Source organism: Amblyomma mixtum, chromosome 3 (assembly GCF_055824585.1).
Source record: "Amblyomma mixtum isolate Tamu chromosome 3, ASM5582458v1, whole genome shotgun sequence".
Taxonomy (NCBI): Eukaryota; Metazoa; Arthropoda; class Arachnida; order Ixodida; family Ixodidae; genus Amblyomma; species Amblyomma mixtum.
Genome location: NC_143014.1, coordinates 221804707 through 221870612, shown reverse-complemented (window position 1 = coordinate 221870612; position 65906 = coordinate 221804707). Strand labels below are relative to the sequence as shown.

Sequence of the window (65906 nt, the reverse complement as noted above, 5' to 3'; positions counted from 1 at the left end):
AAAGCCATTGTAGTGATGCTTTCATCCAGAAAGAAGTGCTATGCACCATCGAACCTGCTTTCGTTTGCCTTCCTCGAACTCTCCTGGCTTTCATCTTAAGTAAGTGTTCTTGCTTTGACACATCCTTTCCCTCATTATTCAGTTCCTCTCGATTACACTCGAATGACGCTTGCGACCTGAGCATCGGGGAACTGTAAACCGGAGTGCTTATACGATAACGGAGGCTTCCCCTCCCTTAAGCATTTGTACGCACATTTACGGCCCGGCAAGAATTTTCTGCTTATTTTTTTGGTACCGCGCATTTCTTTGCGTAACGGACAGTTTTACTAAAAGCTAATGTTTGGCCATGGCTGCCTGGGTTGTCTATTAAAGGCCACAGATTTCGTCCCCGCACGGAAAGAAGTAAACGGAGCACGATCCAAATGATCAAGCTGCCTCATTTCTCCTAATCTAGACTTATGAGAAGATATGTCGCTAATTTCAAAAATTTCGAAGGCACTCTGACACAAGAGGCGTGTTTTCTTTTTGTGGGCACGCCTGGGGTCTGGGGGCTCTCAACCGTTGTTGAAGGTTACCTGTAGTCACTCGCATTTCGGCGGAACGAAAACCTCGCATACAGGAGTGTAGTGTGTCTTGGAATTGCTAGTGCATCCTGGCATACTACGAAGTCGGTCGCTGTTCCGCTGCACTGGATGACGCCGCAAGCGACCGCGCTACGGATCACTACCTGTATTTTCTTTTTATTGGCTAAACGTCGACAGGAAATAGTGTACTCAAGCGTCATCCATTTTCATTCGCTATTCCAACAGTACAAAGACGGTCACGCACACTGGATACTAAACGCAAGGTGTCTACAAAATGAAATTCAGCATCTGCGAAAACACACTCAAAGAAGAATGTTGGGTGTCCTCACATCGTAGCATACGTCGAACGCTGTCTCTGTCTGCGCGCTTGGGTGTTGGAATAGAGTAGCAAATGCGGCTAGCTTCGATACCGCTCACCTTCGAGCGCTCTTGGCTGCGCCTCTCTTCAGCTAGACACCGTAAGTTCGTCGCCGAAAGTTATGTGACGCCAACACATATACTCAAGGATCCCAATCATCCTGTACCTGTGAGCACGTTCTTTCTCTAGGTTGTGCTCAAACGCAGCGCCATCTGCGTTTAACGATTGTGAGATGATTTAGACTAAATGCCATCGCGCGGTGCACCGCAGAACATAAGTAGGGTGTACTTTACATAAGTAGGGTGTACTTTTTTTGCTTGTAGTACATCTATAGACATGGACTTATTTAAGGAATTTGAAGAGTTTATTCAGTTCTTTAACTCTATCGACATTTCAGTTGGGGCGAAAAAACCACAGAATTGGCCGCAATACTACAATGTGTAAACAAACCAAAGTTGGAAAAAACTTTACAAGGCGATCATTATACCTGATGCGAGAAAGATGCTGTAGAAGTTGGATTTACCCTAGGTTATTACTGCGGTGTTTTTGCCGTAATGAATGTTTCTTATATAAGGCAAAGGTTGACACGCACGGCATAATTTTTCTGGAAGAATAAGGTGGGCAGGAGTGAGTGGCGGGTGGGTGGATTGGTGAGTGTTTTTAAGGCTGGAGGTTGGTGGTGTTGGGGAGTGGAGTTGGGTCAAAAGTGTCGATGGGTTGGTAGCTGAGAAGGCCCCTAATACCCTAGTCACACGGGCAGTCTAACCGCGGCTATGCTTAACCGCAGTTTCCGAACTTAAGTGTGGTTATCGCTAATCACGGTTCGCCGTTGTCACGCGGCTCGTCACCGTTCTCGGTTATGGCAACCAACGGCCTTTTGGGTGCAACGAACGAAGCGACGCTATGAACTATGGAGCTAAGCAACCTTTGCAAATAGTATCTTATAACGCAGTGTCTCGAGTGCCATCCGAAGGCGCCGTCCGGTGGCAGCATTGCCTCCATCGCCGTATACGTATTTCGTCGCATCACTCGCAATGCGTCCGTGCCATAGCAACATCTCTGCGGCGGATCATTGGCGCCAGCGTCAGAAAACCTTGCTAAACTTTCTTTTTCAGGTAAATATTAACCCTGGGAGAAAGAAATGTCAAACATGAATCCTATTTCGGGGTCGATAACCTGTATCGAGTAGATTGTAGGAATAATGTCTGTGGTACAAGCTAGTTTATGTTCACAGCAGCGTCACAGCCAGCTTCGCTACTACCGCGCCACTGAAGCCGATCATATGTCTTTCTTTTATTATGAGACCACGGAGTTGTCACTAGGGCAAGCCCATGAGTAGATCACCTGCTATAGCCCTGGTGAATTCAAAACGTAGTCCACTGTGACTTCGATGCTCAACAAGTTAGGCCTAGCGACGAGCAGGAAGTAGCATACTGCCAGATCCCCAACGTCCGCCGCGCTCGCGGGCTGCACCATTGCAGTAAGCTCGCGGTCTCCGGAACTGCTAGCGTTGCAAACTTGTCGCCTACTTTAACGATGGGTCAGGGACCGGTCCTTTTTCTACGTTACGGCGCTAGAATGCCCAGCTTCAGCCCCGCGGGACGGTGTTGCAATATGTATGGAGGGGCGTAACCAGGGGAGTGCTTCGGTGCCAGAACACCCCCCGAAATTTTCTGAGGTCTGCATTCCTTCCCTGCCCTGCTCTCTGCCCTTTTTTTTCGTCAATGATAATTACACACCGCATCGATATATCAAAATGTAAAAACGAAAATAAAAAGAGTGTCGGTTAATTCTCGAAAGGATTGATGTACTCTGTCGCGGCTTTAATAGGAAGCGGAAGTGTTGCAGAAAAGTTGCAGAAGAAGAAAATTCGCATAGCTGTCAACCTATTGGACATCGCTGTTTGCGTCAGTGGTCGATAAATTGGAAGCAACTTCATTTTGCAACCACGCTTTAACCATTAACTGTGGATTGCTGTTACTGTTAGCGAGCGTCCAGCGATGTCATAAAATCCCTCCCTGACGCTTGTGGGGCGAACTTGACGGAGTATCACTCTCACTTTGCGTAGTGGAGGAAGAGCTGTGTAGTTTTTGTTTTCACTTTACAGAGGGCTGTGGAAACATAATACTACGGCATTTTTACACTTACCAGATACACAAGCTGCCACAGTTGTCGGCTTCGCCTTAGAGTATATAGAGTACATGAATCATCGCGCCCTCAACATGAACAAAGAGTCAAAAGGATAGCAACTCTAACCCAACGCAAATCTCCTTTTTTGTTCGGTCGCCGGATTATAAAATGTTATTCAACGTATTTAATGATATCCCAGAGCTGTATTAGGCCACTCGAAAGGAAGAAGTAAATGTATAACCTACCTCATTGCTTCCAGATTGCCAACAAGACTACCACACGCTTCCTGTTATTCCTGTAACAGAATAACCGTAGTCCTAACCAGGGAGTCGTCAAGAATAACCCTTGAGTTTCGTTGTTCAGAAAGATGCAGATATCTGGAACGATGGTGGCGTTTTCATATTCCTTTCTCTCCGGTCACACCCGTTTGCAGCCGTGATGTATCGTTCTACGCTCGCTGGGGCCTAGTGCCCCTCCTTTTCCCGTTTTTTCACCGTAAGTGGAGATTTCGCGGGGGTGCAGTCATTTGGAAAGCAGAAATTCTTAAAAACTCTCTTGAGCGCCGTAAATGATACACGCCGAAACTGCTGCAGTCGGCAGCTGAAGTTCACTTTCCTAATATAACGACAAGACCAACACCGATGTCCTAGACAGGGTGTTTCACCTTGGATTGAACACAGTTTTTTAAAATCGGCTTTTTGAGTTAAAACAGCGCTTTTTTCGCCATAGCTTTGTCAGCGGTGTAGTGCATTAGAATACACTACGAAGTGTTAACTGGCAATCTGTTCAACTAATATTCAATAGTTACCTTTGTGACTATTACCGTAATTATTGACTGCCATGCAGCCCACCGTTAGTAATATTCATAGCACTTTTAGAATTTAGAAAACACGGTTACCCTCGGCGCTTTAGCTCAACAAATTTTATTTATTTCTTTGAGTTACGTGCATTGCAGTGATTGCTTTGCCTGCAAGCTTCTCGAAAGCTCATGTATTTCGGCGCGATAAAGCCAAAATTTGTTGGGCCACAGCGCCGAGGGCAACCGCGTTTTCAAAGTTCTAAAACTGATATGGACGTTACTTACGGTGGGCTACAAGCCTCTCAATAATTAAGAAGCCTAACCTTAATAGTTAAAAGTTAGCCATTCAATATTAGTTAACCAGTCTTCTAGTTAGGACGTCTTTGCTGTATTCAGATGTACTACACCGCTGACGATGCTATGCCAAAAAAAGCGCTCTTCAGACTCAGAAAGCCTATTTTCAAATAACGCCTAAAGTCTTTCTTAGGTGAAACACCCTGGGTACTTAATGTAAGCATTTCGACGAACAATGCGCAGTCACACCCGTCAGCAATATCAGTGTTTGCCCTGTGACATCGTGACAAGCATATGAATACGTCTACTTGCTTGCTGTAGACTAAAACAAAATGGGCAGAGTGAGGAGCATAGGCTTGCTAACAATGTTTTTGCACAGTAAAAAAGAATAAATATATACCACCATATCTCATCAGGAATGCAGGAGACTTGACTCTTCTCATCAGCTATTCTTTCCACGCACTTTGGAGCGTGGTTATTGGCATGGGTACGTCCCTCTGTCAGGGCACCATGTGTATCGAGTCTGGAAGTAACTGCTACGAGGTGCCTACGTTCGCTACACCACTGGTCACTTTCCAATTCGCTGAATATCAATATAAGCAAAACAAAAGCTGTGCTTTTTAGACCCCGTAATTAGTCTGTTTCTGAGTTAACGTTATCAATCGGTTCATCAAAAATACACGTCTCCTCTTCCGTTAAAAGCCTTGGTGTGACATTCCACGAGCACTTATCTTGAGATGTCCATGTTGATAATACTGCTGCCAAAATTTCAAGAGTAGTAGGTATCCTGTCCAAGTTTCGGTACTACTTTCCACAATGCATAAAAAAACTTTTGTACGACTCTTTGTTCACCAGTGTTATAACTTATTGTTTCTTAGTCTGGGGTACAACCACTGTCTCCAATATTACAAAACTCCATGTACTACAGAAAAAAGCAGTTCGTGCAATTAACAACATTCCAAATGATGCACACACCAAACCTGTCTTTCAGGCATTACACATTGTACCTATTGTGCAATTGTACTCTGTCCTGTTGCGCAAAAAGTACACATCAAATATTAATCGCGGAACTGCATTCCTCGCTGATTTGTCTAGACTAACATGCAGAGAACGCCCCTACAATACGCGCATCGGAGACAACTGGTATTTACCGCGAACGCGAACTAACTACGGCAGACAAATGCTGTCCTATAATATCCCGTCCATTTTAAACAATTTGTGAAAAACTGTAATTAGTGAAGAGTAACAGCATATAGTTTCTTTCTTTAGTGTACTAAATCAGCCTGCTTTTATGCCTTCCCTCTTTACGTGATATGTTTGATGGTTATGTGTTTTTTGATGCCCTGAACGTGTTTATTTTCGATGCAATGTGCTTTTGTTTTAAATATGTGACAGGCGTAACATATAATGTACCGTTGTGTGATTGTGGGTTTTTGTGCACAATGTAGTTGCTGTAGGGGGCGGGGACCTCCGTCAAGCCTCTATAGGCTTTTTGTCCCCGCTCCCCACATCCTTGATGTGAAAATAAACCTGATTGATTGATTGATTGATTGATTGATTGATTGATTGATTTTTTGATTGATTGATTGATTGATTGAATGAATTAGCTGTCAGTGCAAATCAACTTTCTCAGGGAAGAAAATACACTGCAGCGACGCAAAAGAGACTCTTCAATCTGGCGATGGGCGTATCTTCAGAACGGGGAGTACAAGCGGACCGCGTAGGGTGTGCACTGGAGTAAGCTCCGGAGCGCGCCAAACGGCAGTTCAGTGATCTCTCACGTCAAAAAGTGCTTGCTTATCAAATTTTCAGTTATTTAGTGCAGAAAGTTAGACCAAAGTAATTAAAATATTAGGCTGTGTTTCTCTTACGAACAAAATTTCGTGTTAATGATGTGAAAATTGGGCCCCTAGACTTTTGCGCAATTGCGACAATTTTGTGTTTGTTTTTTCTTCTCCACCACCGTGCTTCCTTGCCGTTGTTGAATTGTGTTGTTGAATTGTGTAGGCTTGAGTAGAACTTGCCTGCCGTTGCACCAATATAGTCAAAAGAAGGTGTGCCCCGCGTCATCGAAAACCGAACACACATACCCAACATTCCGGGAGAAAAGCATTTTCGAACGTGAGTTTATGAAGGACTTCCTCTTTACATAATCCAATGGATTGGTGCATATTTAGAAAACCGGAGTCAGTTTGTTGAAGTCAATGGTGCAGTTTCCGATACCCTGGGCGTCACTTCTCGTGTACCGTAGGGAGTGTATTGGTCCTTTATTGTTTCTCCTACACTGCAAAAAAATTCCGTGAATGTTACGTACAAACTCTCCATAACAGAACAAACGCTTGCTCTGTTGCATCTGAAATGGAGGGTCCATCCGTAACACATTCGTGAAGTTGGCTGGCCGTATTATGCATTTTCTGAAACGTATTGCTCGCCGTAACTGTTGGCCCCCGGACTAGGCACCACATGACGTCCCATTTCCGATCTGTGTGGTTTACTCTTGTTCAACAATGTCCACAAACTAGCATGGCGAAAATGAGATTAACCCCATGTGCAAAAGTGAAGATCCGAGGGGGGGGTGATAATCAAATTAGACCCAAGTGACGCATAATGTTGCTTCAACGTTGAGGGATTGCTACAAATTGTGAGCAACATTAAATAGCAAAGGACTTACTTTGCTATAACTTTAAAAGAAGAACGTTGACTTCATAAAAAAATATTTTCACGATGTTGCTAACCACATGACAGGGTAACAATTAATAAATGCATTTAATAAATAATTTAGAAATGCAGCTTAATGAGGTCAAGAGATAAAAAAAAATTAGACACAGACAATGGTTAGACAACTTCTCTAAATTGAAACTGAACACCAGCTGAAAATACATTACAAACATTACATACAAACATTACAAACAAGGTGAAAGCCGAATTTCCGTCTGCCGTTTGACAAGGAAACGAACCACTGAGAAAGCCAAAAGCATGGGCAAACAAATTTGTGAATGAAGTGCAATGTAGCAGTCACATCTTTGCTACACAACCATCAATCAAAAACGCTAACTCCTTCACGGATAACAAAAGCACAGGCACAACAAAATATTGCTAATTGCAATGTTCAATTTATTAGGTACCTATAGCCGGCCATTCATGCCTGGTCTTCCTGCGGATAAATGAAACGCTGCAAAAAAGCAGTGAGCAGCCATAATTGCTGTAGTGACAAGGGCAGTGGTGGAACTGGCAACTGGCTTCTTGTAGCAGCTTTTGTAGCAGAAGAAATCGCAGTTTGTAGCAGCAATTTTAAGTTTTGTAGCAGGAAAAATGGCATTTTGTAGCAGAATTCGAGCTTTTGTAGCACAAAAAAAAAAGCTTCGTTCCAAAATTCCATGCCAAAAAACAGTTATTTTAAATAAAGAAGCTTTGTTGTATTTCTGGAACAGGCATTTGCTCAGACGTTTTTAGCAACCACAGCCATGCAAGAGCAAGCTTCAATCCCAAATGCAGTTTAAAGTGCTTGGTTCCTTAAAAAGAGCCGAAAATAAGCAAAACAGGAGGTTCTCCTAAAAACACTGCCGTTTTTATTCAGAAGAGCGACATAACGAAATGCTCAACAGAACTATAAAAAATGAAACCGTTCTTAAAACAAACTTTCAGGTACTATTTCTTCCCTTTTCTTGATCACTCCAGCTTAGACAGTGCCGCTGCGAGCTTTTCCTGTCCATTCTTCAGAAGGGCTTGTCCACTCTCAACGTCTGCAAAATGTTTAGACTTGACACCTTTTGTGAAAAGCAGCTCAGCATTGGTGATCATATTCCTGGCCAGTCTGATCTCTTCTTGTACCTTCTCTACATTCTGACCTCTTTTCTGGGTGTCTTTGTCCTGTACAGTGGTGAGCAGCCTTGTCTAGAGCGCTTTAGCAGTGCGCACTTGGTAACAAAAACCGAAATTAGAGAGCAGCCCCTCATTACAGGGAAAAGTTTTCGTGCCTGCTTTGTTTACGAGGCTATCTGGCGCTACTTCCGTGCAAGCGTTGCAGCTGGACCCTAGAGGCTGCCACAAAATCTGGATTTGTTTGCAAGGAAGTGCACCGCCCGAGCGCTCTAGACAAGGCTGCTCACCACTGTACATCACAGTCTTGTTTCGCTTGTTTTGCACGGGTCTCTTCTCCTGCATCCGCCTCCAACCGTTGCAGCTGACGCTTCCGCGATCCTTTCACCGCTCTGATTAATCCTTGGTCATAGGAATGGCAGCTGGGTTTTCTGCCCGATATAAGTTAGTCATAAGTTTTGTTGCCTTTCAGCTTTGACAAAGACATCGAAGACGTGAAGTGTCCATCCACAAAGGCAGTGCGCTGACAGTGGTCCCTTTGTTCACCTTCGGTTGCAAAGCAGCGATGGCGATGTGGCTCCCGGCAGATGCGTTGCCGGAAGTGTTGCCAGCAGACATCAGTTTTGGTTTCACGGAAATGTGTTTCGGTTTCGTTCTCGGCAGAGTTATTGGAGTTATTCAGAGATATTTCGGCGCAGGCGTGGCGCAAAAGTAGGCAAAAAACCGATTTTGTAGCAGCATGTAGCAGGATTTCCCATTTGGCGCAATTTGGCGCAATTGGCGCAGCAGTTCCACCACTGCAAGGAGGATGTGCACCGTCGGTGCTGCTCCCTCATCCTGACTAGGAAATAATAGCTGTTTTTTCTGGAATGTACTCTGGAAGCATGAATTTCCTATCCACCTTTATTTAGCTTGCACTGACACGACCCATCATGAACTCTGCAGCTTTGACAAACATGCGGGCCAGTCGACAGCCACAGAAGACTGTAGAACCCTGCTAACTTGCAAAAAAACCAGTGCTCAGAAAGAAAAATTATAAAAAAAATGAGGAGTTCCTTATACGCACTATGTTTTATATGGTACTAAGAATGCTGCAAAGACATGGCATGAATATTGTTTTTTTCTGCTCAGTTACAAACTTTCTTGCCTGTGCTAACATATTACTGCAATGTAAATAATGAAACATGCCAGCATTGCACAACATGCTGTAAGACTTACAAAATACACCCCCTGCAAGGCTACCACACGCCTCTTAGATGTGGTAATGTTTATATCTACCAAACTATCTAGACTAAAATGAGACACCAAGCCTCTGACATCTGGAGATGTGTACCTCCCATGCAATTAGAGTGATTGGAGATGCTCCTCATTGATGGCATTTCAGTTGCTAGGTGTGGAAGGACCGGATATGAAGGTGAACAACTAGACACCCACTTTTTAAGCAACGTCACAATGAGCAATGTGCCTTGGCTTTTCTTCCATCCAAAAAGTTTTATGTTCCATGTTTACGTAACTGCTTGCATGTGCTCATTTTGGCTTGCTGAGAGGTTCTTTTCTTTGTTCAACTAGCTTTAACTCTGACCTCAGTCTTCTGCACCTTCTTAATGTTTTGCTAGTGTTCACCTTAAGTCATGTGTAAGCTCACGCAGATCTCTACTTTTCTACGTTTCCAACTGTCACATCTTCTCTGCCTTCGTCATGTCCATCACTGCATCCGACGCCTTCAAGTATAGTATGCTGTGTATAATCACCTTAACTAATCTGCCTATTACACATGTATTTTTGTTAGCCACCCACTCCTCTATCTGGCGCTGATAGGCCCTGAGAGTAAATAAATGAATTGTAGTCTAAGCTAAGTCTCAGCAAGCATGCATTATGTTCAGTTTATTTTACCATGTTGACCAGTAAAGAGTGGACAGAAAAAAGCTGCAAAGTAGAGCTTGACATACCTCTCGCCCCTACACTGGAAAGCAGCAGGCAAGGCATTTGCAACCACTAACGACAACGGAACATGCCAAGTGTGAAGTAAATCAGTAATGTTCCTGGCATTTATCACAAGGTATACTCTCTGCTCAGTAATTTATTACCCCCTTAGGCATTCTGCAAGCAGTGCATACAATGATGTGTCACCACAATACAATGAGAATCATTAACCCTGTGCCAATACAACAGCAAAGAAATTTATGCCCAATAAATGCATTGCTTACATGCAACCAAGAGGCAAGAATGGGCCAACCTGGCACATATATGGAAAATAAGCTCAAAATTATAAAGAATGACATTTGAGCAGCCGCTCATTCCCCCACCCCCTCCCATCAAAAAAATATGAAAAAGGGTCCTCTTCACACGGCACGTTTGAAAGATGCGGCTGTAATATTTGCGAAAGTTCAACTACGTGTGAAATTCAGATATAAATAACGCCAACGCATGCGGTTGGAAGCGAGGCGCCAGGGCGCGGGCAAACAGTAATCGTCTTCAGGTATCGACTAGTTCCACCTCCTGAGGGCCGCTGCTCGACGAATACCACTCAAGGCCACGTTCACATCCAACAAGCTTGTAACAAACTTTAGACAGGTGTTTATCATGATGCAGCAGCAGCTCATCAGAGCTATTGGCCAGTGCTGAATTTTTTAGCTTGATAAACGCAATCATCCACCGAAACGTGTGTCGACTGTTCCTCGCCAGATTCTTGCAGTCCCACGAGGGTGAGCAGCTTTTCCGCCGGCTTCAAGTCTCCTCTTTCGTGCAGGGCCACTGGCATTGTAACGCACATTCTGCACGGTCGTTTTACTATGCATCGATGCCGCATGGGACAGCAAGCGGTTGTACACTCCAATGCGGCGTACGGGCCGCACACATACACACACCGTAACGACAATACAGCGCGCAGGACGCACGCAGCGAACACGGAAGAACAAAAACCGTTCTAAAGCACCTGTTCACTCAACACCACACACAATCCGCACATGGTTCCGACTGCGCGCTTGGCTAGCGCTTCGACTCGTCACGGCCAAGCTGCATGCACTGCGCTCTTGTGGTAACAACGCTCATGAAACGAAAAAAAAATTTTAATATGTAAAACCATTCAAATTGTCAGCTAAAAAAGCTACGGTAAAATTAAATACATCTGATATGTTTTCAAGGTGGTGCGCTTTTGCGGCGTCAGCGATGTAAGCATGGATGCGAATACGCGAATGACGCTATGAATTTCCCGTGCAACTCTGCTAGCCACCATAGCCTATGCCATAGCTCTGCAAATGGCATCGTGCTCGGCGTTTTGCGCGGCTGACTTGCCCGCGTAAATTTTGCTTCCTCCGTGCACACATGCTTGGTGAGGTGAACGGTGGTCGGTGCGAACAGTTTGAAGTTTAATCGACTGAAAATTGCTCAAGGAAAGTCAGCGGAATTGCATTTTTATTGTTTCTGTGCATCGCGAGTGACTGGCGGCAGCCACACGGCATCGTCTCCGGTTTGCTGAACTTGTGAGAAGGTGAGCAATTTGTTCTCAGATTTTGAAAGCGGTTTTTTGTTTCTATAGTAATCCTGTGTCTCGTCGCATGTTATGTTCACGGTAACATCAGCACAACGTGCATGCGCTTTCTGTCTCTATTTGAAGTAACATTGGTCGATCAGCGTAAACTTTTGGATTCAATTAAGCACAGGCTGTCCATGTTGGTAGTGCGTGTCGAATGTGCTTTGAGATCATTCTGCGCTCGAGATGGTCTTCTGATAATTTATTTATTACCAGGTATAGTCGAGATTTGGAACCGTTCATCCCACTGCAACAGTGCTGAAAAGCTGTTTTGTGTTCATGCATATGCTGTCCTTAAACTTTTCGGTAATCATTCGCGTGGTTCCTTTGGATCTGGACAACCGGCTACTGTTGCTAGGGACGCCTCGCAGCAGAGCCCTTGGGGACGCCCAGTGGGTCAGCTGTTTGTCCAGGTGCAAAGTTACCTAAGGTACCATTCCAGACTTTTTTTTCCTGTCCATCAATCTCATATTCCTTGCAAAAATTACAGTATGTAATTAGGCACTAAAAAAATTGGTAACTTATACACATTTCAGGACAGTTGAGAGAAATGAAATTAAAATTGGTTTTTGAGGAAAGGAAATGGGGCAGTAACTGTGTCTCGTTGGGCTCCTGAACCTAAGGGAAGGAATAAACGAGGGAGTCTAGAGAAAAATGCACATGCAGCATCAGTATTCTCTCTGTAGACTTTTCGAGACCTGGATTCATTCCTTCCAGGACAGTGCCAAGCAGTAGGTGAACTGCACACAAATTTATTTTCCTCTGGTGCAAAGTAAAGAGTGAAAATGTTCTAAGACAAGTCTCTAGTCTGTTTCATTCTCACTGCATTTGCTCAAAGCATAATATGAAATGCTGTATTTCTTATACCCTGGTTTCCTTTACTTTGAGCAGTAGGTATTGACAATGAACATCAAGGCAACTCCACTCTCATTGCTTATTGCTGCTTTTAGGTTCCCTCCATGATTTTCTGTTTGCTCAGTCCTGGCCTTAACATATTTTCTTCTGCTGCTTAGCTTCGAACTATTGGCTAGGTTACATGGTTCTACTACTTCTATGTTCACTGTGAGGTTTGAGAGCTTGTTGCTTTGTTCTTTTTTTATAAGCATCTTTGTCTTCTCGAGGCTGATTGGCAGTCCGGAACAGAGACCACATGCATTGTTTATGTTAAGATGATGACATGATAGCCTAACACATCGTATCGTTGCCATTCGAGCCCCCTGTGTACATGCTTTGTTGCACTGGGAGCAAAAAAGTTTAGTGGAAGTCGCAATGAGGCGCACTTTTGTTTAGACTAGTGCAAAGGTTTACTGTTGCTTCGCAGTATAGTGCTCCCACCTGTTGCGCACGAGCATTTAGATGGCTGTTAAATACTACTATCAAGGATTTAGCCATTGTAATGTCGCAGGTCTGTTGTGTAGGATTTCAGATCATTGTCTTGCACTGTCCCCGAAGCCTGTTGTGTGTCAGTTACGCCACTATGCTGTTGTATTTCTGTCCAGTGTAAAAAATATTTTCTGTGATTATGCTACACGCACAGGTTCATGGGGCAGTAAATATTTTGTGTCGCTTCAACCGGGTAATGCTTCAGAATGAACACATGCAAAAACCCATGCTGTTAAAAGCCTTGGCTTGTGTAACCCAAGTGTGAGGAGAATACTATTATGGCAGGGATTCTTGCATTGCAACCTTTTAAATTCCTTTTTTGTAGAAAGAATGACGTGAGGTTTCATGAGTTACAGCTCTCTTTCATTGCTTGCTCAGAGAAAGCGTTTATTGTAAGTAAGCAGTAGTCGCTTTTTTCTATTGTTCAAGCAGCAGCATCAGCATGCCTCATCATTTTTGTCTTGAATGACTGAAGGTGCTTCCAGAGCATTGCCTTCTTTTTTTATTGTTGTTTATTCAGCATGCAATATTGTGTCTATAGATTGCTCTTTAGCATTATTTTGCGTTCTCCCAAGCAAATTTTAGGCGACCAAATTCAGAAGCACCTTGTATTGGCCTTACATGCTCGCTATTAATGCAGAAGTAATTATATGCCACACTAAACACCAAATCTACATCCTTCAGAGTGGGTCTAGAAGCTTGTCTCCAGACTCTTGCCTTCAAGGAGTTCTTACAGGTTTCACATATCTGCTTGGTGTTGGAAGTGACAGCTTTTTCTACTTTGCAGCGAGGTATACATTTAGAAAGGGTTCATATATGTGTATTAGGTAGATCTCTTAACCAGAAACAGGAATCAGGCTAGCTGCATACTCAAGCTGAAATCACACAGGTGAAATATTTTGTCTTGTTCATAGGCGCTGTTTGCATTTCATTCCAGCCTGATTGTGCACTACTGCCATAGCAGGTACCCCATCTAAACGAGACACTATCTTGTGGCAAATCATGCGCATATGTTTTAGACACGTGTGTGAAGAAATGTGCAGCTACAAACATTGCATACTTGGTTATTCATAATGCTTTTTTTTCTCATGTGCATAGAACAATGTTCAGCTACATTGCTTGCTTTGTTGTTACTACTTCTATTTTTCCGCTAATATTAAACTACATATTAATCTCAGAGACCCGATGTTCGACTGAATGATCCTTCTGTGTCCCACTAGGAAGGCAAAAGCATCACGCCTAGGGCTCATTCACCGCCCTTCATCCCTGTTTTGGTTTCAGTCGGTCAGTTATGCTATTAATGAATGTAATCACTTTATAGCACAAGTATATATGAAAATATATTTTGGTCTAAATGAGGTTAACAAGTTATCCACTGTGCACAATGGTCTGGTTGGTCTTGTACATCTTTACTTGGGTGTTAATGTTTCTTTTGTGGTTGCTGTCTAAATAACTTTGCCTGCCTATTGTATCCTATGTCCTTTTATGTTTTTTTTTATGCCTGTCTTCCTTCCTACTGGCTCTCTCCCTTTTCAGTCATTCCTTTTTCCTTTAAACTGGCGATTGGTCACAAGCCTGCTGTGGGAATGGCAGCTAACACTAGGCCCCTTTTTTTTTCATTGAACCTGCACTGCTAATATTAACACTAATAGTACTGTATCAGTATTTATGTGATACTGCATTTTTTGTTATGCATAAATAGTTGGCTAAGCCAATGGTAGCAGTGTTGAATATCACAATATATCATGCATATATCTTGCATGCAATATCAGTATCAGTTTATTCACTTTGGATGAAGGTTATTCAAACAGGGTGATAAAAGCATCTGGGCCCTTAGCAAGGTGCTAGTTCGGGCCCATGCAATAAGTGCAGAAAATAGTGTGCTCAGGCGTCAGCATAAGAAAAAAAAAGTGTACATTTTATATGAATAGAAGATGTTACACAAAACTATATCAGTATATTCACTATTATGCTACCCTCTATTTCTTTCAGCTCGGCCGTTTGGCTGTAGATATTTTGTGCTGCTTTCCTAGTCTAGTCCACTCAAACTAAAACTTTGCTTTCTGTGTTGCAGGTAGAATCTACAATGAATGCCGCACTGTGTCTTGTAAGCAGGAGGCGGTGTTAATGGAGCCATGAACTTTTCTTGCGGATGACTGGTGTTGGCTTTATTATGCACTGAACCTCAAGTGTGAAGAGGAAAATGTCGTGTTGGATTTCTGCAGAGGTGAGACATCATGGTGAATCTACCAGTGCGAAAGACGAGACAAGAGACAAGACAGTCGCTGAGTCGCGGCCATAGTTTATTAAAGTGAATAGGGAATACATGAAGAAGCCAAGCAACACCACAAACCACACAATTACAGATAAGCATACATGACAACATGAGTCAATGGCCCTGAACATTCCCCTGATCGAGATAGTCCAGCTCATTGCGTGTTAGTGCGATAGACAACACACTTGCACATTAGTCACCGAGTCGTAAGGTGTGTCTAGCCTCAATAATCTACCATTTAATCTTCTCTGAATACTGCCAAAATGTGTGCTGCCAAAAGGAAAGGGTAGCAGCCTTCAAATCCCTTGCAATATACAGAAAAGTTAGAACCCCTACCCTCTTGTGCTCCTGTAATCTTACATTGATACACCTTCCAGTTTGACCTATATAGACCCGACCACAAGATAGAGTGTCTGATACCATGTTCATTTTACAAGGTACATATACATTTCACACCACATGTGTACTTTTCTCTAGCCACATTTTCAGAATTATTCTTAACAATTTTACATATTTTAAACAACTTATTAGGGGCCAAGAAAATCGCTTTTCCATCATACCTTCTGGCCGCATTTTTCAATTTGTACGACAGTCTATGTGCGTACGGTAACACAACCGGTCTTTTGGCATCTCGCTGGCTGGCCCCGGCCTGATTGCGCCGGTCGCCGTGAAAAGCTTTCGGCTTCTTTAACAATTTATTGTATGCTCTTGCAATAACATGGTTAGGAAATCTTCGTTCATTAACCTAAAATGTGCTCTTGGAAACTAGTAGTCATGCTAAGAAAGCATGACTGAGCCCAGGCTTGACAGTCCAATGCTATCTTTCACTAGCTTGTAATAGCCAACCTGTGTCCAAGTAGCAGCGTAACACTCCTGGGTGAATATCACCAGCACACATGGCGTGTGCAGATCAACTTATCAAGGTAAGGTCCAGAAACCGCAGCTCTTTTTGTGGCGACATTTGCTCCAAGGTAAAACTAAGAATATGTTCACATCCCAAATTATCAGAACCTTTGTAAAAGACCAGAAAATCATCAACATAGCAAAAGATTTTTCCCCCAGTCCATGCAAGTCCTTGACAATCATTCTATACACCCTACTTAAAATATCTCTTAGCACAAGGCCCATCTTCGAACCACTACATATACCAGATTTTTGAACACATACCACACTGCAGTACTCTACAGCCATGCTCTTAAAATAAATGCTATTCACTAGCATGCTCTTCAGATAAATTTCAGAAAAGGGTTCTTGCAAAATTTTGTCTGGTTATTTGCAAAAGCATTTGTCTACTTCGCATCTTGAAGATCCGTTTCTTGTACTCAATTCGCAGCGTGGTTGAGTATCTGAAGAATGGCAATCCAGCAGATTGTCTGGTGGTTAGTGTCGATGTAGAACTATTTTATTCCATCCCGTATGATGACCTTATGAAAAGCTTGTGAATGTGTATATCGGAGCACAATGATGAGCTTGTGTTTAGGAACAGGTGCGTAATAGTCTTTTTTTTTGAACTTACCTCCTTTTATTTGAAGAGCATGTTTCTGCAGTATGGCTGTGCGGCATATGTTCAAAAGTCTAGCATATGTATCGATTGAATGCCTCTGTGCTAAGTAATATTCTCTTAAGCAGGGTGGATGGAGTGATTGCCAAGAACTTGCATGGGCTGGGGGAAAATCTTTCACTGCGTCTGATTTTCTGGTCTTTTACAAAAGGTTGCGATAGTGTGGGACCTGTGCATATTGCCAAGTTGTTTAAGGAGCAAGGCCTTTCTTTAACTTAGCATTTCCTTAGAGGAAATGTCCCATCAAAAAGAGCTGCGGTTTCTGGGCTTCACCTTGATGTTCTGCACATGCCATGTATGCTGCCGATATTCACCCAGGAGGGTCAAGCAGCTACTTGACTATTGGCCGAATCATTCTAAGCTAGTGAAAGATAGCATTGCGTCATGTAGGCTAGGCTCGGTATTGATGAAGTGATGTTTTCACAGCATGACAAGTGGTCTCCATGAGCAGATTTTAAGGCTTATGAAAGCATTATTCCCCAACCATGCAGGAGTGTGTGATAAATTGTTAAAGCTGAGCATATAAGATTGATCAAGTTGGTCAGACATGCTAAAGGTAAGAATGGCATAGCATCATGTAACGAAGACAGCAGGAGAGCACACACGCATTAGTGCCAACCTTGGAGCAGATACAGAATCCAAGAGCGTGTGCTTGACATTCAGCGTTGTCAGTCAAGGATCGGGCTCATTCAATCTTGAATGTTCAAATCAGTGTTTTCTCATTTCCTTGACTGTCAGTGCTGATTGTCAAGCTCGTGCTCTTGGATTCTGTACACACTCCAAGGTTGGCACTTGTGCGTGTGCTTGTTGTCCTGCTGTCCTTATTACTTGATGCTGCGCCATTCTTCCCTTTAGCATGTTAAAGCTAAAACCCCTTCACAGGGATTGGCAGGATACGGCCGGGGCCAGCCATCGAGATACCAAAAGATCGACTGTGTTACTGTACATACGTATATTGTCGCACAATTTGAAAAATGTGGTCAGAAGGTATGACGCAGAAATGGTGCTCTTGGCCCCTAATAAGTTCTCTACAAACTGTAAAATTGTTAAGAATAATTTTGTGAATTTGGTCCTGGAAAAGCATATGTGCCTTGTAAAATGTATGTGGTGCATCGGATACTGTTATCTTGGGGTTGGGTTTATGTTGGTCAAACTCGAAAGTGTGTGAATGTAAGACTACGGGAGCACAAGAGATATTTGGATATTGGTAGGAGTTCTAACTTATCTGTACATCGCAAGGAATGTGAAGGCTGCTAGCCATTCCTTTTGGCAACACTCATTTTGGCGATACATTCGGAGCAGATTAACCGGAAAATTATCGAGGCTAGACACATCTTATGACTCGGTGACAAATCTGTGAGTGTGCTGTCCATCGTGTTAATATGCAACGAGTTGGACTATCTAGATGAGAGAAAAGTTAAGAGCGATCTTTTACTCATGTTGTGGTATAGCATATCTGTAACTGTGTGGTTTGTGGTGTTATTTGGCTTTTCTATGTACTCCCTGTTTACTTCAATAAACTTCAGTTGCGAGTCAGCGCCTGCTTTGTCTCCTTTCTTGTCATTGTCTCGTGCTGGTAGGTTCACGTACCGTATTTACCCAATTCCAACGCGCCCCCGATTCCAACGCGCACCCAATTTACGGCACCAAAAAAAAAAAAAAATTTCAAGCCCCGATTCTAACGCGCGCCCAATATTGGTAATAAAAAAAAAAACTACAAGCCCCGCTTCTAACGTGCATGTGACTTCCACGAATGAAAATAATTTGCAACCGTTTTTATATTTTAAGGGGAGATGCGGGTGAAAAAACCGCGATTTTTTTCGATAAAGTCGATTTTGTATTTTCTTGCGTTTTGTATTCCCCCCAAGCCTCTTCTTTTATGTGTAAAAAAATCAAAGCCGATAATCAATGGGAAGTTAGTAAAAAATACAATTAAAGCACTCGCGGTGGCTCGCGAAAGTGCGAATTTGACCGAATTTCGGGAACGCGGCATTTCGCTCCACGGCGCCGCCCGCTCTTGAATATTCGCGGGGAAGTAGGCCTACCCATCGTCTACGAGAAGCCACTTCGGCAGCGGCGCATTCTTGATAAAAATACGAAAAAAAAGATCGTTTCCCGCCCGAGTCGAGCGTCGCGACTGGCCCTTCAAATCACGTGGTACGATCGGAGCCGTTCCATTGGCTACGAGCATTCCACCGCACGGTCGGGCGCAGACGCTCTTTCTTCGTTCTGCCGCCACCGAGACGTGAACCAACGCTTCTGCCTGGGTTTTTCTCCTATCTCCGCTATGGATGTGACTGAGAAACGAGATTTTCGCTCACGCAATTTCCTGACAAAGCATCAGTATAAAGGAAGACGCCCCAAGCGCAAGCGGAGAGCTCCGGTTATGGGAGGTTCGTCTGCTGCTAGGCGTAACTGCGGCACCGGCGATGCTTCTTGCGGAGCATCGATGACTTCGTCAGTGCGTCTGAGCGAAAGATAAAGATCTTCGACTGTAAAAACGGGCGCGGGAGCGCTGTTATCTGTGAGATCGGCATGATGCACGACCTCGTCAGCGGCGCGGCGTGCCCCGCCTGCGGACGATGTAATCTCTGTCAGAGAGTCGGCCGCAAAACAGAAAGGAGTCTCATCGTTTTTGGAACTTTACCGCCGAAATGACGCGTTTCCGATAACCGTTGTTTCAACAACATATTCTTCGATCCGCGTATCTTGATCGTGCAACGGCAGTGATGAGGCGTCCGCCCGCGGCAGTGCACGGGATACCGTCGCCGTGAACGCGGTCCGTGGTCGCTGAGCACGCGACCAATGACAAGCGCCACACCGGTTGAAAACGGCTCCTGCGACGCAGAAAACGACGAGCAAACGTGCTCCCATGTTTCCAGCAGTTAGTGAGCTCCCACATCGTATAATGGCGATGACGATGGGCAGCTATGGGGCAGTTTCGGTTTGCACTCGAATCCAACGCGCATGCGATTTTGAGACGTATTTTCCCCGAAAAAAGGTGCGCGTTGGAATTGGGTAAATACGGTACTTGCAGAGTAGATTCACTGAATTGTATACTTGCAGAGGCTTGTGAAGAAAAACCAGAGGAATTTTCTTTCCTTTGTCTGGAATGGAAGTTAAAATTTTTTTTCGCGTAGCTAGATGGTTGCAGCATGAAATTCCATTCTGGAAGGGTAAACCCACTAAATTGTACATTTTGTGTGCAAGGGTACTGATGCTTGCATGAAACTGAAAACATTCGCCCAGGCTATCTGGCTAGCTTCCTTCTTCCTTGTGCCCAGATTTTTTTAAACATTACTTTGTCAGATTTATTTTGACCAGAATTTCTAACATGTTAATTACACCACATTTTGTGATCATATACAACAAAATTAAAACATGATGATCACTGGTGTATGGTTTAGTCTGGGGTAGAATGATGAGAAGTACCTAGTATATAGTAAAATTTAATATTACTAGTCTAACATAAACAAAATTGCTCTTTTTTTTAGTGGAAAATTTTGCTACCAGGGAGTCGGAGCGGCATGGCATGATGAAGACTTGGACAGTGTGCATTCCAAAGTACCTGTATTCATGTCGGCACGAGAACTTGCGCACAGTGCTTCAAACAGTTGGTGAGTACCTTGGTGCTGTGCTTCTGCTTAGATAGGTAGATATTTGATTTTAAATGTGCCTGAACAGCCAATTGGCCTAAACGAGTGCACACTAAGTCAATACAAACACCATGACGTGAACAGACATAATACAGAAAAATGGTCACAAATACGATGATAATAATAGTAAAGAAAAACAAGCATAATGAGTAAACAATGAAAACAGCAAATTAGGCAAATATTTCTGTGTCATAAAAAGTTGAATTGTGTTATTTGCAAATGAGTCATTGGTGAAATGGCATGCATGTCAGGATAAAATCTATCAGCATTTGGTGGTTTTTCCCTGAGGCACACGAAATCGCAGTGACATCAATAACGGCTCACAGTCAATAGAGCCGAGCACAACTTTATGTAGAAAATCCATGTCATAAAGGGTAGACATACCAAGGTCTGCTGCGGTTTCGATCCCGGCCCCGGCGGCTGGAATTTCTTTGGAGGAGAAATTCTTGAGCCCCGTGTACAGTGCGATGTCAGTGCACGTTAAAGAACCCCAGGTGGTCGAAATTTCCGGAGCCCTTCACTACGGCGTCTCTCATAGCCTCAGTCGCTTTGGGACGTTAAACCCCATAAACAAAACAAAACAAAAACAAACCAAGGTCTGCTAGAAGAAAGTCGTAGCCTTAGAAACGACAGCGCTCAATATATCTATCACAAAGGATGCATACAATCTTCTGCTGAACATTTTCGATTTCATCGCCAGAGGTAACAGAGGCACTATTCTAAGCTACTGATGCAAACTCAAGACGTGGCATCACGAGAGCACAGTAGCCAAATTATGTTTTTAATCTGAATAAGAGTGTGTATCTGAAAATTTGAGCAAAAATTGAGTAGCATTTAGATATTCTTGCACGAAATACCACTGTTAAAATTGGTTATAAATGATATGTCTCACATGTACGCTTGTCTGCTGAATATAGTAAGCATGGCTTGCGACCTGAGTGCCTCCGATGTATGAAAAAAAATGGCCAGGTTACTGCATGACGTGTGGAGCAACCCAGTGTAGCACATTCAGGCTTCATGGAGTGGAGAATGAAGGCAGTAATAACTTTAAGAATAGAAAACACAGGACCAGGAAGCTGAGAGAACACACTGACACTCGGTGCATGAAGGGCATTATGGAGTTGCCTGTCGTGTTGTGCAAGATGGAGGTCGCACAGACAGATGTTAAACATGAGTCGATGCAGATACCTTCTGTCATTACGTAGTACTCACTGCAGAACTCAACAAAAAAGAAGCAAAGGTAACAGCTGAGCATGGCCAGACTCTTGTGTTTTCCTCCGCAAGCAATCTGGAAGCGCAACTCTTCAAAGTCTTTTATGCTTTCGCTCGACATATACATCATCACTGCATGTGTCGAGGAAAAGTACATACCCTTAATGTCAAATGACATAGCACTTACAGGACTCAGTAACAGCTTACTTAGGTGTTCTGATGCATCTACAGGGCACCTTATGAGAGATTCTTAGGCTTCAGAGCACTCAATCTACAGGGCGCCTCATGAGAAATTCTTAGGCTTCAGAACACTCAGCCCTTGCAGAAATTGTTTCAAAGTTTGTTGCCACATGGACCTCTTCGTAATAATGACCCTAAAAGCGAGCCTTCCTTTAGTGTCACAAAAAAAGGCCTAGGACATGGGTCTTTTTTGCTCCTTCATTAGAACCAAAATGTTTGCGAGCGAGATCTTTCACAGATATGGAATGATTTCACGAAATGTCAAAGAGAAGCCTGAAGCTGTGCGAAGCAATACCAGCAACAGCCCTGCCGTGGTGGCTCAGTGGTTATGGCGCTCGGCTGCTGACCCGAAAGGCGCGGGTTCGATCCCGGCCGCGGCGGCCAAGTTTCGATGGAGGAGAAATGCTAGGGGCCCGTGTGCTGTGCGATGTCAGTGCACGTTAAAAAACCCCAGGTGGTCGAAATTTCCGGAGCCCTTCAACACGGCGTCCCTCATAGGCTGAGTTGCTTTGGGACGTTAAACCCTAATAACCAAACCAAGCGATACCAGTTACAAACACATCAGAGCTGTTGAAGAAGCTGAAAGATTCATGCCTTCATCCTTTTTCTACATCAGACACATGACTACACTTTGTCTTTCTGGGCCATCATTTTGAAAAGGTTAACATGGCAGCAGCCTTCGGTTAAATTTCTGCAAGGAGCCCTTTGTGGAAACTTAAGCATCTGTTCCTCGTGAGGCGCACTGCAGAGATATTTGAATACCTTAGTGAGCTGCAACCAGCACCTGTGGCTGCATTTTCACTGACATCATAGATTAGTACATTTTCGTGCAGATGCTGAGATAATGGAAACTATGACTGAAAGCATAACGTTTCGGGGAAGTATGCTTCCTGATTGCTTGTGGGCAAGTGCTGTGTAACCACCAATCCAATGGGTACAAGCTTTCTCCTCACCTGGTGCTCGTCTTCTTTAGGGTGAAATGCCTGCCAAATGGTTCATTGCCCCACCTTGAGATGAAGAAAATACCTTGTGCCATGGTGCTCTTTGTCCTCAGATTCCCTCGCGCCATCAAAAATCACAATCATCATCATGCTTGTGGACAAGTGTCTGGCCTTTTTCAGATGTTACCAATGTTCCTTGCTCACTAAGTTGTGCATTGAGTACTATGTAATGAAAGGCATCTGCATTGAATTGTATTTGGCACCCATCCTTAGCTACTTTCTATTTGCACAAAATTGTAGACAACCATAAAGACTCATGCACACAGTGGTGTCCGAGTAAGCACATTTTGTCTGCTTCTTCCTGGCCCTGTGGTTTTTGCTGTTTACTGTTATGAGAAATGAATTTTAGGCAATGAATCATATTGGTTTGGTTCTCAGTAAATGGCTTTTACAAGCTTCTACGAAAGCCGATTGTTCAATAGCGGATGGTTCAAATGTATTTGTGAAATTTATAATAGGTGTTGTGTGGCTACTAAATGAGGATTTTTTTATCTTTTCAGATGGATCCGACAGCAATGTTTAGAGGTACAATGTGTGCAATTTGTCATGAAAATAAAACGTATGTACTTGTACTCAACCAAACACTTGCCACTCTTTCATTCTAAGTTGCATTCTTTGTACGTGTGCAATACATAAAATGCATGAAAGTCTTGTACATAATACTTATTTCCTCGGCCTCTGGACTGCTATATCTGCAGTGAACGTTCTGGGCAGAAGCTATACACAGATGCATGTGCATGTACTACTGAAAGTACTATCGAGAGCAAAAATAACAGACCCTTGCCAGCGCGTGCCGATCTGTGCCAGACTGCATGCAAGCGCCGCTTGACGAAGCACTCCAGATGCTGAGACGAGCGCAGTGGCACGCAATGCGTAGCGCCCCTCGAGATGGGCGCACGCCACTGCGCTGGTCTCGGCACTAGGAGCGCTTACAAAGGAATGATTTTGAATGATTTTGAATGATTACATTACAAAGGAATGATTTTGCTACAAATAATAAGAATGGGCCATTATCTTCTATATTTCTACATCAGATCCTTACAGTTTTAGAATATTCAAAACTTTCGTCCAAGAATTTTGGACATCAGAGCAACCTGAGAACGTTTTAAAAGCTTAGGTCATTAATGAACACAGCTGGCCGATAATTCATATATATATATATATATATATATATATATATATATATATATATATATATATATATATATATAGGCAGCATTGGCTGACAGAAGTTGTAAACCTAGTCAACGCTGCACGAAGTGTACAAAAGGATCGTGGTTGATAATTATTTTCCATCATTTTGTGAAGAACCTAAAACATCATAAGTAGATAGATTTTACCACACGTTGGCGATATGTTGGTGGCATTGCGGGTTGGTCTGCATTCCCCGCAAAACATATTAAATAACGGCAGTATCTAATTTCGCTCACGTGTGTACCTTTCTTATCGCGCCTTGGAAGCCTTCATAGTAACTTATTCGCGAAGCCCTGACTTCTGAAAACAATTTCAGGCACTTTAATACAGGCTGCTGTGGTGGTTGATTTTTTTTTAATTTTTTTTTGTGTGACCAAGCCAAGGTTCTCCCGCGGAGCAGCCAATCATGGTTCTTACGGAACAGAGTTGCCAGAAAATCACAGCGTTTCAGTAATTTTATATTGGCCAGCACCTAATTTGTTTCCGCTTCAGTTATACTGCTTGAATATAGCAATCTTCCACGCACGGAAAAGAAAACAAGAAATTCGTTGGTAATTATTGTTCGCACTAGAGACACAAAAAAATGAATAAAGCTTCTTTAAATCGGTAACATTTTCGGAAGCTTTATATCACTAAAAAACGATAAGTAGACATCAAGAAGCAACTTTATTGACTTAAAAGACTGCTAAGTGGCGGCGCTTTAGTGAAGAACGTCCACCCAAGCAGGGCTAGATTCCAAGAGATTCTGCAAAGAAAAAAATAACCGCACTTTTCAGTCACGCTGACTCTATAAAAAACAATATTCAACTGTCCCCCGCCCAAATAAAAATATGTCCAACACCTATGAAAAGCACTTGTTCGTCCATAACATCAGGTAGTTATTTTTTCAAACACAAAATTTCAGCACACAAGCGAGACGCAACTTTATTAGCAAAATCGTTTAAACGATTAGCAAAATGCTTAAATTCCGAAAAGTACTTCGGTATCGACCACAGCATAATAAATGAATACCATTTCTCAATCCATCAGGCAAACTTCAAGCAAGGAGCCTTGCCCCCCTTTCATTCTGCTCAAAAATCAATATACACGCGGGAGATTTCTATTCCGCAAGAGAACTTGACAAATTTAGCAGCCTATCTCGTACTATGAGACTAAATTGTTGAAGCCTCCATTGCCATTGAGCAAGGCTGTTGAACCAACAAGAAATGCTTACTTTCAGCCGTGCAGACCGACGCCCCCAACACCAACTCCGCTAGCCTTTCCGAAGGAGGACTGCCCGAATCCGGCCTGATGTCCCGAAGCGCCGTTGTTGAACCCGGAGGAACCCTGTTTGTGGCCTGAACCAAAGCTCTTGCTGTCGCTTGAAGAGAAGCCGGAGCTGTGGCTATAGCCGCGGTTGTTCTTGAAGGCGCTGACCTTGCTGCTGGAGGCTCCACCGGCAAACGCTCCCGATCCCTGGTTGTGTCCGGAGGCGCCGCCTTGGAATCCTGACTGGTGGCCCCCTGCAGAGGAGCCGTAGCCAGACTGGAAGCCACCGCCTATTCCGCTGCCGATTCCCGCTCCGACAAGACCTGGGGTGCCGACGACTCCGCTTCCGACAACTCCCGGACCCGCGACTCCAGTGCCGACGAGGGCAGGGCTTCCCAGGCCCGCACCGGCAAGACCAGCACCACCAATGCCTGCACCGGCAAGGCCGGCGCCACCGAGACCCGCTCCAGCGAGACCAGCTCCGCCGTAACTGGCACCGGCTAGACCAGCTCCCCCGAGACCAACACCCCCAAGACCAGCTCCACCAAGAGCAGCACCACCAAGTCCAGCTCCACCGAGACCGGCACCGACCAGCCCGGGGCCCACGCCTGCGCCATAACCACCGACGCCGCCGAGTCCTACGCCACCACCAAGGATGCCTCCGCGGGCCTCAACGTCTTTCTTCTCGTCCTTCTTGCTGTCCTTGTTCTTGACGGCATCTTCGGCAAAGACGGCACAGGCCACAAGGGCGGTGACAAGAACGATGGCGAAGATCTGCAGGTGTAGTAAGAAATAGAACATTTATCACTTGGGCTAGGATAATGATTCAATGCGCAGTAGTTTTCTTTAGTCCAAAATTTACGTCAGGAGATCTGAATCCCTAAATTAGACCATTTTATAATACTGTGGAATTTTCCTGAACGCCCAAAATGGAAAGGCCTACAATTCAACTGCAGCCTCCGTGAAGGGGGCGACAGTAAGAAAAAGAGTTGACAACATCGCTACTAACAGGTCACCAATGAGAAACCCCTGTTAATTGTATTCCCTTACAATTTAGAGCAGTCTGAATACCGCAAAAATATTAATGATGGCTTCGTAAATAGCTGGATTTATAAAAAATGCACTGGGTTTATACTGAACAAGAAAAACTACTTCGAAATGCAGAGCATACTACGAAAATATACCTTTACATGAAAAAGGAGACGTGTGACTGACCGAACGTCAGAAGTACATATTGTGTTCATAAAAAGGAACTTCTAATTAATTTAGGTTCGCGCTTAATTCCTGCTTGTCTTCACGGCTTTGTTTCATATTAAAACTGCAGCCGCCGCGGTGGCTCATTGGTTATCTCGTTCGGCTGCTGACCCGAAAGACACTGGTTCGAACCCAGTCGCAGCGATTGAATTTTGACGGGGGCGAAATTCTACAGGCCCGTGTACTGTGCGATGTCAGTGCACGTTAAAGAAGCCCAGGTGGTCGAAATTTCCGGAGCCCTTCACTACGGCGTCTCTCATAGCCTTAGTCGCTTTGGGACGTTAAACCCCCATACACCATAAACGTTAATATTGTAAAAAATGTTCCTGAATATTTAAATCGCTTGTTTAATGTTGTAACAGTACAGCCAAGTGTATGACAAAAACTCGAGTTCTAAAAAAATTAATACAAAAGAAATAATGGTTCCAATACCGAGCACCGTTAAAATGAAGCAATAAGAACAGATTATCAAGTTTCCACCAAGGAACTCAGGTCACATACTGGACACGAAATGACGATATCGTGGGCATTATTGCACATATCGTCATCTCTCTTGTTCCTGTCGTAATGTTTCAAGACTATCAGGCATGCTCTGCGCGGTTTTTCACGGAAGCATTCGGAAATATAAACTGCGAAGTGCACAGAGTGTTGCAAGAGAGTCAGTTCCCTCAAAAATATTTTTCTGTGCAGCCCTACAAAAATAAACGCTGAATAAAATGTCATATCAAACAGCGAAATATACGTTTAGGCACGCTGAGCAAGGTTTAGGAAGCAGCCACAAACCAATAACTATTATAAGTGTCAAAAAAGATCTAATAAATTCTAGCAAATATGAAAGACAGACCTTCATTGTTGCTGGCACTTGTATTTGGTCCACGCTGCTAGTTGTGGCCTGCTCTCTTTGGTTCTACAACAGCTCTTTGGTAATGACTGATACTCTTAGACGCACCGTCTGGCTTCTTATATCTTTCATGAGTCCCTGTTGCGCTTGTTTTTAATAAGAAAACTGCCCACAGAACGGAAGCGACGAGGAGTTCCCAGAGTACAAATTCAGTGTAGTTACGCGTTCTTCCAGCAAGAAAGCCTCTGCGCCAAGGAACCCTGCTAACGCTTGCCTTCTTGGAATTGCGTTGCCTTTCACCTTCAGCTTGTGTTCTTGCTTTAACACACCCTTTCCCTCGCTTCCCGATTCTACTCGAACTACTCAGGTGGCCTTGGCATTGGGAAACTCTAAACCGGAGCGCTTACGATAACGCAGTCACCCACGCTCTTCGGCCGTTGTGCCCTCAGAGATGCCACGTGAAGGACTTCCTCTTTAGTTTATGTTTTCTCTCCTCCTGCGTCATCACATATGCCTTTGCGTAGAATACACTGCCTCCAAAGACGCACCAATGGCAACGGCTGTAATTTGTCTAATAGCGGCACAGATTTGACTCCAGCACGGAAAGCTTTAAACGGAGTCAAGGACAAGTTATTTCGCCTGATATAGGTCGTTGAGGAGATCTGGTATTCATCACACAAATTTCCAAGCCAATTGGACGCATGAAGTGTGCTTTATTTTTTCTGTGTGCACGTGTGCGTCGGGATGGGGGTTTTTCGCCCAGTAACGGAAGAATTCCTGCATTATTCGCTATTAGGCAGAGTCGAAATGTCGTGTGTCATCCATAATGACTCGTGTGTCATCCATAATGATGCGGTATTGCGAAACCACTGAGACGGTCACATACGCTGGATGCTGAGCGCCGGGTGTTCTCGTCAAACTTCCAGTGAAATTCCACATCTGTGGCAACAGGGTGAGAAATAGAAGAACGTTGGATATCTTTATAGGCACGCACACGTTGAACACTCTCTATATATGTTCTCGTGTGTAGGAGCAGCAACAGCGGCTAGATTTGAAACCGCTCGTCTTCTAGCGCTCTCGGCTGCGCATAGCTCGAGCTCCTCTTCCAATAGGAGCCGCAAGTGCGTCGCCCACAAGCTACGTAACGAGGACGCACTGACTCAAGCTTCCTGTACCTGTGAACATGTTTTGTCTCCCGCTTGTGCTTAAACGCTGAGCCATCTGCAATATCGGACGAAACAGACCAAACCTCTTCGCGTAGCGCGTGCGTCGTAGAAAATATGTAAAGCGCACTCGGCGTGCGTAATTTCACTACTTTTTTCTTTTTTTCCTGCCTAGAACATCCATTGCGAAGCACTTCGTTGCGAATTAGTTCATGCATTTAGATTAGTGTATTAAGTTCCGCGAGACCCCCACGGGAAGACTCCACTACTGAAAACAGTGTTACGTGTACGACGGTAAAGGTTAAAAAAATCAATTCTGCAAAATCACACACAACATAACAATATTAGAGTTGCAACTCACAAAGCTACGTGCATTTGATGAGCAAGAATCATTGCCCATACATTTTCGTGTGCGAAACAAGTGCGTGTCATGAAGAGCAGTGAGGGAGGGTTATGAGTGGAACGGAAAGTAAAGATGATGCCTCCAAACGTTACGACCATGCTCTTTTGCTAACATTTCGACATTTGCAAATTCTCTTCTTCATGATGTCATCTCGATTTTGAAAAGCACAATGTATTTTCTATACCTGGAAGGGATCAGGAAATTTCGACCACCCGGGGTTCTTTATCATGCACTGATATCCCACAATACACGGACCTCTAGAATTTCGACAGACCTCTAGAGGATTTGTGTACTGTGCGATATCACTGCACGCTAAAGTATCCTAGGTGGTCGGAATTTCCGGAGCCCTTCTTTGCGGCGTCCCTCATAGCCTGATTCGCTTATTGCTTATGTGCTCTCAAAATTAAGTCGAAGTTGAAATAACCGGTCATCACCCTGTTTTTCTGCAAATTAAAACCTATCCTCGCTGGTAATCACGTGCAGGTCACCAAGAAAACTTGAATTCATCACTATTTATTGAAATAAGTGCGAATGCAGATGTGTACCCAAAAAGCATAACCTGTATACTTTTTTCAAGACAATAAATGTATTAATCTGCCCACAAATTTTCTACTTGTCATCAAATGAACTTCTTGAATTTTGAGTCTTAAAAATTCTGAGACGCAGCCATTTAATACTCACTTAAGGACGTGATATGATATTTACAGCAGTATACTTCGAAGGCTTCTCAAAACCGCTAAAGAGAAATATTATGAATCGGAAATAAATCAAGCTGGCAGTGATTCGAAAAATCAATAGAAAGTGATCAACTCATTCCTAAATAGGACTCCTACTACGGCTTCAAAACAGAAATCCAGACAGATGCTCATATTTGTCGTGACACTCTTGACATTGCAAATGTTTTCATTGATCCATTTGTTATCAGTCAGCCTCATGTTGCTCAGCACATTCATGCGTATCCTCGTCTACCTCATAGCTTTTTTCTTTTTCCAGTTTACCCGTAGGAGGTGCGCACCGTCATTATGAATCTTAAGGATAGAAGCCCTGGTCTTGACAGTTTCCATTCTTCTTCTATCACGTTAATATTTTCTCTGATTTGCAATGTGTTCTCTCACATCGTCAACCTAATCTTCAAGGAAGACATCTTACCTAGCGCACTAACAACGCTAAACCCATACATGTCTTCAAAAAAGCGACGAACTACTAACAGTAAACACCGTCCTATTGCTTCATTCGCTTCTTTAGCAAAGTCATTGAACAATTTTTCGTCGTCCATCTGACAAATTTTCTTACAAAATTTAACATCATATCTTCTAATCAGTTCGGTTCCCAGTCTGGTTTTTCAACTGAATTAGCTTTAATTATATTAACAGATAAGTTTGAAGAAACTATTCATTATTCACTGATCTCTCGAAGACGTTTGATTAAATTAATCAAAACATTCTTTTTGACAAATTCAACGCCCTTGGTGTATCTTGTCCTGCACTGAAATTTGTTCGCAGTTACTAAACCAGACCCAAGCAGTTTGCATCTCTGGTACTTATTCTGCACCGAACACTACTAACGTTGGCCTTCCTCAGGGTTCCATCCTTGACCACTTCTCTTCGTAATATACATAAATGGCCTGCCATCTTGCCTTACCTTTTCCGTAAGTTATATGCAGATGATATTACCTTACTGGCATCTGACAAGTGCATAAATTACTTAACACATAAGTTTTATGCTGATGATGCAAACCTAGCAACCTGGTGTCGAAACAACATCCTGACTAGTAATACGTCTAAATCTAGCTTTGTCATCTCTTCAGCTCCGCATACGACTATTCTTGAAACTCCACGTATTTCCTTCGAATCTCATGTGGTGGTTCTTGGAACAGAACTTGACTGCCATTAAAATTCCGCAGACACATGAACTGCCTTACAAGAAAAACAGCATATGGAAGAAGGGTGCTCATCAATATACGAAATTACTTTAATTCACACACGCTCATTTCAGTCTACTAAGCTTTCATCCATATTCATATTAGCTATTGTCTTTCTTTTCGGGGAAAACCTACAGAACTCACATATCACCGCTGTAACAGATTCAGACTCAAGCCATACTCATTATTACGTTCAATAACTATTTATGCAGGGCTGCACCCTTACTGCGGGCTTGTAACGTCCTAGGAGTCTCCTAAATTGTTAGTTCTGCCATCGGCACTCACATCTCTATTTTCGCGAAAGGATCGCTTCCCATTCCGGTAATTATTAATATCCAGTTTTCTCGACGAAGTTGCACTTGCTCCTCATGCGAAAACAATTTCTACTAACGAAGCCTAGAACTGACTGCGGTAAATTCACCGTACATTTCTCTGCTTCATTTCTGTGGAATTCATTGCCATTTAGTATAAAGCAATCATATAACATTGATGCTTTCAAAAGTATTTTTGTGCTTTTCTGCAGTCGCCATAAAAAACATTTTTTTTCTCTTATAAGGGCATACAAAAACTTGAATTGTTTTTCTCTATTTATGCATTTATATAACATTTACCCAAATTATCTTTCGTTTATAGTTGCATCATCTTGTATTTTTGTATCTTTTAAAAGTTACTTTATGGACTCAGTTTCAGTTTTATCCCCTGTTGTATGTAATCATGTTTTGCATGTTTGTAACAGGCTAGCCCCTGTACAGCCGTTCCCTCTGGGGCCTGCTACTGTATTTATCAAATATTTGTACACTGTGATTGATCGTTTATAATAAACTGATTCGTATTCTAGTAATACTGCCCTGCGTATCATCACTTGTAGGTGGGGTGACGCAATAGTGAGTCGTAAGAAATGACAGTAGAGATAATGCTGTGCAACACTAGCTAGCGGTAACGCAGAAAAGAGGAGGCCTGCTAATTATGACACTCACAGGTAAAGAAATCATGTCATGCGTGCCATATGGTCTCTCATGCTCGGGGGAAACAAGCTTTAGTTTCTTGCTTGGTTTTGGCTTTACGGGGTATAAGGTCCCAAAGTTACACAGCCTGTGCTATGCTAAATTGGAGGGCTCCTGATAATTTACACCGCCTGGGGTTCTTTAACGTGCAATTACAGCACACAGTACACGGACCTCTAGCATTTCACCTCTATCGAAATGTGACCGCCGCGGCTGGGATTGAGCCTGCATCTTCCGGGTCAGCAACCAAGACACATAACCGCTGACCCACCGCGGCGACTTTCTTAGTTTCTCGTGTTGCGGTCTCTCTGCTAAAAAAGTTCAATAGGCAACTTTAAGGCTGCATTATTTTTGCTCTGCATCCACTGCCTGTCAATGACTGTTTCTGCATCGCAGCGCAAGGAGCACTGCGAAGGTAACTGTCCACTTTTGAGCAGCATATTCGTTTGCTGCAGGGGCTAGGCAGGGGCTGCAGGGGCTAGGCAGCAAGTGCATGGGCGATGAGTTCTTATTTTTTGCTTCCTAATAGTGCACGAAACTTTTGATATCATAACTTTGTTCCTGTGAGGAATGCGCGTCTGATTCTATTTTATGAAGTGCTGATTTTCCCCCATAACTTTCCAGAAAACTAGGTCCTTATTGCGCTTTTATTTAGGCCTTACCAAAGTCCTCCCGTTTTTTTCTCCTTTTAGTTACATTCCTGCCGCAGTGTAAACTCCCACTGATTAGTAACTAGAGCAGAGTAGCCGCTTTTATGCGGGGCTACGAGCTGCTTACCCTTGAAATGATATACATATTAGGGAGAACAAAAGGGTGAAGTTTCCTTCTGGGAAAGACTTAGGCTTAAGCACTGCAACGCCTTCCTCGTCGATGTCAGATAAACCCCTTTTAAGGCGGCGATATTGGCTAGTTGGTATTGATTCACGGTTGAACGCGGGAAGACGCGCTAACACAAAGGACACTAAAAACAAGCGCAGATATTTCTTGTTTGTTTCTTTGTTTTGGGGAGATTTCCCTTATCTGTCTTGGCAGTGAAGAACAACCAAAGGCGCATCCCCTTATCCTTCTTGAAGAGAGCCTGGAGGCGTTGCAGGCCATTAATGTGACAGCGTTAAAGGCCCCGTTTCCCAGAAAATCTGGTGTCTAAGTTGTCGGCATCGGCGTTGTGAGCGAACGTCAGGAGCATGACTGTGGCAGGTGGTGCCCAGAGAGCAACCTAGGAGAGAGATAGGCCACTTAGGCCACGTGACCTTTCGGTGTCATCACAACGTGTCCACCGGATAGTGAGGATACTGCACGCCGTGGCAGGTGCCAGTTAAATTAATGATTGGTGGCACAGGAAGAGTAACCTGGGTCGCACAAGGCCCACCACTTGGGGCACCTGCCATCGCAGGGCAGTGACGCATCGCTTAACCCCTGCACCACTCTGTCAGGAGGGATATGATGGTGCCCAGGGACCTACGAATGTAGAGAATGACCTTCGGCATAAGTGGTAAACTAACTCATTACGCTACCGCGTCGTACCCTTAAGGCGGAGATGAAAAAACGAAAAGCACTACCTTTGACTTTGCTTGTTTTGATTTTCATGTGCTTGAAATTCTTTTTTGCTGCTTCGGCTGCTGTATTTTTTGTTATTTAATGAAGTTTTCATCGTATTTGCTGCCTAATTATCTCGACGTGCGCAAAGATTCGCAAAAAAATATTAAAAAATGCCCTCAGCAAGCAGAACGACCCGCGCTATTACCTTATCTGGTACACTACTGAATTTCCGTCCATATAACGGGCATTATGACCAGACATCGCCGTCTTATCTACTTAGTGCAAACATACGGAAGAAGACAACAGTCACGGAAAGCGCGGAAAGTGCAAAGGTTTATGCCGGAGAGGATGTAACAGCGCTTATGATGGGACAAAGAGAACGAGACACGCACTTGCGCTGACTAGTAACCAAAAGATTTTTTGTAGCATGTGAGGTAGCATGTAAAGGAGACATGGCGAGCAAAACTAACAAGACAAGCCGCCCAACTACACAACCGGGAGAAATTATCTGCGTAATTGATTAAAAAAATACATATTCTTGTGGGAAGAGAGCTATCGACGGGCTGCTGATGCACGTGTCATTAGTTACGTGTACATTGTAGGCCTCAGAGATAAGCCTCGAGCTCTCGCCATTTTATTTCGCGATAATAGCGGTCCATGCAGAATTGCTCCACAATTTTCGCACCATGCACAGTGTATGGCTAGATGGTTTCTGCGTGATTTTTTCCCCATATCATTGGCGTACTCACGTAGTTGACCGTCGATACAGAGTCCCGTCTAACCGATGTAAAAATGGCCGCATTACGTTGGAATCGTTTATACTACAGTAACGCTACAGTCAACGAAATTCTGGTTCTTTTTCTGGCAGCCTGTTTTCATTTGCAAGGGCGGTCGAACGGGCTAGTTGGTAGTTATATTTGGAAAAAACAGCGCACCCTTAATCGTTCATTCATCGTTCACTCATTCACACTGTCCACCTAGTTTATTCCGAGCGGAAAAGAGCAACCTCACGCACACTTTCCTCACAGTTCGTTTCAGGTTATGTGAGGCTTTTTCCCTTGCTGGATGCAGGCTATTTTCTTCTTGACTGGTCATTAACGATTGTCGCGCTTGTTCCTTTCTATTCTGCATTCGGAGAGCATGGGACTCCGCTACGCTCGACACTATCTACACAGGGTATCCTGCAGTGGTTATCCGCTTCAGCTGAGCGCAGAAACTGGCTTTCTTTTCAAGCCCACGCAGCCTGTGCAACGCTTTTACGCATGCGTTTGCGATCTCGCACTTGAGAATCTTTGTGTGGACCGCCTTGAAAATTTAAATAAAAATTAAGGGCAGAAAGTTCTTCTGGAACCGCGACGAGAATAACCAACACACATAGTCATTAAAAATTACAAGTTCCTGATCTAAAGACCTGAGCCTATTAGTGGGACGCTCCGCAGCACCAGAAAAGTTCGTTAACTAGCGTTGGTGTGGTATACAAGATTCCGAAGTCATGCGGCCAGTTTTACATCGGCGAGACGGGACGCCGCATCAATGATCGGATACGTTAGCACGTCGCTGGTACAGTGAACATGTCGCGCATAAATGATCTAGTCATACACTGTGCTGAGTACGAAAATTGTGGACCGGTTTTGCATCGGACCACTATCACCGCCAGATATAAAGAGGGGACCTCGCGGCTTATTTCCGAGGCCCACAATATACACAAAACTAATTCCACGTGCATCAGCAGCCCATCCACAGCTCTCTTCACTCAAGAATATTAATTTCTTAATAAGTGACTTCAAATAATTCCCCCTCCTCCCCCGGCTGTGTGGTTTCTTGGTTTTTGTTATTTTTTCTCGCCATATTTTCTTTATATGCTGCCTCACATGTTGCAATAAATAATTTGGTTGCTAGTCAGCACAAATGTGTGTCGCGTACCCTTCGTGCCATCTTAAGCGCTGTTGCATAGTCTCCGTCAATATGTATCAAGCAGCCCGCACAAGCCCTCTTCTGATCGAGTTTGTTCATGTCACGTCAGTTGCGCGGTGTGCAGGCAAACATGGTGCGCTACAAGATGGCGGTCACACCTCGTCGCGGCCCCATCAGGGAGACAATACCGTTGCCCCCCCCCCCAAGGCTTGGTTGACGGAACTTCACAGGAGCCCTCGGCCACATCTATTAGAGAAGCCTGGTGCGGTGCTCCTCTCTTTCTGCAGCGTAGGAATGCCGGGAGGGGGAGGGTGGGGGGGGGGGGGGGGGGGCGGGAGCGGCGGGGGAGGTCAGGGTTGTCACACAGGACCCTCCTGTCACTTGACAGATCGGATAGTGAATAGAGTGTGTAGGTATAGTTGTGATCTTCCTTCCCTGTCTCTTTATTTTAATGAGAGGGAAAGGAATGATCATCGTAAAAGGGTGCGGAACGTCTTCCAGGTTCGAACTTGCTCGATCACGTTACTCTAAGACAACTTCGGAAGAGGTTAACTGTTGATATACACTTACAAAAAATTAAATAGAACGGAACAGCAAGAGAACACTATTTACATATGATTGCCGCGCAGAATTTTCTAACGAAACCACTTCATGGTTGTCCCAAAACAGCCTTCTTTAATCTCTATGTTCCCACCCTGAATGGGGAAAGCAACCAATTGGGAAAATTCCCAAGCGCTCACTGAATGAAAGCCAGGGGAAATGACGGCACAGAAGATCAAAAATCCGTGAAAGAAGATAAGTCTTCCCCATCCATTACTGCTCAAGTAATTTCACTCTCCACTAGATTAGCGAACACCCTCGCTTTCCCATACTTCGGCATATTTACAGACTCATAAAAGACGAATATAGTATGTGCACAAGTTCGTCAAAAACCCGTCTCCGGGGTAAACTTAAGTTGTCATTAGTAAAAAATCTCAGGGACCCTCGAATGCGCAGTTAGCGGGCGAACACAGCCTAGCTGTCCGACAAAGCGCGTCTCCCGTGTCTCCACTGCCTTCACGCCTCACTTCCGAATGCCGTGCGCTATGGAGCGGTCATTGTCACCGGCGAAGCTGTCACGGGAACGGGCTTGTTGACGATAAGCCATACAGGAAAGCCGTGAAAGGAAAGCCGCGAAAGACAACATCCGCATCCGGCGGAGGCCCCGTCGGGTCGGGACAAGAGGGCGCAAGGCGGATGACTCGGTGCTTCTCGCGTGCGGCAGCCCTTAAGGTGGGGACATTAACATAGGAAGCGCCCTCCCGATTTCGTGGAATACTGCGATCCTCGAAGACGCCTCCAAGCACAGAGAATCTCGCTAACCAGCACTGTCCTCAGTAGCGGCTGCCACTTGTCTCTTTGTTCTGCTGTAAAATTTGACAGTTCACCCACTGAGCCAAAAAACAAAAACTGAGACGTGTCGCGCTCCATCCGCAAGTGAGGTGCCCCGATTGATGCTTACGAGAGCAATGTTTCTTTTGAATTATATTTTATTTCTGATGTTGATTATTGGAAAATTAGCTGCGTAATCATTTTGTACCTGAAATGCATCTGATTAGAGAGTAGAAGAAAAGACAACCGCATGTCGCCACTGAGATCCGAACCCACGACCGCCATGTATAGCGTAAGGTTCTCTACGAACAGGGAACAGGGTTACGACGGCAGCTTTCAAATCTTCTACTTTTGAGTTAACTTGTGTAGCGCGCTTTGAGACTGTTCACCAGCGCCACCCTCGACCATAGCAGCGGACGTAAAACGTCCTTTAACACCGTAAGTGCCAGGTAGAACGTGATAAATAGATGCTGGCGGCAACTGTGCGAGAACCCTCTTTCGCTACCTACAGCTTCAAGGCTACCTTAAACAAGGCTTTCTTTTAGCTACGGAGGAGACACAGGTAAGGAAATGGACTCTCGTTACGACATACATAAGAAAGAAGGCAACAGTCATTGAAACCGAGTAATGCATAAGTGAACGCTCCTTCCAATGTTTCGGTTTTTATGTTTCAATAATCGGATTTGTTATTTTCGGCTTATTTTTCTAGTCTGTAATTAAATCATCCTATAAAAAAATTACTTTTCAGATAAAACTTATGACCTTACTAATTTCCCATTGATCGGCATCAGAAAATAAATCATTTAAAACAACAGCCTCTCCTTTCCTCACTTTCAATGACAGCTGGCTTCCTTCATATGTATCTGGTAAGAAGCCCCTCATTTGTCTACTGTTGCCTGGTGAACTGCTTAACGCAAGTATTTCTAAGAACAATACGCAGGTAACCCGGAAGCAACGTCAGTTTTCTGCGTGTGACATCGTCATGAAGGTATGAGAAAGCCTTTTTGCTTGCAATAGAATAAAACGAAATGAGCACAGTGGGGAGCACAGACTTGCTAGCAATGTTTCTGCAAAGTAAAGAAAGGAAATGAGCCCTGATTCCTAGATATCTGATAAGGCATGAGGGAGATGTAACTATCCTCATCAGTTATTCTTTCCACGCACTTCAGAGTGCGGCTACCTGCGCAGTGACGTCACGCTATTCAATTAACTGCCTGAGTGAATAAGCTTTCAAGAAAAAAACGTACTACGGCGTCGCAAGAGGGGCTATTCGCTGTTCAGATAGATTTCGCTTGAAACCGACGACTGCAAGCAGACCTCGCACGGCGTGCAAAGGAGACCCCTCCTAAACGCGGAAAATGAAAGGCTTCTGATCATTTACGTCAAAGGGCACGGAAGAAGGGGCACAGCTGGTCGACAAGTCCAGATAATTAAAAATTAGGCACAATTTAAGCTGCCCACTATAAACACATTGAGAGGAAGCTTCGGCAATAGAGGGCGTAAAACTCGTCGACTTTGCCAAAAAATGTGCTGAAAGCTTGATAGTCGTTAATTGTTGCCCCACACTCTGTAAACATCTTAAAACTTCATAATTTATTATTTTACCAGACTTTGATTATTTGTGGGCAGTACCCTTTCTGTAGGACCAGCAAAGGATGTGAAAGGTTGGCCATATCTAAATTTCCTCAAGTGCTTTCTTCACGATGTTCGGGTAGTGTTCATGGTAATAATATATATTAAGGTAGCCTCAATTTCTGAAAACAATTTAAAGGACGTGAATACAGGCGGCTTTCTTAGCTGATTATTTCTCTATGCAGCACCGCCAATGCCTTTGCGCTGAGAAGAAAATCATAGTTCTTACGCCGGAGAGGTGCAAGAAAATCGCTGCATTTCAATTATTTCATATTCGTCAGCAGTTAACTTCGTATCGCTTCAGTAATGGTGCTTGAATATCGCACTCTGCCGCGCACACAAGAGGACAAAGAAATGCCGCGTCGGTAATGGATATTGGCACAAGACACAATAAAATGAATAAACCTTCCATGATCCGTCAACATACAAAGAAGCTTTACATGACTCAGCCACAAGAAGTAAGCATCATACAGCAACTTTATTAGCATGAATGACGACGATTGTGCTTCCGTATAGGACATTCGCACATGCCGGGCTGGATTCCAAGGGATTCTGCGAGAAAAAAAAAAGTTTCCAGTTAGCTCACTCTATAACACGCGATTGTTAATTTTTCTCCCACACAAGCAAGAATATAATTTCCGTTGCATGTGACGACATCCAGTTTGTAATAAAACTCTGTATTTCCAACATGACATTTCCGTTAAACAGCGGGAGGAAAATTCATTAGGTGAATCAACGGTCTTAGTAGCTTGGACGAAGGTAGCGAGCAGGTTTTCCCAATAACTTTTAATTTCTGCAATCCACGTCGGTATTCAGCACAGTGTCATCAATCGATGCCCATTTCTCTAACAAATCAGGCAAATACAATCATTGATGCACCGCTCACTTTTGATACTTCTAAAAATGAACACAAATGCGAGCGATTTCTATTCTGGGTGCTCTTTCAAGTGATTTCGGGTGATTTCTTGAGTGCTTCTGACCAGTGACGGGTCAGAAGATCTCTAAAAATTTAACAATTTATTATTTGCTATCTGTCCAATTTCTTGAACGCTCCCTTCGCCATTGAAGCAAAAAACCAAGCAACAAACACTTGCTTTCAGCCGTGCAGACCGACGCCCCCAACACCAACTCCGCCAGCCTTTCCGAAGGAGGACTGCCCGAATCCGGCCTGTTGTCCTGAAGCACCGTTGTTGAACCCGGAGGAACCCTGTTTGTGGCCTGAGCCGAAGCTCTTGCTGTCGCTTGAAGAGAAGCCGGAGCTGTGGCTGTAGCCGCGGTTGTTCTTGAAGGCGTTGACCTTGCTGCTGGAGGCTCCACCGGCAAACGCTCCCGATCCCTGGTTGTGTCCGGAGGCGCCGCCTTGGAATCCTGACTGGTGGCCCCCTGCAGAGGAGCCGTAGCCAGACTGGAAGCCACCGCCTATTCCGCTGCCGATTCCCGCTCCGACAAGACCTGGGGTGCCGACGACTCCGCTTCCGACAACTCCTGGACCAGCGAGTCCGCTGCCGACGAGAGCGGGGCTTCCCAGGCCCGCACCAGCAAGACCAGCACCACCTACGCCAGCACCGGCGAGGCCGGCGCCACCGAGACCCGCTCCAGCGAGTCCAGCTCCGCCGTAACTGGCACCGGCTAGACCAGCTCCCCCGAGACCAACGCCTCCAAGACCAGCTCCACCAAGAGCAGCACCACCAAGTCCAGCTCCACCGAGACCGGCACCGACCAGCCCGGGGCCCACACCTGCGCCATAACCACCGACTCCGCCGAGTCCTACACCACCACCCAGGATTCCTCCGCGGGCCTCAACGTCTTTCTTCTCGTCCTTCTTGCTGTCCTTGTTCTTGACGGCATCTTCGGCAAAGACGGCACAGGCCACAAGGGCGGTGACAAGAACGATGGCGAAGATCTGTAGTTGGAGTGACAAGAGAAAACATTTATTACCCTGGCTATGATAATGGTTTTATTGTGCTGCAAATTATTCGTCACTTCTTTATCCCCAAGTTGACGTCGTGCGGTGACAGTTCGTGACGTAGAGCACAGCGCCGTAAAGGAAGGGATAAAGGAGGGAGTAAAGGAAGAAATATAGAGAAAGAGGTGCAGTAGTGGAGGCCTCTGGAATAATTTCGACCACCTGGGGATCTTTAACGTGCACTGACATCTTACAGCACATGAGCGCATTTGCGTTTCGCCTCCATGGAAACGCGGCCCCGGAGGCCGGGTTCGAACCTGGAATCTCCTGCTCACTAGCCGAGCGCGCTAACCACTGAGCCACTTCGGTGGGTGCTATAGCTCTAGTGGCATAGATTTTTCTATATCTGGCAGTAATCGCCGTTTTGCGTGCGTACAGACGATCATAAAGGGCCATAGATGGACAGAGCTTTTTTCATAGTCGACCATAGCCCGTTTTTGTATGGGATGAAAGTTTACAAGGATTAACTGCTGAAGATTCGGGAGGTTCGCGCTAAATTTCTAATTTTTTCTCTCTTTTCGGGTTTTGCGCCACATCAAAATTGCAAAAGATGGATTATGTATTCACTCCAGTCCACTTGTAACGGCTGCAGTTATAACGAACACTTGCTTATTACGAACGAAGTTGGTGCTATTGTCAAAATATCTATTAGATTATTGGCACTGGGTTTCAGACAAAGAACGACTGTGATGCCACAACTCGGTTAGAGCGAACGAGGAAGTGCCGTAAATTTGGTCCGCAGTCGAAAAACGAGGGTTTCCCGTCAGCTTGGAGACTGAAAAGCGTTTTTTAGCTTCCGTAACCCGCCCGCCTCCGTTCTAGATCAACGTGCCGACCCCCAAAATGCACTAGAAAGTCGGCAGTAAAACAGCCGACGAAGCTCGCATCAACGAGCTGCACTGTCAATAAGTGGATGCACGTGTGCCAGTTGGTCTAAAGAGGAAGCAGGAGCCCAGTGCGCGCAAAATAGGGGCAGCACTGAAAGCGAAAGACGTGCTCGAGGTAGATGACAAACCAATAGCAGCTAACTGAGAACTTTGACTGCAAGTCACATCATATTCTTTGCTGGCACAAGCGGTCAAGTGGCGTGCGTTCTCCCATCACTTCTCCAACTTGTGTTCTCATGATAAGGAGAAAGCAGTGCGCGTGCAACAAAGAGTGCAGTTGGTATGTTCTTCGCGGACGTGCGTTACGCTACACTCCTCGCTGCATCCGTAAAACTCTGTAGAGGTTAAGAGACGCGGTGGCAGACCTGCTACCAGTTGCCATGAACGCCCATAGCGTAATGATATCGTGTCCCTGAAACAGAAATGACTTTAGCGAGGTGCGCGTGACTACTCTGGAGAGCTTGAAGAGCGCTGTTATAGGGCCTGCATGAGGAATCAGGCGTGCACAAAGGACCTTTTCAAGAAATTAACGCTACAATTTCCTGTCTGAATTTTTCGCTATAGTAGGGGAAGTCCACTTACTAAGAACCTCGGATACAAAGAACGCGATCCCCGTGACCGTCACGTTCGTTATAAGTTGGCTCTACTATGTCTGATTAGCCTGCATATTGTGTCTAAAAATCGAGCCGAGTATTTGAGAAACACTCACCTGTCAGGAAAGAATAATACGAAAACAAAGCTCAGAGTGCCGACCAACTTTAAATGAAGTAGAAATAACGAAGTTTTTTGTTTTCCACAAAAGAGCTGAGGTTTCATGTGGAAACCAAATTGTTAAACTCCGAAGTTTCTTTTACATGTCGATTTCCTGCGGTTCCTTTCTTATAGTTCCGAGACCAAAGAAAACACATCCCGTGTTTTGTGACGGCTGCAGCGCTGTAAATATCAACTACGAATACTTCTGTGTTTGCCGCCATTAGAAATAAATGCTCAATAAAACGCAATGTCTGATTGGAAAAAAAATGCGATTTGGCACAAAGCAAAGTTTAGACAGGTAGCCACACAGAAATAATTATGGTAGGTATCACAAAAGTCCAAGTTAAAAAATATGGAAGACACACCTTCATTGTTGCTGACGCTTGTTTTTGCTCCACGCGACTTGTTCTGGACTGCTCTTTCTGATTCTGCAATAGCTCTTTGGTAATGACTGATTTTCTACGCCCCACCATCTGGCTTCTTATACCCTTCATGAGTCCCCGTTGCGCGCGTATTTACTCAGAAACCAACATACAAAGCGGAAGTGGCAAGGAGTTCCCGGAGTGCAAAGCCACTGTAGTTACGTTTCTATCTAGTAAGAAAGCCACTGAACCAGAGCACCTGGATTTCTCTTGGCTTCCCCGAACTGCGCTGCTTTTCGCTTTAAGCAAGTGTTCTTGCTTTGACACCCTTTCCCTCGCAGTTGCGTCCCTTCCCACTTGTGCTCGAATGACGCTGGTGGCCTTGGCATCGGGAAACTCTCAACTGGAGTGCTTTCGATAACGCAAGCTTGCAAACACTTCAGGTGTTTTAAGCAAATTGACGCCGCCGTAAGGATTTCCTCTTGCGTTCTGTCACGTTTCCGCCCGTGTTATAGCATATTTCTTTAGTTTAAACAGAGTTATAACTTAGACCCACACTTAGCCATAGTATGGCAGCCTAGACTGCCTAGTAGGGGCACAAATTTCTTTACTGCCTGAAAAGAAGTACCCGAAGTAGTCAAATAACTCCGCTCCCTTAGCTCTCGTCACACCTATAGCTGAGAATGTATACGCTAACCCAACGAATATCGCGCCAGTGTGACACCACAAGCGTGTATTGTTTATTTTACGCACGCGCCTGCGTGCGTGCGTGCGTGCGTGCGTGCGTGCGTGCGCGTGTGTGGGGGGGGGGGGGGCGGGCGCTCACGCGGGCACGCACAAACACATGCGTGTTTTGCACGTGCCAATAACGTTTTCCTACGAGGCCGGATGCTCTTTGGGTTCGCTAAATAACTCAAGCCTAGCATCATGTAGCATGCGTTGATTGCTTTTTTCTCTTCCTTTAGATACGTCCTCCTGAAATCAGTGGCTGTCACACACACTAGATACTGAACCTAAGATGTGTTCGTAAAACTGCCAAAAAAATAGCGAAATAATACAGTGTACGTTCGATCTCTGCACATTAATGCCATGCGTCGAACACTGTTTCTATATCCTAGAGTGTAGGAGAAGCATAGCCGTCACTTTCAAATGTTTTCAGCCCCATAGCACTCGCGCTTCACTTCCTCTAGGGACCATAAATGCATCTCCAACAAGCGCAAGATGGCAGCTCATTACGCACCCTATAGATGTGAAAACGTTCTTCCTCCAACGCTCGTGCGCATGTGCAGCGCTCTCTGTAATATCAGATATGGTACACCAAACGTCACCGCGCAGAACATTCCAAGAAGAACATCATGAGAGTGTACTCAGCAAGCGCAATTTCTTCGTTTCTCCTTCATCGACAGGGACTTTACTACGAATTTTAAATAGTTTAGTTAATAAAGTGAATAAAGATTTTATTTGCAACAGCAAGGCTGTGCAGATGAACGCAATGCAATCTAAAGATTAGTCGAATTTGAAAATAAACCTAAGTTCAAAAGAAAAACTTGACTAGAGACAAGCCAGAACTCGGTGCATGCTTTGTGATGTACAAGTCATACGCATACGCATTATACGGATTTACATGCGCATTTGCATACGCATTTACATTATGCGTTCGGCACATAAACCACCGACAAATGTAGTTGAGCACAGTGAATATCGATACTTTGGTTCCCGAGTAAAACTTCCTGTGAAGCGAGTCATCCACAATAATGAATCGTGAAGAACAGCAAAATGAAAAAGCATTCAGGAAAAACATTTAGTGCACAGTTAAGTGCAGTTATGCACAATCTTAGGCAATCCGAGCGCATTGTACTAGTCGCCATTGCCTTTATATTAATGCGGTGCACTTTGAAATGCCTACTGGTCCATGAAATTTGGGATGGCGCTAAATGGCGTGATGACGTATCTCTTATTACGACTCTTCTTGCCCCTTGAACCGCTAATACATATCTGTACTCAGTTGGATGAGAGCTTCTGAATAAGTTTCTCAACGAAGCGCAAGCTGCTGAGCTTTCTCTTTATCCCAAGCACCAAAGGTAATCGTTCCAATATGGCTAATGGATGGTTTCTCCCCTGGTCCTTTGCAGGACAGGCCTTTGCAAGTACGTTCCCAATATTGGCCGATTACCTCTCCTTCTTGGGATAACTTTGCACGGAATGCGGCAAGTAGTGGGGCGTGCCGACCGGGCACCTTCGCAATGTCAAGCGTGAAAGCGCAAGAGCAATGGCCGTCATTAAGCAATTTGCTCTTTCGCAAAGCCTTTCGCAAAGTCTGGTGCCTGCACTCAAAATTCAGGAATGATGTTCATACGGTTGAGGCAGTGGAGATTTTAATGCGGCAGCATTTCTTGTCTCATGAATTGAGTGTAGAGAATCTGTCAGCAGAGCGCGTCGGCAGAGCATGTTACAAAAAAAAAAGTTGCTGACGTTCAAACGCAGATGATTTCGCATTTCTTAAATGTAGCAGACTGCAGTGCTCTGCAGTTTTTGTTCACGTCGTTGTCCATATTAAAGCTCTATGCATTTTCGCCTCACCTATTATCCGGACAGCGAGTTTCCATATGAACGACGCGTAAATACATTGAAAGCGGTTTGTCCACAGACATAATTTTACTCGTTCATTTTAATGATGGTCGTGTTCACGGAACACAACTGCGACTGATTCTGCACGGACGCGTTATTAGCATTTCGAGAGGAATTGTTCTCGTTTTGGAATAAAGCTCCGGCACTAAGCAAGAGAGAGCGAATAAAAAATCTTTGAAACAGAAACAGCTGACTTGCCAGCATGTGCACACATGAGGCCTTCGACTAATGGTCTGTAGATTATCGGATAGTTCACGCAGCCTGAGATGTCTTAACTTTGCTCGTCTGAAGAATGTGCATGTGCTTCCGTTTCACAGAATGCTGTCTTCTACCTAAATCTTCTCAGTGAACTCAGTGTGTTTCGAACTTTTTTTTACAACACGGAAAATCATCACGTTTTTATTTTCTTTTTATAGGTTTCCTACTGTAGTCGCCTACCGATTAATAACTGGAGCAGTGTGCCTACTCCGCTATATATTCATGGTCGGCTATATCTTCCTTTAGCTTCAGCTAAATGGAGATCACTTAAAGGTTTAATCAACCATCAATTAAAGGTTTGCGCTTGAGCTTTGCGACTATGTTCATTGCGCTCGTCTCTGCTGAGCAAGCAATATGCGTCGAGGGTGACCTGGTGAGTCGCTCACCGTGCAGTATTTTTTTTTTACTGGTATTTACCCGTTCAACGCATTTTTTTTTTTGTCGCTGCGCAGAAAGCAAGTGAGAAACCACGGCCACTTAAATGACAGTGACTAACTTCCTCTTTCGCCAAGGCGCGAACCAAAATAAAATGCACGCCGTGGTGGAGTAGTGCAGTTATTTCGAATTGAGCACCGTAGATAGCACTTCACTTGAGAGCGTAGTGCCGGCAGTGACCTTTCAGCGCATCTCATGTACTGTGTTTCAGTGTTTCAGGATACATTTCAAACCCACACTCATTTTACATTTCATATGGACTGACGTCAGCGTGACGGCAGCATCAGACGAAAGCAGCAAAGCGGCCAATCACGCAAATCACAATGTAGTGGGTCCCCTCCGCGATGATAGCCTTCGCTACTCGCGGTGCGTACCGGTTAACCAATGGCTGCGATATGCAGCCAATGGCGAGGTTCGGACGCTTGAAAGCTGCAGCTAACACCAGCAAACAACAGTGACAAATGCCAGAGGACCAAAGGGATGCAATGGAAAATGTATAGACTGGATTACGGACCCAGGTTTCGTCGAGTTGCAGAGATTTAGAAAACGGCTAGTTTTAAAAGATTCTATGACAAGGTCTTCTCCGTAGCCTCGAATTCACCATTGACCCAAAGCAAAAAACTGCCTCACTGATTAAAAAATCGGTCGTAAAATTTTCGCCTATTACTTTGCGAAATAGTATGATTTTCATAGTTACTGGTGCACCTACAGCGGCGACATCGTTTTTCTGAGATCTTATTTTCCTTTCGGCCATCCTATTTTTGGGAATTTTTTGAAGTGTTCGGTCAAACCAACCGGCACAATTCTTGAGTACAGATACTGTCCAACTACACCGCCTAACAAAGAAGCTGACAAGGAAGATGAAATTTAACTGAGGACATCGCTGCAAGTTAATTAAAGGAATTTGTTGAGGGAACTTCAGGAGACAGAAAGAAAGCAGCGTAGATTAAATACACAAGCCAAGGTAACAACATCTGCTTTCAAATCAAGAAAAATACATTGACCTGGGCGGGGCACGCTACGCCTATACCTGATTTATTATGGTCCGGGATAGCAACTCAGCTGAAGGACCAGGAAGGGCGGCAGGGAATTGACTGCATAAAGCAACCATGGATTGTGCAAAACTGTAGTCATCATCTCCATCATGATCAACCTGACTACGCCCAGTGCAGGGCAGATGCCTCTCCCATGTCTCTCCAATTAACCCTGTCCTTTGCCAGCTGCGGCCACCATATCACAGCATATTTATAAATCTCACCCGGCCACCTAACTATTACCGCCCTCTGCAACTCTTGCCTTCTCTTGGCATTCACTCCGTTATTCTTAAGGACCAGCGGTTATTTTGCCTTCGCATTACATGCCCTGCCCAAGCCCATTTCTTCGTCTTGATTTCGACTAGGATGTCATTAATCCGTGTTTGTTCCCTCACCCACTCCGCCCGCTTCCGATCTCTTAACGTTACACGTATCATTTTTCTTTTCATAGCTGGCTGCATCGTCATTAACTAAAGCTGTACCCTTTCCGTTAGCCTCCACGTTTCTGCTCCATAGGTGAGTACCTGTAAGGTACAGCTACTGTATATTTTTCACTTGAGGAATATTGGTAAACTTCCATTCATGATCTGTGGGAACCTGCCATATGAGCTCCACCAAATTCTTATTTTCTACTTATTTCCCTCTCACGATCCGGATAAGCGGTCACTACCTCGCTACCAATTCTGAACTTCTGTTCCCTCGGGAGACTGTTGAACACTACTTTGGTTTTCTGCATGTTAAATTTTAGACACAGCGTTCTGCTCTGCCTGTCCAACTAATTGATCATGCTTTGCAGTTCATCTCCTGAGTGACTTACCAAGGAAGTGTCATCAGCGAATCGCAGATTACTTAAGCATTCTTCATTGATTATTATCCCCAACAGTTCCCAATCTAGGCCTTGGAATACATCATGTAAACAGGCGGTGAATAGCATTGGTTAGAATAGCAGGCGGTGAATTGCTTGCTATATGGAGGACTATGGTAGCTGCGAGATCGTTATAGATATCTTCCAGTATTTTCACATAAGACCCTTCTACACCCTAATAAGGGATTATTCAGAGAGGCTTTCATTCGGCCGCATACGTAATTCTGCTGTCGATGTTGTTGTTTACTATGATGATGACGATGAGGCCTGAAAAAGTGTAGCGAGGTTAGAAATGCTCCTGATTATTCCATGGAATGTTCCTGGTAATTACACCTCATTACATTTCCCAATGCTTCTGATCATTAGCTGCATTTTTATTACATTTGGACATGTGGGTGCAATGCAAATAGCCAGATGTTTCAATGAACCGGTTAGAGACGATGAGAAGTAAGGTACGAGACCGTGCAACATCACTGCCTATAATTCCTGGAAAATGGCAAAGAATCCGCGCCAAGCATCTTTTTATTTTGAAACATAAAACAGCATCAGCCGTGAAACAGGAACCTTTTCAGAGGAGCCCGTTAGTCACAATATAATGACCAAGAACACTTAGCCTATTTAATGAGTTCCCTTGCGTAGAGTGACGTCTTCGCGCTCCCGTCCTTACATCCTCCCTCATGATTAAAGGAAACAAAAACTAAACTTCTGAACGCTTCACCTCTTTCCTACAGTTGAACGGTGTGAATAATCGCTTCCTTCTGCCCCTTTTTTTCCGACGGAATGTGGTTTTAGAACGATAATTGCATGACGGACTATCTCCGCGAAAAACGTTGTCGGCCTCTACGTATAGGCTGTTCTAATCAAGAGATCACAAAAATGCACAAAAATAAAGTAAATGATGATGATGTAGAGGCCAAAGGCAAAATCATCGATGGGGGTAACCGTCATGAGGGACATAGCTCAGACCACTGATATCACCTTAAAATGGCACTCTCAATAATCAGTCATCTTTGGTCATGTGATCCAAGTTAGCCTGTGGGTGAGGGCGAGGGGCATTGTAAAACAACTACTGGCACTTCCTTATCATGGGAGAGAGCGAAATGATTGCAATTTTCGAAAACAAAGGCAAAGGAAATAGTAAATAAGCGAACGAATTGACATTTCCGCACCTCAGCAGTCGAATTCGTCAGACGTGACGCCTTGCGGATGAGTGCCAAGTTCGGACGGCCGCTTCTTGCCACACCGCATGCGTCGTTTTGTTGTTGTCGCTGCTGTTGTAACGTATACGTTTATCATCGAAATATTCAAAGCACTATTGGACAAACGCATTTTTTCAACAGAAAGTTGTGTATGAAAGCAATTTTTTCGCGTGTCGCAAGACTGCACCATAACAATCAATATATCCGCAGATCCCTCCTCGGTACTATTCTACTTTTCTGTTATTCATTTTCAAAAAAAGGCACGCGTTTGTTTTTTCATGGCAGTCCTATCTACTCGGTGTGTGTGCAACATAAGCATCAAAAGGAGGTTTTGCTGCGCATCGTAACGTTAGACCATTCCCACTGATATGTTCATAGGAGGATCTTGGAATATCCCACTATTGTGCCATAGTTAAGAGCGATGTCAGTGCACGTTAAAGAACCCCAGGTGGTCGAAATTTCTGGAGCCCTTCACTACGGCGTCTCTCATAGCCTGAGTCGCTTTGGGACGTTAAACCCCATAAACCAAGCCAAACCAAAATTGATCTCCAGGAAGGCTGGATTTGCGGAGTTCTATAGAGTTCTGTAAACGAGCTGTTGGCGACACAAAGCCGCTTCCATTCATCATGCAGACAGTATTCAATTCCTTACTGTTTACGCGGCTCAGCCAAACAGGTTTCTCAAATTTTGACAAATATACCACGCAAAACTCCATCGTGGGTGGCCCATGTACTAGACGTTAATGTTACTTCCCTTTTAACAAATTTTCATGCATGGCAAAATTAACATGTTTGATATGCCTAAATGATAATTTGTCGATGTCAACCTATTTCGTATCAGCATTTACAGCCCATTTCACTCATAACTATGTAAATTGCGCCACGATTACCAAAACTTTTCCCATTTTCCCGCTGAAGAACGGAGGGTAATAGACCACGCTTACCGTCCTGTAAGCGGCCCACCCCCTGACCGCCGTCATCATATTACTTCTGATGAATACACTGTGTGAAGAGTTATGGTTGCCGTTGTCGTCGATGACTACCGTCAGTAACTTTTCGTCACTGCTGTTCACAGAAGTGTGATAGAGTAAGTATCAATGGTAAAGAAATGGGTGCTTCCTGATATGCTGGCACGCAACAAAGCCAGAGACAGTGGTACTCACAAAACAGTCTTTATTAGCTTCAAAGTTGTGTTTCATAAAGGGCTAGGAAGTCCATGAGTCTGAAACAAAATTCCAGAAGATTGAAGTAAGATGCAAAGTTGGCGCACAGATCACCAAGCTTGACTTTCTAAGAAATTCAAAGGGATAATAGTCGTAAAGGTGCAGTATGCCAAGGTCATAAAGGCGTGTAAGGTTGTTTTACATAAGCCAAGAGGACTGCATTGACTGCATTGACTGCATCATTTGATTTTTATTTCCTTAAAGGCCCCTTTTTAGGGGCATTACATAAAGGATGGGTACAATGTTTTGCATATCATACCTAGTAGACATGTGTTAAAATGACAATAGATAACTGTCGGCTCTGCGCCCGAAGTTCTTGCAACAGGATGTTTCTACAATGTCGTCGGGAAGGTCATTCCAGTCGACGGCGGTGCGAGAGAAGAATGAAGATGCAAAGGTGACGATGCGTGCACGAGGACGGCAGATCTAGAGTTGATGGCGATTGTGGCGAGATATGCGTGCTGGTGGGACCATGTATGGTGGAGCTCGTACATGGCTGTAAAAAATCTGGCTGGCAGTGCGGCAAAGCAGCTCAAGTTGCTGTAAGCCCGAAAATGATTTCAGATATGATACGCTGATGCTGAAAAGATATGACGAGTGAGTAAATATAGCGGCGTGGTTCTGCAGAATTTGTTGTGCTTTAGTCAAATAAGATTGATGTGCGTGCCAAATGGGTGATGCATATTCTAATTTTGATTTCACAAGCGATTCATAAGCTAATAACTTGACATGCTTGGACGCGTCGCGAAGATGACGTCATAGAAAACCAAGAGATTTGCTAGCTGAAGAAATGATGCTAGTTATACGCGTTTTCCAGGAGATATCAGCACACAAGGTTACGCCCAGATATCAGTGAGAATGCACTGGCAGCACGGGAACTGACTTGGTTTGGTTTGGTTTGGTTTATGGGGTTTAACGTCCCAAAGCGACTAAGGCTACAAGAGGCGCCGTAGTGGAGGGCTGCGGAAATTTCGACCACCTGGGGTTCTTTAACGTGTACTGACAGCGCACAGTACACGGGCCTCTAGAATTTCTCCTCCAAAGAAATTCAACCACCGCGGCCGGGATCGAACCCACGTCTTTCGGGTCAGCAGCCGAGCACCATATCCACTGAGCCACCGCAGCGGCGCACGGGAAGTGAGGCAATGTGATAAAGGGACACGAGCGGGTTACGACGACGATGAAAAGATAGCACATTGCATCTGAGAGGGTTAAGCGCCATTCGCCAAAATTTGCTCCAACCTTGAATGGCGTTAAGGTCGCTTTGGAGGGACAATTGATAAGACGTGCTATTAAATGTTTGATAAACAGCACAATCAGCAAAGATACGAATTTTACACGACACATGTGAGGGTAAATCATTTATGCATATTAAAAACATAAGGGGGCCTAAGACCGAACCTTGAGGGACGCCGGATGTTACGGGAGGGAGTTGGAAGTGTGATCATTTATGAAGACAGGCTGAGTGCGGTTTGTAAAAATTCTTTGATCCATTTAGCCACTTCAGGATTGATGTTAAGGCCAGATAACTTGTGAAGCAAGCGTTTGTGGGAAACTTAGTGAAAAGCTTTTTCAAAATCAAGGAATATAGCATCAGTTTGGAGGTTAAGGCCAAGGTTGGCATGTAAGTCATAGATGAAAATGGCTAGTTGAGTATCGATGGAAAAGCCTTTCCGAAACCTGTGCTGCGCAGGTTGGAAAAAATTATTCGAATCTAAAAAGGCGATGATAAGCGAGAATATGACGGGTTTCATGATCTTGCAAGGCAGACTTGTTAAATAAATGGGACAATAATTTAATAGAGAATTGGCGTTACCGGGTTTGAAGAGTGGAATAACGTTCCCATCTTTCCATTTAGGAGGAAGTTGGCCTGTGGAGAACGACTGTTGGAATAGCAAACATAAACATGTGCCACTGATGGCTTTAGTATTCTTAAGCAATTTAGCATTAATATTATCTACACAGGCTGTAGAGGAAATTATTATTTATGAAACTGGGAAACGGCTGGGAAGAGGCTGGGAAGAGGCTCTGCCAACGTTTCCACTAATCCTGCGGCCTTCTGCCACATCTGCAGCGCCGGATCATTGGCCCCAGCACCGGCAGCGACCTCCATCCGGGCACATCTTTAACCTAGAGCGTTTACGCCGAACATTTCTGCTCCTCAGACGCACTCCAATGCTCCGACGGTAGACGACGACAGCCGACCAGGCCGATCGCATGCCGGGATCAAGCCACGTTCGAACGCATTTCGTACTGACTTTGATGTAAGATAGCAGCAATTTAGCATTCAGTGTTTAACGAAGATACGGCTATTTGCACAGTAGGAACGCGTGCAGTGTCTGACTTTGTTATGCCCTGTCTGTGGCGGTCGAGCGCCCGTTTGCGGTCTCCGCCCCACGTGCTCTTGTCCGCGCTCACGCATGATTGTAATGTCCGCGTTTGCTCTGTTCGTGTGTGATAGCTTTTTTGTGTGTTTGGTTGTCACATAGCGTGCATTAAATGTCTGGCCTCGCGACAATGCTGACGCCTGACCTGCCTGACCGGCCTCACCCGGCCACGTTACACCACCGGAAAGAATATAACAGAAACTGGAGGGGACTCTTAGGCTGCGCTTTAAGGGTACGACGCGATAGAGTTAATGGGTTAATGTCCATATATGGGCAATTTATCATTCTCTGCTTAACATTCATACATCCCTGGCAGTCCTCATACCACTCCTGGCGCAGTGGTGCAGCGGTTAAGCGAAGCGCCACTGCCCTGCGATGGCAGGTGCTGCCACCTGTGAGGCTTGTGCGATCTAGTTCCTGAGCAACCTCTCGCGAAAAATCATTAACTGCCACCTGCCATGGTGCGCAATTTCGATGGGTAGGTTGTAATGGCGCCACAAGCTCACGTGATCTAGGTGGGCCACCTGCACCCTAAGGGCTACTGCGGGGATTTTTCGTGGATATTTCACTCATGATCAACGACGCAGGCTTTTCTGTGACACGTGCTGCTTGAAGCTATTGCGTTAGGAATGAAATCCTCCACTCGAGACACTGAGTGGGGGCGTAGACTCTATGCACACATGGCGTACACGCTACGTCAACGTTGTTGCCGCGTGAGTGCTTACTAATGACTAGGGCTCGGAAATTCAGGCACTTAAGAACCCCGAAATAGGGAGGCATCTAGGCTCTAAAAAACATTCAAAATAGGCGCTATAAAGCAAAAATAGGTGCTTTGAATTATACTCTTTACTCATAAGTACAAGATTTGCACGTCAAGCACGGAGCGTACGCAGTCCTCAACTGAAGCAATAAAGCGCATTCTCAGGTCTTCGAACTTGAAGTTCCTTCGGTTTTCGCTAAGCAGAGCTTTCTGCTTTAAAAGGCTTTTTTTGACATCACATGAACTCAGTGGCGCGAATCTAAAACGTGAGAGTTGATAAAGGCTTAGGCCTTCAGGTGATGTGGCCGTATCATCTCCGCGTAGAAAGTCTCTGATTTGGGAAATTGTTTGTAGGCATCTATTTCTTTTCTACCAATTGTTGCATCTTCGTAGGAGCAGTAGCGCCCTTTCCTTCCAGTCCCTAAAGTGCTGCGGTACATCAGCCACTACATTCAACGATTAATCTATTGAGAGTACAGCCTTTTCCAACTTTGTCACCCTTTCCTTCAATGTTGAGAAGATTGCACTAATGTATGTCAGGTCTCTTTCCAAGCTCGCCTTGCTATACTTCGAGATAAACATACGTTCAAGTTACAATTCGAGAAAAACGTTCGGCGAGGCCCGCGCCTTTTGTGCGTGCATCGGCGCGTGCCTTTCACCATACACACAGGTGTCTCAAAATTGAAAAACGGCATCGAAGACCGAATTGCCGGATTTAGGTATTTAGAGGCAAAAAGTGCGGTTAAATAGGTAGTATTTCCTTAAAAAACGACAAAAATGCAGGTAAGTGCAAAAATCCCCCGTTTAGGCATTTATATGCATGTTTAGGAAAATGCCTAAATTTCCGGGCCCTACTAATGACGAAGCAAAGCGAGTTTATTAGGATTTCTTTAGTGACAGCATTCACTGCATATGCAAGGAAAGAAAACATGACACAATTTGTATGCACTCCTTCAGTGGGTTAATCCAGGTATAGCACGCATTATTTTGCCGTTTTTTTTTTATTGCCCATCACGCCTCTTCTGTTGTCATGGTGAGTTTTTACGTAAGGAAAGGAGAAAGGGAATAAGTCTTTTATTTGTAGCCTGCTCGCAGTTGGATGCGACCATGAGAGAGAGAGCAAAAATCCTGGATGAGAAGAAGATTACAGAGGTTGGATTCGGGAACATGCTTCTCTCCTACTACTGCGCAGTAGAGAAGCACAGGAGATTGACAGACATAGAAGCGAAGATGAAACAGCGGAATTGAAGATACAGTAATACCGTTGACTATACAGGGAGTTTCCAACGCGTTGTACAACTAGGAATATTTCTAAAGAAGCCGCCGGCACGCACACACGTAGACAGCACAGACACGTCTGAAGCAAAATGTACCAGCGCTGTACTACAGAGAAATTTTGTTTTAAATCAGCCAGATCTACCGAAGCGCAAACCGAGAAAAGCACGAAAGTTAGTTATCACCTTTAACCATAGCCCTTTCCGCGGTGTTATATGATATGCTTTACATGTTAGCAAGACTAACCCCACACCATGATGAAATGAAAAATTATGCAAATAATTTAGTCAATATCAGCTCGTAAACTTTTGGTTTGACTCTTTTTCGGTGTGAAACTGTGGATTTTCCCAGCCTTGTTGAGGAATCTTTTTTCTACTGCTCTTTTCCAGCTCTCTTTTTTAAAATAATGCTTGAAAATTCTTACGCTGTGAATGCTGCAGAAAAACAATTAGAAAACTAACAGGAGATTATTATGGTGCTCCTTCCAGAAAAACTTTCGAGCTAATAAGAGGACAATAGCGTCATACATTTTCATTCACTGCTACTTTGTACAGTCGCGACAGACAATGATTAGCGCAATGACGTCACTGGAGCGGCGGAAAGCGCAGCGCGCGTCTGGTGTGGCGCCCTTTGCGAACACCCCTGGCACTTTTGTTATCTGTATGTTCGTAAGCGCAAAGCCGAGCGTTGCTATCTGCCACTCCGGTGGCTCGTTACTAGTGCTAATCTCTCTCACTCGCGACTGTGCATATTTTGTGCGAGGCGTCAAAACAAATATCACTTTCCTTTGGCAGTTGCGGGGACAATGTCACTCAATAACTAGGACCCCTACCTCAATTTTTTTTCGCCTTAAATTACTTGAGTTAGAGAAACGGCATTCGTGAAATGACTTATATTTCTTGCCAGAAACTCAAGAAGCAAACCCCTTTCTCACGTGCGAGCATATTCCGCTATGGCCCCCGCCGTTACCACGCTCGGGTCATTATGGCAAACTAGTGGAGTGGTTACCGTGCCGTGGTGGCTTTGTTGCCATCCCGAAGCGACCGCCGCCGTCCACCGTCTTCCGCTTTTCATGAATCTTGCGAAGAGTGCGCATTTTCGCGCGGCTCGTATTTCGTTGTCAGAACAGAAGGCGTGGACGGGCGTTTACCCCTGTCGCCGCGGACTTGTCCCCCTTTTTTTTTTATAGGCGGCCTTGGTTTAGCCCCAACGCGATGATTCGGTGAAAGGGCTGTCAGCCTCCGGCGCCGGTGCGTCTGGGCGATACGGCGTTGAGTTGCGTGGCAGGAGTAGCGTGGCAAAATAATGACCATGCCATTACTCTTCCGTTTCTCATGGACCGTCGACCGCCAGCCACAACGTGACGCCTGTCACCAAAATGAATTTCGGCTTCGTCCGACAACCTCCCGCCAATGTATGCCTGCCTGCTATCAGCCCACCATCGTACCTGGGCAATTATTGCAACGGGACGCTCAATATCATTCCAGTCGTCCCATGCGATTCCGTGCCGACTACTTGAATTAACCTTACAAGTCCTTAGTACACTTTACTTCGAGCTACTCCGTTTTCAAACGAAACCACAAGCATCTGCCAGTCATTCTGCGCATGTTTTTCGCCATCTGCCAGCAATAACCGCGTCCTTCTATGCTGCCGATCATCGGTGAAACATCCGAATCAGTCTTTGTTTAGCATGTACGACAAAATGATCTCTTCGGCAGCATATGCCCATCAGAACCTCAATTGGTGCCCGTGCCACTTTTGCCATATTTTACCGCTTCCATGTACGCAAATGCGTACGATCTGCTTTTTGATGCATAGACGGAGAGGCTTTGTTTGCAGCTTTTTTATAAACAAGAAAAAAAGGTCCTAAATGACTAATACACTTCCGCTAAAGTTGCCCGTTCATTTTTCCTTACCAAGTGTTGCAAACCTGTTCGTGTTTCAGGTTTCAGAGCACGAAACAACAAGGTAAATGACGAATAAAGGGGTTATTTTTATTGACAGCGAAGAGACATATCTGCCAGTGGTGGCAGGCACCGAAGAACAAATGACGAGTCCGGTAGACGACGTCCGTTATCTCTAAAAAGAAACGGGTGCAGACAACTGAAATTGTGTGCATACTGTATATGCACTAATAAATAACGGCTATCCTAATATTAAGTCACCTGTCATGGTAATGACGTTAGAAATACAGTTTTTCTTATGGGTTTAACTCTTTGTACTGTGGATATTCATCACGTATCTCACAAAGCTGCTTCATTCTTGACACGCAAACGAAGAGGACGATATCTCACAAACTTCCGGTCCAGTCCTGTGTGCGGTCCAGGTCCAGCTAGTCCAGGTCTCTGCCTTAGCTGCATTAATTTCTTTTTCACTTTGCATACACCAACCTTTTTTCAGCATATGTGCCGAGATGTTTTCTCCAGAAGCTAGCAGTCTCCTCTCGATAACCGATATCTTTAAGCACATGTGCATCCGACAGATTATTGTAAAAGCTCGTTCATTTTGAGTGAACGCCATAGCCACCGGTCGATCCGTGCGTGTTCTTGCCAGAGCCGCCCAAATAACCACCAGCTCCACCAGAGATGCCCGATAATCCAAGGTTCTGCCCTGATCCAAAGGATTTGCTGTGGGTTTCCGAGAAGCCAGAGCTGTGGCTATATCCACTCTCGTGGCTATATCCTTGAACAGTGCTGACAGTCTTGCCCCCAGAAAAACCTTGCGATCCATGGTTGTAGCCAGAGCCTCCACTACGGAATCCGGACTGTCCACCGCCAATTGATGATCCTTGACCGGAGCGATAAATTCCGCCAGCTATTCCACCTCCAAGACCACCATTCAGACCGTCACCTCGAAAGGTAAATCCAGGACCAGCGGCAGCACCAATGAGGCCTCTTCCAATCCCACCTCCCAGTCCGTAACCCACGCCGTAAATGCTGCTTCCAATGATGGCAGGGCGCAAACCGCCGAGGCCAAATCCGTAGCCGCCGGCACCGGGATGGACTGGGCTCAAAAGTGCTGGCCGGATGACTGTAGGCGCACCAATGCCGGCTCCCAGGCCACCTCCTATTCCCGTTCCGGGCAGACCGAGGCCACCTTGGAGATCGTAGCCTGCGCCGTAGGTTCCGCTACCGACGAGGCCACCGCCCAGACTTCCCCCTCCGACAGCGGAGCCTGCTGCCGTCACGACAGGGCTCACAATGCCGACGCCAGCTCCCAGTCCGCCGTTGATCAGCCCGGGGCCTAGGATGATGTGTCCGGCATCCACTGCTACAGGCCGGGCGACCCCAATCACGACGGGAGTGGCGCCCACCACACCGACGCCGGGGCTGAGAGCAGCGCCGAGGCCACTCAGGAGTACCCCCGAGCGCCCTTCAACAGCTTCCGTCTCATTGACCTTGGGTTTTTCCTCCGCAAAAGCGGAACAGACCACGAGACCAAGCAGTGCGAAGAGGGCCTGAATGTGCAAAGCAACACAAGTGCACAGTAAGTAACACGACGCGCATTCATTATGTTCATTGTAGAATGCCTTGCCGAAAAAGCGTCTATAGAAATAGTGTAGTCTGCTGAACGATAAAATGATTCTTCAGTATTGCACTTTTGACAATTAACGATATCTTCAAATAATACCATTGCAACGGTTCTCCTTTCGTGCAGTTACAATGATTTCCAGCAAGGTATACGAGGAGGGCTAATGCTAGCACAAGTGATAAATCAAGCCAACAATTCTTTATAAACACCTACTGAGTTTCAAAAAATAGTAAGTTATAACTGTAGGTCTTGTCAAATCAGTGAATAAGCGCATTGACGGAAGGAATGCCAAGCGGTACCCTGCATGTATTCATAACCCGAATTTAAAAAGAAGGTGAAACTGCGGCCTGAGCTACTCACATTCCACGTTCATTGATAAACTACAAACCTCAAGGAATCCTGAAATGTGGTTAACCAAGCGCATAATTTCTTACCTTGCAATGAACAGGCGACATGGAATATGCTCAGTGAAAGTCACGACTCATCACATCCCGGAAAACCATATTAGGGGTATTCATTGCCGCACTGTGACATTTTTCAAAAATGACGCGTTTCGTTTCGTCATTGCAGGGTTTTATGATGGTGCGGGCATTAAAAATGGGCATACGAATACAATATATGAAGGCTTATTAGCAGTTTGTTGTCTTACCGCCTTCATGATGAAGCCCGGGGACTCAAACGCCAAGTCGGGTGCGTATTATTGAAGAAATATAGCGTTCAGCGCAAGGACGATAGTGGATTCCTCTTCGAGTGTCCTGCTCAACTCGTCTTTTATAGGTGGGCTTTCCCTTCTCGGACGCCTTGGCGAAGACCCGTTCGGTTAGCAACGGTGGCATAACTAAGGGGTTTTTCTTCTCCATTCCCACAGGATGTGCGCCTCTGTCTGTTCTTCCTGTGAAGACACTACACTCGCTCAGCAAAACGTGATTAGCTCAATGCAAATTTTTATCTTCACCTCCAAACGTCTCTTTCAGCAACAGTATTTCAGAAGCACTCGCGTTGATCCCAAACTTAGAATATTTCCTTCAAGGAAGTTTTTCTACCAAAAGTGCTTGTCAATAAAATTTATCTCCTTCTCGGTAGAAATGCTGAGCTATCACGAGACTGAATACTTCTCTGTAGTACGCGAGATGGCTCCTGCGGTACAATCACTGAGAAAGGCGGGAAGCCTGTAGTACTCTCTGGCCCTCTTTCATTCCGAATCAAGAAAAAGGACGTACAGAAAGGACGTACAAAGGAGTGTACCGACAGCAACGAATGAAATGCGAACAAGAAAACTGTGGTGGCAACACAAAAACGCCAGCATATCAGCTCTTAGAAAGGAAACACTAGCGAGTTTCTTCATCTCTAGAGAATACTTCTGGAGAACAGCAGCCTTTACGCCTTATAATTTAAAATAACATGCGTTAGTATTGAGCATCCCCTTTCTAAGAGCTTCTTATATTCTTGGTCGCGTTTCATTTCTAGCTGCTAGTAGTTATTAGCGAAATGCTTGTGCATGTTGCTGCCTCAGGTCCTACTCGTACATTGTGCATAGGTTTTGTGACGCCAATCACACAGAGTGCTACAATAGCTGTGGCACCGCTGTGCACCAGTTCATGAGACTTGTGGGCATGTGTTCTGTTATTATGAACTGGGGAAAGCTACTAGCAAGCGCCACTAAGTCTTGAAGTCTATGCTGCTTCAATAGGAGAAGTTGCGTTTTTTTCGCGTAACTAATCGTACACTTAACTAGATTTTCTACAAGACTTAGGTTCTTGATGATCTCCCACACACGTGCAACATTTGTTCAGAAGCTATTCAAAGTTGAAGCGTTTGGGTGAAAAAAACAGGATTGTTGAAAAATATAGTTGCGATAGCTATTTTACTGCGGCTTCAAATAGAAAAAGGACTGTGCTTTAAAATATTCAGTCTAGTGCTCCCCGAAACAAAAAGGAAATTTGCCCAAAATAGACATTTCTACAACACAGTAACCCAATTTCAAGCTGAAGGGCTGTAAATCAATGCGTCCGCACGCACGTATACTTCGCGAGGTCTGAGTGGTCTAACGCTACCCCGCACCGATAAATAGGTTGTCATATGGAAGCTTCACTGCCGTGTACAGCCATTACTTTCTTCTCATGCGGCAAGTGGTGGTAAAATAACTGAAGTAAACTGCTGTCCTTACTTGCTCCTACAGCGAAGAATAGTTGCCCCTTTCATTCTGTTACCACCTTCTTACTAGAAGCTGCAGTCTCGAGCGCCAGGCCTGGTAGCTAGCTAGGGTTGTACGTTGCTGTCTGTATATTAAGATATGCGGCTGACGAAAGGCAAGGAAACTAAACATGGCAATCAAGGAAAACTGCTCTAACCAAGAGCCCTGATTACTGACAGAGTGAAGCACCGGGACCTTCTTCCTACATCCGTGCTGTCAGGCGGAAAACACCTCCCGACCACTTGCTTATGTGAACCCGTAGGACTTTAAATGCAGTGCAAAGGAGGAAAAACTGCACCTTCAACAGCCGGTGGGCCCATCGATGCGAAACTATCTCTGTTAATTATCGGTGTCCTCTGGATTTGTTTCAGGCACAAAATCAGCGAAACACTGGAAATCAGAAATGTGGGTGGCACTTAGTTCGGTTGCTCCATGTTGCTTCCAATTGCCTAAACTCAGTTTTTCTGTCACCGTTTTGCTTCAACCGTTTAAAGGCTCACAAGTTCATCGGTAAGGTCAAAATGTGTTTTTTTTTCCTCCTCTAACCCGTGTCGCGGTGCATTTATTGGACAGAGCTCGCACTCATCCATATTGCCGCTAACCATATTCAGATTGTGCTGAAATTGAGCCGAAACACAGACTAGCAGTTTCGAGATTTGCGTAGTAGAGCAAGTGTTCACAAAAATGTTGACTTATATGACGTGCACTCAAATGTGCCAATTAAGAAAAACATAGACGGCATGTACTTTGGTGCTGCAACATTTATTGCACAGCATAACAGTTGAATGCCCATCGATGGAAGTGAGCGAAAACACGATAGGTGTCAGGATCGGGAAGAGTCAGTCCGTAGTGTCTGCGGAAAGAAATATGGACAACAGTATTACACAACAAAATCGAACTTCGCAAGACTAATCTGCTACGCTGGTCACAATTTAAGTAAATATTAGCCTTCAATAGAACACCAACGTGAATGATTCGCTCAACAGTAGTGTGCTGCCGTGCTGTGTAGAGCTTCCATTTTTTTTTCAACTAATGTAGCCTATAGAGGAAAGCTTACGTTTAGCCGTGGATACCGTAGCCGACGCCACCGACGCCACCGGCAGCTCCGTGTGCAGTCTTGCCGAATCCAGCCTGGTGTCCAGCCGCTCCACCAACGTATCCCGTCGAGCCCTGCTGTTGTCCGGCGCCGAAAGTCTTGGTGTCGCTGGAGGCGAAGCCAGAGTTGTGGCTGTAGCCCGCCTGGTTGTTGTAAGCCTGAACGTTCTTTTGGGCAGCTCCCCCGGCGTATGCTCCTGATCCCTGAGCGTGACCAGCAGCTCCCTTCTGGAATCCAGCCTGGTGGCCTCCAGCAGCGACTCCGTGTGCCGCTCCGTAGCCACCACCGACGCCGTAGCCGGCTCCTCCGAGACCATAGCCGACTCCTCCAATCAGACCGGGGTTAACCAATCCTGGAGCACCAACTCCTGGTGCAACCACTCCAGGTGCGACTATGCCAGGCGCGACTACGCCGGGCGCGACGACACCAGGGCCAGCGACGAGTCCGGGACCACCGACGTAACCAGCTCCGGCGGCTCCCAGGATGGCCGGGTTGGCAGCGCCAACCAGTCCTGGGCCGTACCCGGCGCCAACAACACCGGGCCCTCCAAGGATGGCGCCACGGCCTTCAACGTCCTTTTCTTCGGCAGAGACGCAAGCCAGGACGACAAAGAATGCTGCAACGAAGAACTGTTCCACAGAAAAACGAAATATAAGGGACAGATTCAGGATTAAGTAGGAAAGGAGAGCAAGAGGTAGACAATAAATTCTGTTGTGAACAAAACTCAGTCTCTTAAAAGGAACATCACTGCTACTCCTGAGAACAATTAGATTAGGCCTTCGGTGGCACAGTGTTCTTTACGTTTACTTTCGCTTTAGCTCATGAAGCAGCGACTCGCTATGCGCTAAGTGTGGCAAAGTACAAAACGCAGCCGTAAAATAAGCACTATCCTACTATTAATTTCCGTAGCTTTAAGGTATGAGCAGCCGGAAAGGAAGGTTTAAAGCGACCTTTTTATGACAGCCAAGAAAATCTCTCGTTTCTATCTGTGCCCTTCTCTGTCAGCTCTAGTTGGTGCACTAAACTTGGGGTACTTCCCCTTAGTTTTCGGCAGATTGACTTAATGATTCTGTGGTCATACTACTTCTTCACATCCATCGTTATGGGATTACGCGCCGCCCCACAACTGCTCCTGTGAAGAGCAGGGACTCAACACGGCACGCAATGAAAGCACACCGGAACCGATGAAAATTTAATTGCATTATAGATGCACAGGCCCCAATGGCAGCTGTAAATGACCACATAGCTTTAGATTGCAACAAAGGCAAGAATAAACACTGCTCTAGGTCTCCGGCGCACAAGGCTAAAGTACATTAAAGGTTGCTTCACCAGGTGTTTCAAAGCATAGATGTTACAAAGCCAGGTGTTAAAAAGCATCGAGAGAATGCGTTGTAAACCTCGGAAAACTTGTACATAGTGATATTCTTTGAGAATAGCTATTTTATAAACTATGTGCAAGTGGATGCGCATAGCGAGAAAAAAGGGTCTACATTGTGCTTAATATCTGCACAACCTCTAACATATTTAATTATTCCAAGGAAGAAACGGATCAAGGTTATGCTCAAAGACCAGTTGCACTGTAATAATGACAAAAACAATGTGTAACCCTCATTACAAAGCAAACAATGGCAAGAAAATTATGAGTTGATAGTTGAAAGAGTTTGGTTCATAACCAATCTCCTTCAGTGTTTTACGGTACAAGCATTGCTAACAAGAAAAGAGCAGCATGAAACGCAAGGTACCTTCATTTTCGTGGTTGGCCCTGCGGTCGTGGAAACACAAGTAGGAGTCTTTGGATGTTTGCTCGGTTCGGATGCCCTTCCCGATCTGTGTCTTGGGTGTGCCGAGAACGGTCCTTTTATACAGTTCCGATGGTCCTCACCTCGAAGCCTGAACAGCAGCGCGCATAAAGCAGAAGCCCAAAGCGCAGCGTAGCCCCCCCGCGCCGCCGTTACCGGCCAAAAACCTCGGTGGAGAGTCATAGCTTAACCAACCAAAAAAGCAAGAGCAGCACACTATCTGCCTCTTATCTCCCTCCCAGCCACTCTGTCTCCATTCTTCACTACAAAGTAAAAATAACGAGCATGCTTTCTTTCGGGCGTCCCTTGCCCCGCTCCGGCGGCCCCGTGTCACTCGGGACCGGGGCATCCGAAAGCGTGAGAGGGGCGCTTGACCTTGTCCACGCAGCAGCGTGCATTTCGTGGGCTGGACCATGCCTACGGACCCCGCAGTGCGACGAGCGACGAAGTAAAGAAGAAACACATCATAGTGTGGAAGACCTACTGCTGTCGTGCAGGGTTGGGGCTGAACCCTTTCCTGGCGGCACGGTCCTCAAGAGAGGGCAGTCAGGGCTTGGAGCCGCACGAGAGAGTTGTTGATCCTCGGAACTGGTTTCTGGGTCGTCCACTCCTCCCGGCACCACCGGCTTGGTTGTTATTATGCCAGTGGCCGAGAAAGAAAATGGATAGGGAGTTGTAAGCACGCGCAGTGAGTAACCGTGCGCTTCTAGCCCAGTCTCACTTGCCGTGAGCGAAGATTCGGTTCGTCGGCGTTGATGCCAGTTTCGGTTCGGTATGAACACCGGCCAGACCTCTCGGGCAAATGCACACGGTCATAACTGAACTGTCCATTAGAACTTCGTGGAAGCTATAAAGCGTTCGTTACTCTAGGCGAAAAAAAGCTATTGTTCTCCTCTGTAGAACGGTTATTACGTTCGTAGTCAGAGAAACAATGTTATATATAAAAACCGCCTTGAAAACTAGTCCGAGGCAGATGCTAGTGTTTCGCTACAAACTTGATGCGCTTTCATCTTGTCAAGAAAAAAATACTCGCCTCTCATGCGCACAAGGTGAAAAGTACTGAAGACGCTGTTTTTTTTTTTCAGAACAGCAGTATTTTAAGCATTTTACACGAACTGCTTCATTTATGTTCATATGTGTGAATACACCTCTTTTGTACAAATAATTCTGCAGAACCGTGACCAGCAGCATCATAGCATTGTTTTGTTCTCTACATGGTCATAAACACGAACCGCTATTTATTCTTTTCCAACTTCATTATTTTTGTTCATTTGTTGTAAAGCAGCGAAAAGAACACAAATGTAATATTAATCTGTAATATTCTATTTTTCAGTTTTCAGTGTTTGCAAGAAATAGTGTTTTACGCGTCAATTTAAAATGACATATTACAAGGAGACAGTTACCCCAAGACTTGCCTCCGAAATACGATGCAACTAAAGAAACCAAACAAATGGAATAAAAAAAAACGAACAAAATTACTTTCGAATCCGGTGCACATTAAACTGTGTTAAAATGCTCTCTCGGACACAGACCTCCCGAGTGATCAATATTCTATCATCTCATCAAAGTAAGTTTTCTAACCTTCTGTCATGGAGTATATTCCTTTATTCTGGGAAACCCAAAATTTGGCAGCCCTATTGTATTTGCAAGCACACTTTTTAAGCGCAATATGAAGGAAACAATTTCACTCCCTCTTTAATCTTAACTTTGAGCATTGTCGTCTTCCTACCACTGGAGAGGAGATGCGCTAATTATTGTTTGCATGCTTCTTTCCGCGAAGCATTCATATATTCTGAGGCACTATAGACAGCAAACAAAGGACAACAAACAACAGGTAGGTTTTTAACAACTGGTCTTGCTTTGTTTATATCTGAGGCAGAACATACGGCTAACACTTTAGTGAATAATGACCTAAACTATATACCGAATGCTACGGGGGCTTCCACCAAGACAAGCAGTGATTGAAGCGTTGAGTAAACGTGGTCCACCTAACATGTGTAACACGCTTAATCAATATCTCATAGCGTGCACCAGCTCATAACCAATGTTTGTCAATATATATCAAAGCTTCTTTTCTGCTTGTGTATGAAACGAAGAAATTAGACGCACGACCAACGCAATTGACGCCTGATTTCCAATGCCTGCGCCAGAGTCTCAGGAGAACTTTGCATTTTTGTGGTTTCAATAACCTGTAAATTGTTTGAGTATGCGGTTTTTAATACATTGTCGGCACAAAATCTATTGATGGACACTTTAGATACCTTGGTGGAAAGTTACACTAACGAACAAGTGGCAGTACGACGTGCGTTTCAGCGCACCTTCTTCTGAGCCCTTTAGAAACACCTCCATGAAAACAAAAATAGATGTAGTGCGGAATTTCAGCGCACCAAACCTGCACATGGATCAAGGGGGAGGCCGTAGCAGTGGGCTCCGCACCAATTTTCACCACCTGGAGTTCTTAACATTAGGGCATCTTTGCATTTCGTCTCCACTAAATTGCGGCGGCCGCTGCTGAGATTTGATCCCGCGACCTTGATCTAAGCAGCCGAACTCCACGGTCACTATAAGCCTCTGCGGTGGGTACCTGAATGGACCTTCACGCTCTCAACCTATGCACTAGCAAACGCTGATATCACCGTGCGCCCGTGCAGGTTCAGGCTCTGTCTGCCAAAAGCATAAACTGACAGAAGGACCTTGAAATCTTGAACCTTGCTGCTGAGAAAAAGAGCAACCCATAAAATCTCGGAATATGAAGCATGCGCTATCAGACTTCGCGATTCAAGTACTCATGTAAATAAGGCATGAAACATGTGCAAGCTACAGCCTAAGCAGCCAATGAAAACAAAGTCGCCGCAACGGCCCGCAGCCGCCGAAAGGCAACACCTGGCCGCTGTGCGCCATTTCGGGGAACGCGCGCAAGAGGCGCA

At 44.9% G+C, this 65906-nt stretch overlaps 3 protein-coding genes and 1 long non-coding RNA gene across 5 annotated transcripts; 1 reads left to right on the top strand and 3 right to left on the bottom strand.

Annotated features, from left to right (window-relative positions):
- The first annotated feature begins 11238 nt into the window (after nt 1-11238).
- LOC149353769 (uncharacterized) lies at nt 11239-23426 on the top strand. 2 transcript variants are annotated; one of them, XR_016289599.1, is made up of 4 exons: nt 11239-11474; nt 14974-15126; nt 20230-20352; nt 23345-23426. It is a non-coding gene; the product is annotated as an uncharacterized LOC149353769 (long non-coding RNA). The 2 variants fall into 2 exon arrangements; XR_016289600.1 differs by lacking the exon at nt 23345-23426 and adding an exon at nt 22817-23112.
- A 1262-nt stretch (nt 23427-24688) lies between these two features.
- On the bottom strand, nt 24689-27463 carry LOC149353768 (uncharacterized). The gene is made up of 3 exons (XM_089577408.1): nt 27385-27463; nt 25252-26060; nt 24689-24783 (listed from the first exon to the last, which is right to left on the bottom strand). The coding sequence occupies exons 1-2, from the start codon at nt 27388-27390 to the stop codon at nt 25254-25256; spliced, it is 813 nt and encodes a 270-aa protein (XP_089433534.1). The 5' UTR covers nt 27391-27463; the 3' UTR covers nt 24689-24783; nt 25252-25253.
- Nucleotides 27464-39424: 11961 nt separating this feature from the next.
- On the bottom strand, nt 39425-42305 carry LOC149353767 (uncharacterized). The gene is made up of 2 exons (XM_089575861.1): nt 42300-42305; nt 39425-40231 (listed from the first exon to the last, which is right to left on the bottom strand). Exons 1-2 carry the CDS (start codon nt 42303-42305, stop codon nt 39425-39427), a joined length of 813 nt encoding a protein of 270 aa, XP_089431987.1.
- Nucleotides 42306-61143: 18838 nt separating this feature from the next.
- Nucleotides 61144-63169, bottom strand: LOC149353766 (uncharacterized). Its single transcript, XM_089577407.1, has 2 exons — nt 62923-63169; nt 61144-61809 (listed from the first exon to the last, which is right to left on the bottom strand). Exons 1-2 carry the CDS (start codon nt 63160-63162, stop codon nt 61144-61146), a joined length of 906 nt encoding a protein of 301 aa, XP_089433533.1. The 5' UTR covers nt 63163-63169.
- Nucleotides 63170-65906: the final 2737 nt, after the last annotated feature.

What these genes read in the sequence shown, in the direction of transcription:
- LOC149353766 (XM_089577407.1), bottom strand. Translation starts at nt 63,162, where the DNA reads ATGACTCTCCACCGAGGTTTTTGGCCGGTAACGGCGGCGCGGGGGGGC. An exon ending in GGCCAACCACGAAAATGAAG is followed by an intron (nt 61,810 to 62,922) that starts GTACCTTGCGTT and finishes TCTGTGGAACAG; the next exon opens with TTCTTCGTTGCAGCATTCTT.